Raw genomic sequence first — 70545 nt, 5'->3', positions numbered from 1 at the left:
AGAAAATAATCCAGTTCTGCGTGCACACTGCAATAATAACAATTAGCGTGTTTTTCTGATTGTGTGAACGGGGCATCGCTCTGTTTGTGGTGTTCCTAGTGGAATCTTTGAAGTCTCGCTTAAGGTTCCACGTCTTCTCTCTTGTGCTTCAGTCAGCGTGACCGTAATGGAATTCTTATTCCATTCTTCGTTTAGCAGCTGTTACTATTATACTCACATTATTTCTTCCAATGAAGGCTACACCAAGTCATTGTTTTCATTACTTAACAATATCACACAACCCCCGGATTCTTTACCTTCTCACCTTTACTCAAATGAATTTTTCAATTCCCTTATGTCCTTTTTTAATGAAAAAAATCCAGAAGATTCATCAGTGTTTCTGTACGGATTCCTCCAATACTTCATTTGAATTTCACCCACCAACTCACTCATTTTCCTTTTTCAGAAATCTCAGATCTTGTCTGTAAGTCTAAGCCATCCACCTGTCAACTGGACCCCCTCCCTACAGTTCTGGTCAAAGCCTGCCTCCCCTCTCTGGTCCCTATTATCTCTGCTATAATCCACTCTTCTCTCACTACTGGTACTGTTCCTTCATCTTTTAAAACTGCTGCAATAACCCAAATACTGAAAAAACCTGGTGCAGATCTAATTTCAGTAATTTTCATCCTAGTTCTAATCTACCCTGCATTTCCAAAATTCTTGAAAAAATAGTGGCTATTCAACTTTATTCTCATTTATCTCAAAATAACCTGTATGAACAGTTCCAGTCTGGTTTTCGTCCCCTCCACAGTACAGAAACGGCACTTATAAAAATGACCTCCTTATGGCAGCTGATTCTGGTTTAATTACTATTCTCATCCTCCTTGATCTGAGTGCAGCCTTTGACACTATTTGTCACACTTCTCTTCTCAATAGATTATCTTCGATTGGCATTACCCACACTCCACTCGATTGGTTCAGATCCTACCTCTCAGGCCACACTCAGTTTGTTCAGCTTAAAACTTTCACATCCCAACCCACTGTTGTTACTTCAGGTGTACCCCAGGGCTCTGTCCTGAGGCCCCTCCTTTTCATTATTTACCTCCTTCCCCTTGGCAATATCTTTCATAAATATAACATTAGCTTCCACTGTTATGATGATGCTTTATCTCACTAGCAAACCTACTACTTCCTTTCCACCCTCCTCACTTATTGACTGCATAGCAGAAATCAAATCCTGGTTTTCTTCAAATTTTTTTAAATTAAATAGTGACAAAACTGAGGTTCTCCTCATTGGTACAAAATCAACATTATCCAAAACTGATCATTTTTCATTTGTTATTGATAATTCCTCTGTCTCCCCTTCCCCACAGGTTAAGAGTCTGGGTGTCATCCTTGACAGGACTTTATCCTTTCAGTCCCACATCAATAACATCTCCCAGTCTGCATATTTCCACTTGCGTAACATTAATCGTATTCGCCACTCCCTCACTCCCCACACCACACCACTGCTATCCTAGTTCATAAACTTGTCACTTCTCGTCTGGATTATTGCAACTCCCTTTTCTTTGGTCTTTCTCGCAAATCGCTTTATAAGCTTCAACTGGTCCAGAATTCAGCTGCCTGCATCATTACTAGAACCCAGTCTATTCACCATATCACTCCCGTTTTGCAGCAGCTTCATTGGCTTCCAGTTCAGTTCTGAATTCAATTCAAAATTCTCCTGCTAACTTTTAAGACTATCCACAACCTTGCCCCTCCATATCTGTCTGACCTCCTCCATGTTGCCATTCCCTTCCGTACCCTTAGATCCTCTTCCTCCATCCACTTGACTGTACCCTTCGTGCGTCTTACCACTATGGGGAGCAGAGCATTCAGTTGTTCTGCTCCCCAGCTTTGGAACTCACTACCATCTGAGCTTAGAAATAGTTAGTCATTTTCACTTTTCAAATCTAAACTTAAAACTCATTTGTTTAAGACTGCTTTTTCTCTTTGATTACAATTGCTGTCTGATTTTAATTTTTGTATTTTACTTTCGTTTATAATCTGTGTTTTGTCTATTATTTCGGTGTCCTTGAGTGTTTAGAAAGGCGCCTACAAATAAATAAAATGTATTATTATTATTACTAACCCTGTTTCCACCTTACTGTTTCTCAGGCTATATATCTACTCCACTGAACTCTTTGGTTGTTGTTCACTTACATACGCTTTAGACTTTTGACTGTAAAATATTACTGAAAGGTTTTGCTTACTGATTTTAAATATGTCATTGCATATAACAGAATGGAATTGAACTTGTCAAGCAATTTCTCTTGGGGCAACAAAAGTCAATACAATTAACAGCCCAATATACAATACATGACACAATTCCAATATGTACAGTCATAGAGAATAATAATATATTGCACAAAAAACAATATATAAAACAGTTTGACAAAGCAGAATTGCACTCATGGCCATTAACATTATCATTTAAGCCTTTATATAGTAAAAATAATTTTGCAATCAGGGAGAACCAGGCATAAATCAGAGACTGCAGTAGGAAAGAAACCGTTTATGTATCTTGCATTTCTTTCTTTTTTTTGACTGGTAATGTTTCTGATATTGTAATAACTGAAAGAGATGGTTACCTGGGTGAGCGTAGTCTTGAGTTGTATTTCTATCACTTTTTCTGACGTGTGATGTATACACGTCTTAAGTAGAGTCCGATTTCAGGTCCACAATCCTTTTCAGATAACACAGTGCAGTTTATGTTTTGGGTGAGCAGGTGCACAGCCATACCAGACTGTTATGAAGAAAGTGAGGATGCTTGCAGTGACAGCTAGATAAAACTGAAGCAACACTGATTGGGGCTGGTTAAACTTAATAAATTGTATATAAAGCGTTGGCCGCTAAGCTTTTTTTAAAAAATAAATTATTTTTTCATCCCATTTCAGACTGTGAGTGATAGTTATGCCAAGAAATGTAAATTATTCCAGCCTGTTGAGAGTGACACCGTTTGTAACCAGGGGAGCAGGAGGTCTCCTAAAACCCACAATCATTTGTACTGTTATCAAGGTATTCAAGTTAACAGATGGGTTACTGGATATGCAGTCATCGGTAAAGGAGAGGAGACAGAACACATCCCTGAGGGGACCCCATGTTCAAGGTCACTGGCCCTGACTGATACTTGCTCAGCTTCATTGTCTATCAACTGTTCCTTAGAGAGCCAGAGATCCAGAGCCATTATTATGAGTTGCGCTATATAAAATACAAATCGACAAAAAGGCTACAAAAGCAGTTTGTCACTGTTTATCCTAAGTTTTACTCCTGCTTAGTTTTATTTTTGTGCTTTATTTCACCTTATACAATTTCTCATATTGTACTGTGCCCCTAGAGCAATTGAAGGTTAAGGACCTTGCTCAAGGGCCCAGCAGAGCAGGATCTCTTTTGGCAGTGACGGGGATTTGAACCAGCAACCTTCGGGATACCAGCGCAGATCCTTAGCCTCAGAGCCACCCCTCCGTGGATTTAGTTCTGTAATTCTAAAAATACTGAATTGAATTATGTGCGTTTAATTAACTTATTTTGTGACTAGAATATTGATCAGATATTTCCAAGTGTTATCTGACATATCTCAGTATTTTCTTGCAACAAATTGAGTGTTAATTCCTGTGCTGTGAGTCAGTGCTGCCAGGAATAGAACTAGCCTTTCATTTTGTCAATCCTTGTATTCCACTAAATAGCAGGGGAGCACAAGGCAGACAGAAGCCAGTTCATCGTGGAGCTCATACACAACTACACTCGCTCCGTTACAAATCAGCTGATAAATTAACATCTTTGGGCAATGACAGTAAACCGAACTGCTAACAGATGGACTTGGAGGGGTCAAGATGTGGACCCAGTAATTTGGAGCTGTGAGACAGTAGCTGTGAATTAACTAGTTATCCTAGAAAATACCTTAATTATACATTTTCAGTTAAGATCATTTTATGCTTGTATAACTGGTTCACAATAGCTAGATTACAGAATTGTTATTTTGTACAATAAGTATTCTTCTGCACTTCATACATTTAGCTGAAGTCCCCAGGTAACATATAGAATATTAGGTAAAATACATGAAACAACATCAGTGAATTCTTTAATGATAACACAGTTCTATCATTACTACTATTATCTTGATAATTTTGATTTCTTTCAAGAGAGTTCTGTGGCACTTTATTTAATGTTGGTCATTGAGTAAGTTCATCTGAATGGTGTTCATGGTGAAACCCATCATGCGTAACAAGCTGTGTTTGTTGAATAATCTGAATGACTATACGAGAAAGTGGTGTGGTGAAGTGTGTGAGAGTCCAAGAGTATAAATCATGTATGTTCATGTGAGTGTGAAAAGAATATGTAGTATGTGTTGCATGTGTGAGGCTCCATGTCCATATGATTGTATTTTAGGATACACCAAGTGAATGTATGTAGCATATTGTGCTGTCTACATTGGAAACTGGGATGCATGTTGATTAGGCAGAATGAGTTTTGGTGCACAGCTGAATAAAATTTCTGCATGTGTCACAAACATTTTTTTTTACTATCAGGACGTACCTTGCCATCCATCTTTCACTCCATGCTCAGCAATAACAAAAAAGCCCAAAAATGTTTTCATTTTTGGGATTCTCACTGTCACAGCTGCCACAATTCACAAATGCTGTTTTGCCAAGTGGCACCACAGCCTCTTCTCCTTAAAACTGGAGTTTTACAAAAGTGAACTTAAAAATTTCCAAAAACTAAGAGAGCTGTCCCGTCAATGAGCTAGTATTCAATTTCTGTTTCATCCCAATACTCTTCTTGCATCCCAGCCCACTCGGTGGCACTTTGCAGCTGACGCAGACGCTCCCCATCTGGTTGCGAGGTACTGCATTGAACATGCCCTGCATGTAAATGAACAGTACTCGGCAGGGGGCCTTTTTTTCCAGACTTACCCAGCCAGTTTCTAAGTGGTCGATTTAAACACAAACAATACATGTGGCCCCCTCTGTTGCAACATATTTGAACTCATTTCAGCATTGATCACCCTAGTCATCTATCAGAATTAAAAATTCAAGGACAGCTGGTCAACCAGTAACATATCTTTTATAGTCTGGTCAGTTACGACAGTCTTTTCCACTTTAGCTAGAGTGATGCCAGCCTTCTGTCTTTCAGGTCAATCCACATTCTGACTTTATAACTCAAAAATAGTATATTATCTTTATGATTTATGAAATATCACCAAAGTAACCTTGTAATTTGCTACAGAAGAATCGGCTAAATAGTTTTTTTCTTTGCTGCCAAAGCTGTTGTGCCTTATTTTACATCTAGTAAATCAGATTAAGTGCAAATATTATTTCTGACAGCCTGGGTTGGCAGCTTAAGTGTGGTTGAAACAAGTAGGTAGTTAAGGCTTTGAAGTCTGTGGTGTCACAGGGACAATTCTATCAAGTGTTAGGTGCCAGTGGCACAAAGCTGGAAGAGACTGGTTTTATCAGCAACCCATTATTTGGGTCCTATAATGGACTGGGGCTTTATTCAGAGCTGGTTTCTGGTTTCTGCTTTGCACCTGATTCTGTTGGGCTAGGCCCCCAGAGACCCTGATATAGACTTATCAACAAAGTGGTCTTATGTTATACAGACTTCATAATTAAAGGGTGGACATGGAAGCAAAAGCCAGTGAGAATAAGGCAGAACCAGGATGTGTCCAGCTTGTGTTTGAGGTGGGATGGTGTTGCATAGGAGTTGCAGTTTGGGACTTTCCTTTGTCTTGTGTGTGCCATTAAGTGATCAGTAAAGTCCCGACTGCCAGATAAAAATGACACCAAATTAAAATTTTGAATTAAGATCCAACCTGTCTCATGAGTTCTCAGTCAAGGCCATGTCCCCTCTTGCCTCTTTGTTAGTTATGCCAAGCAAAATCTTTCAGTCCTATTTGCTTTCAGGAATTTGGTCTATAAAGAAAACACACACACACACACAAAGTGAGCCAAGCCTGCTAGCTGGGCAGAGATTTCAAGTGATGTAAATGAGGCCTTTGTGCATTACTTAAGAGTCTGGGAAAAGTTCTCATTCCAGATGACCCCTTCACCTCTGGCTTCAGTGCCTCAACATAGGCTGCCAGCTTCCCCAGTTTGTCTTGAACTACCCATTTCAGATTGTTGAACTGGTGTAAGTTTGCTTATGAAGGTGAAAATTTGGTCTCAGGCTGAATGGAGCTAGTGCCATGAAATCAGCAGAATTTTATAGACCGATATGGATGCATGTGCGCCATGTAAGATCCACCAAGAAACTTGACTGTTGTGTTTGAGAACTGGAAATGAGGCGTAGATGAAGGCTGGTTGGTGGCACAGTGGTTAGCAATGCAGTTTCACTCATACAGCATGCTAGCTTTGAGCCCCATGGCCTGGCACTATCAGTGTGGAGTTTGCATGTTCACCCTATGTCTCTATGGATAATACTCCCACAACCCAAAAATTATTAATATTAAATTAATTAGTCATTTTAAATGAGCTTTTTGGATGTTTGTGTGAGTGGGTACTGGGGCACTGTAGGAGGCTTGTTCCGGGGAAGGCTATAGTACATTGCGTGAAACTAAAAAGGGTTTCAGGATGTTACATTATACTTGGGGCAAACACAGGTTTTCTGAGAATCTTTTGTTTGAGGGGTATTTCATAACTAGGTGGTAGTCACCAGACAGAAATGACTGAGATGCCAAGGGAGGCAGGAGCATAAAGGAGAAAAATCAATGAGGCAGGCAGAAAGAAACTTTAAACTCTCTTATGTTTACTCGAGAGCCAACAGAGAAATTCTGGAGTATACTGACTGTAAGACATAAGCACTTAATGTGAATTTTCAGAAGTCACTATGGGGGAAATCTCCAGTGAAGAAGCTAATAAGACTCCTTACCATTAATAAAAATGGCAATTGGGTTAATCTTTGTAACTGAAGGCCAGTTAGCTCAATAGCTGCTTCAGGCAAATTGTAGGAAACAATTATAATAAACAACAATACAGAACCACAGTTGTGAGATAAAAGCTTGTAGCCGCATTGGAAATTTCCTGGATTTGTGCATAAAAGGCTCCTAAAATCCGATGTGATCATCTATTAATTTTGTTATCCAGATCAAGAATGCAGGACATTGGGACCTGTTCCAAAGCACTGGCATACATGGCAGAGCCCATTTAAACCCACACCCACTCATGTCAGGGCCATTTTAGAGTTTCCAGTTGAACTAACATGCATGTCATTGGGTAGTGGGAGAAAAATTCATGCAGGCATGAAGAGAATGTGAACTGTGAAATGGCAACTGTGCCACAGTGAATTAATCTTCATCCATACAACTTTGTGCATTTTGTTATCATTATTAAATGCATATTCTAAGTACTTTTTAAATTTTGCAAATGATGTAATATCTGGTCATTTGCAGACTCCCCAGAATCTACAAAATCTCTAAAGATGGAGACAGAGCTGGGCAGGTACATTGTTAACTTTGGCTCTTTAACAAGACTGTTTCAACAGCTGAATAAATGTTAATTATGCACAACTGTTTGCAACTATTCTCCCAAAAACATAACTGGGGACAAATCCAGAAATCTGGCAAGTTGTGTATTTGAGAGTAGCACTACAACATAATGTAATGGAATGCAAAACTGTACTGAACTTGTCATCCTTTTGTATGCAGATACCAGGCAGTGGTCTCTAAAAGCATCTGCCGTGTGTATTTATTTTTTGGGATTGGGGGAGAGGTTGGAGCAGAAATACTAGCTTTTATTTCTGGTCAAACATAATACTACTGCTGAAGTAGGTGCTTACAGACTTGTAAAACACAGTCTAACAGAAAAGTGTGATTCTAGATGAATGATGCAATTAATGTCAGACAGTGAAAAGTAGCCGCTGTTGGCCTGGATTCACCTTTATAGCCATGGTTCTGATCTTTGCTTCAGAATGCTATAATAGGCTGTCTGATTTTAGCTAATGGAGAAGTCAAAAGCAGCCAGAAGACAAAATCAAACTTGCAAAACTAAGCCACATTCTCCCTTCCCTCATTTTGTACCTTTTGCCTATCATTTAATACTTTCCAAGTTCATATCATGTTAGGTATTGGAGACTAGCTACTATATAACAGTACATCCTACCATCCATTGAAAGATATCTGCAGTATTGTACGGGTGCACAGTGCTTATAAGAACTTTTATGCTTAAATACTCAGCCACAGCATTAAAACAACTAAATGGGGAAGTGAATGACATTGCTTATCTTGTTACATTAGCAACTGTCAAGGGGTGGGAAATATTAGGCAGCAAGTGAACTGTCAGTTCTTGCAAGTGTAAAGAACTTATCAACTTTAACAAGGGCCAAATTGTGAGGACTAGGTGACTGGGTCAGAGCATCTCTAAAAAAAGGCAGATTTTGTGGGGTGTTCCCAGTATACAGTGCTAAGTACCTACCAAAACTGGTCCAAGGAAGAACAATGGGTGAACTGGTGGCAGGGTCAAGGACACCCAAGAGGCACATGGGCAGCAAAAGCTTGCCCATCTGGTCTGGTCTGACAGAAGAGGTACTGTAGCACAAATTGCTGAAAACCTTAATGCTGGCCATGAGAGAAAGGTGTCATAACACACAGTGCATCACAGGGTACTGTGTATGGGGCTGCATACCAACTAGAGCACCTGTGCTGACCCACGTCCACCACCAGAAGTGCCAACAATGAACACATTTGTCAGAAATGGACCGTGGAGTATTCATGCGTGTTACTTTGACACATTACCACCTATCTTAAGATCATTGCCAACCATGTACACCCCTTCATGGCAACAGTATTCCCTTGATGGCTGTGGCCTCTTTCATCAGGATAATGTGCCCCCAGCACACCGTAAAAATTGTTGAGCAATGGTTTGAGAAAAATGACTAAGTGTTCAAGATGTCAACTTGGCCTACAAGCTCCCAAGATTTCAATCCAAACGAGCATCGTGGGACGTGCTGGAAAAACAAGTCTGATCCATGGAGGCCCCAACCTCATAACTTACTGGCTCTGAAAGATCTGCTGCTAATGTCTTGGTAACAGATACCACATGTCACCCCATAAGTGGTCTTGTGGAGTCATGCTTTGAGGAGTCGGACCTGTTTTGGAGGCACCAGGGGGACCTACAGAATATTAGGCTGGTGGATTTGATGTTGTGGCTGATTGGTGTATACTTGTATGTTTGTGCAAATCTAATGAATTAAATAACACTAGGCAACCTGCGGCGTACCATATGCCGCATAATCAGGCCGGTTTTTTAATAATTTTTAAGCACAGGGAGAAAATTTAACATTTGAAAAATCGGTAATGTAATAAATCAGCAAGAAAAGCAACATTGTAACAATGCACGAAACGAACCAACACACAATCATCCGTGCGGCGTAGCGAGGTGGGTGTGTACAAAGTGCAGGAACATCTAAGACGACGCATGTTTGTCGCGGATGCGAATTGCTGTATGTAACGTGTACAACACTTTGCTATGCTGCACGCGGTCATGCGTCGTAACCGAAAACTCGTTTTTTAAAGACTGCTCACTTCATTGTGTTTTAACCTCAGTTGTAAAGGAATGTTTTAATGATCCCATGGGATACCTCTGCAAACAGTTTTACACGTGGCATATGGCGATTCACCTCCGCGAGAAACATGCCTCTATTAACAGTCAACGTGTGGGAGGGGGGTGTGTACAAAGGGTAGGGACGAAAACAGTGGGAGTGTATGAGTCGCACTTAGTGGCAATTCCACGGTTTGCAGCCCGAATGGGGTGCAACGGCTTACCCACGCCTAGACACACGCTCAGTCTCATGGATAATTATTTATTGAATGGTAAACACTTCTGGAAAGACACGGTTGTCTAAAACAGGTTAGTGTGAGAATACAACAGTAAGTGAATGAAAAGATGGAACTCTGGAGAGCAAAATACAACACAATAGTGAACCCGCGGCATAACAAACGCCGCATAATTATTTATTGATGGTTGAACACTTCTGGAAAGACACAGGGACACCCCTCGCAAACAGCGATTCACATCTGCGACAAACTGTTTTACACACTGCAAACAGCGAATCACATCCGCGACATGATTTTTCCTAGATGGTCCCGTCCACCCTCGCACTTGAAGCATACACACTGCCTGCTCATGTGCCCGGTCGCAAGCCGCGTCCAGCCTCGTTCTCGAAGCATACACACCGCCTGGTCATGTGTCCGCTCGCAAGAGAAACTCACGGATAGCCGCCCACCAGCTGCCTGTGTGTGTGCGCGCCTCGGTCTGTCTCTGGCGCGGGGCTTTCTCTTGCGCTGCCTCTCTGTGAACCGGCACAGAGAAGGTCAGCTGCTGACAGAGCGTCTCGACTGTTGTAGGGCCTGCATTGGTGAAGCAGGTGATACGGTAATGAAACAGAGGCACAGGGCTTATTGGTTTTTAAAGACCGATTCCTTCATTGTGCTTTAACCTCAGCTTTAAAGGATTGTTTTAAGGATCCCATGGGATACCCCTTGCAAACAGTTTCACACGCTGCATATGGTGATTCACCTCCGCGAGAAACATGCCTCTATGAACAGTCAATATAGCTCGGAGGTACATGACATTAACCTGACCTGCACTGCATGTGGCCTCTACGACAGACAAACATAAATGACGCCATTTTTTCTGTGTCGTCGCGTCCGAATTGGTGGGCGTGGCCCTGCGAGTTGTTGTCGTATCCAATGGTCTTGGAGTTGATGGGCGTGGCTCCTTCCTGTGTACGCCATAGGTGTCTCACTTGTCGGCGGTTAGTGAATCCCCGCCCCTTCCGGCGTGCTTTTCATGGTTGTCTTGCCTTAGTGAATTATATATATAGATATTTAGATTAGATAAACCCTTATTAAACCCATAGAGAAAATCTGAATTTAAGCAGAAAGCACTTCCTTTTACACAATATTTGAGTAAACACTCTGTCATCTTTAAAAATTAGCTTCCCTTGCTTTTATGTATCAATAACTTTGACTTTAACAATTTGCTCTCACGATTGTTCTTGCCCAAGTGAGAAGTTGATTGGCCACGTGTAACAATGTACAATGATTACCAAAAAATATTTGAAGTTTGCCACACAATGAGAAAATTGCACACATGCTTGCATAGCAAAATGTACAGGTGGTCCAGATAGGAGTTCCTGGTGTCTGTTCATTGTTTTCTACATATGCATTGCATTTATTTCCAGATAATGCGTTGTTTTATGCACTGCTTGGGAGTATACATGCGAGATTCAAATTTATGAAATCTAAAGTGTCATCCATGATAAATACATAGATATAAGAAATGGCATTGCTAATTTGGAAGTATTCATATAACCCTAAATGGTTAAATTCACCCAAAAAAGACCCTTCATGAAACTGCTGCGGCTTGAAATAACTAGCCTGTTCACACAAAATATAAACTTCAGTGACATTAGAATTATTTGTAAGCAAATCATACCAGTATTTGCTGATAATGGTAGAGCATGTTCCACACCATATTAGTTTAAATGAAACTGTTAAATCTGGTATTCTAATTGTAGGATGCAATAGTCTGTCTAGCTAGTCAACCACACACAGATTGCAGTTAAAATACCGGCAGGATTTTCCTCTGACATACCATTTTTTTATTGCTATATCCCCAGTTGGTTGCATATGCTCAGCGTTAAATAGAACCCAATATCCATAACAGTCTCGAAATTGCGTTATGACTACAATATTGATGTGAATATACTTTTCAAGCAAACTTCTTAAAATTACAATTCCTCCAATGAGATGTAAATGCTGAATTATTCTGATCAGTTCAAGAATGAAGCATTTATTGTATACATACATAATGATGTTGCATATTAAGAAAAGGGGACAATTCTGTAGTATAATCTTTTTCATTCCAAGTCTGGCAAAACCCACTCCACTTACTGGCTTTGACATTATTAACATTCTGCATTACATCACAATTCACCAATTGTTATACAGTAATTTGTTAAATTTAATGACAACTAGGTCAAAATAATTGATATCTTGCAGATCTTTACTTTTTTGGAAGGGTGAGTTATATCCTGAGGTGACAGTGAGCAGCAATTACTGCCTGTCAGAAAAAGTTGAAATATCAAAGTGCATGAATTGTTTAACACACATTAAAATAGTAGAACTGATTCTTTTAAATGCTCTATATGTTATATCCAGAGCCATCGTAATTCAATTTGTATTGCGTTTACTCAAAACTCTTGTGACTTTGAATAGGAAGGGGAAAAAAATTATAGCCATTATGCTAACATGACAATGCTTACAGTTAATCTTATTAATACCCTGTTCTGTTGACTGACCATAAGTGTAGCCGAGTCTTTTCCAAAATCGAGCAGCTACTGAGTTGGTAAGGTAGGATCCAGCATGAGTCAAACACATAAAAGAAAATTCTCAGTCCAATAAAGTTAGTATTAAAAGTTTAGTGAAAATTTGAAAAGGAACGAATCACAAATATTCAGAAAAAAGTTATTATGCACATAGAATAAAAGCAACAAATATTTCTATTTTCCCCCCATCATCTCTTATTTTTGTTTCTATACAAAAAGTGCCATATTAAACAAAAGAGTGAAGAAATCCATAAGAAATAAGTTGGAGCAAACGAACTAATCTATAGAGTGAGAAGATATTCTCAGTACAAGTTGTACATTTCTGATAAAGTCCAAAACATATTCAAGTTAATGTCAAAAATATATGCAGTATCCTGTGTTAATGTTATTACAAAAGTCACATAATTTCCAGTGTTTGTTCCATTCCCCTCCAAAGCTCTTTGAAAAACTGGTGACCGGATGTTTGACAGGATGTGGTTAATATAGTCCAGATGTTCCAAAAAGACCCCCTTTCACAAAAATACACACAGATGAGGAAGGTGTAACAAAGGCAATGGGGTGCAGCTAATTAGAAACAGTCCTTAATGTGATTGGACACACACATAATATGTTTACAGTGTGGAATTACAGATGCTGATTGATCAGTAACAGCAGACCAACAAATTGGATGCCACTGTGAAGGCAAAAATTCTCTTAGGATCATATGAAAAATAACTAAGGGAAGCACTGGGTGACCACTGAGGATTTCCTGAAAGCATGTAATAAAATAATAAATCCATTATAACAAGGTATCAAGATTCTGACAATACTAGTCCAGTTAGCCAAATACAGCTTATACAGAATTTCTGTTCATGTAACACATCAAAGAAAATGTTGAGATTTGAAAGTGGATACTTAAATAATCAGTGCTATCTCACAGGTCTAGGGACCTGGGTTGTTTTTAATCCTGACACTGTCTGCATGAAACCTGCATATTTTCCATGTGTGAATTTTTTTTTTTTTTAAAAACTTCATCTACCAAGAATTCACTTCTACCAATTGTCCAATACAGTCAGCCTCTGTCCAGAACCCTGTAGAGAAAAATTAGTTTACTTGATGGATGGAGGATTTGGAGGTTCTCTTAATCCTGCTTTAAACTACAGTCAGAGAAAGCTTGTTCCTTGTGGTTTAATTTCTCACCAGGCAGAAATCTGTTTACATTTTTACTTTTATCTATCTTCCAGTCTTCCTCCTTAAATGCCTACTTTTCAGTTAACAATGGCATTAACCCTTCTTATTCAGTTTCCCTATACTGTCTGATATAACAAACAAGTTCAAAAACTATCCCTCCAGGTATATTTGATAAAGTCCTATCTATCAATGAACAAAACCGGAAAAGCACAAGAGTCGGCACCACTTTATTAAGCTTAGCAAATATTGAAAATAAATTGCAAAACTAGTTAATGAGTTTCATGATAATAAATCATGGGAAAATCCAGATCACTAGTGTGTTTCCACTAGGAAAACCACTGACAGACACGGCATTTCCTTCTCAAGTCCCAAGTCTGCACATTGAGAAAAACTGTTTAAAGCAACAATGAATAAGTATTACCAGACTGTGCACAGCAGCCTTCACTTTACAGCTATATGGATTCAATATGGAATATTGGCCTGTAGCCTTTCAGCTTTTCTCTCATTTGAAGGCTTTCAGAAAAAGGAGGTGGTGGTGAGTCAGGGGTTAGTGTGTCCCTCCCACCTCAAACTGCCTGTCGTGGGAATGATGGATGAACTCTAACCTTAAGTTCTATTGGACTTTTCATCTGTGTGCCACAGCAGAGACTGCCAAATTCCAGCACTGGAAGGCGTTTGTTCATTAGTCACCATGGTGACAGAGTGGTAGGAAAAGTGTTGTACTGTCTTGGCCAAAACATTTTCAAATTTGTAAATCCAAAACTCTCAGCTCTTTTCATCTTCACAAAAGATTGTATTTCCTTTGAGAATTTATAGGCAAAACCTCAGTCTTCGTCGTCATCATCATCTTCAATTCTTTGGCGTCTGCGTTTGGCAGGTGCTGGTCTTGTCTCCACGTCTGAATCCAGCTCTGGCTCATCTACTGTTACTTGTGTGGTGTCAGCTGTATCGTCCCCTACAAAGTTAGCACAGGTGGCTTAGTAATGTGTTGTGAAGGGCCTTGCTGCAAACATCAATTCAGATTTGTTTCTCATCTATTTCCCAAAAACAGACTAATCAGAAAACATGACGTTTCTTAGTCAGTAGAATGTTTTTTGCATTGGACAGAGACAAATGGGCAGCAATAATTTAATAGAAACAATGGGACAACCAATTGAAATCTTTAGATTGCAAACAAACATTCAACTATTAGATGTTGAGAAAAACAAAATAACCAATGGACAGGTAAGCAGAAAAAAAAAACCAAAAAAAACCATACAAATAACCTCTGGTTACACTGTACTGAAAATAAAAAACTGTGTTGGGTAGTCAATAGAAATCCAGCGCCATAGTTACTTATACTTACAGTTCTCATCATCACTTTCCAGCACTCGTCCTCGTTTCACTGATGTTTTGGTAGCTACTCTTGTTTTTTGCCTACTAATTGCATAAATGAACAAATGTTACAGCTGGGTCTTGAGGATAACATGACAGGCAGCTCTAAAAAGACACCAACATACCTACTAGCTTCAGCATCCGAATCTGAATCTGAAGCAGCTTGCTGAATACATTGTAATGGTTCTGCAAAGAAACAGTCAAAGCATTACCGTTAGAGCAATTATAAATATACACAATTTAGAAAAACCAATGGATTAAAAAATCTGAACTAATGGCAAAAATAATTTCTGTTTTGATTTTTCAGGATAATCGGCAAAATTCATACTTTATTTTGTTAGGATCAAGCAAAATGACAATTTCGTATCAAAGCCAAAATTCTTGCAAAACTATTTAACATTCATTATGTTGCTCTATAAAATACAAATTAAAAATTATGGAAGGTTTACAATTTAAAGCATCTTTATTTAAGCTGATCAGAATTAATGGCACTTAACAGCGCAACTAGCAGCTTGAAGTAAAAAAGTGTGCCACACTAGGTATTATTCTTGAAGAAAACATGCTATATCGCTTGTGCCCAATAAAAAGCATGTATGTTAACACAGTCCAGTTGTCTCTCCTTTCCTAGTTGCTGCTCATGCATATTGTTAAACTTATGCTTTTAAAGCTTCATCTGTTCAGATCTTAATTATAAAATGGAAAGCGTCAACATAAAATGTTTTTTTTGTACACCAAAACTGTTACTTCTTTAAAAATGAGAGCCAACCTACCAGCTGTACAGTTTTGCTGCTGCTTTTTCTTGCGGGCCAAAGCCAAAGCTTGCATGGCCTGCACCCGTTGCTCATTCTGTTCCTGCTCATTGTCCTCCAACCTCTCCTTTGTAACTGTGGGTGTGGTCTCCTGATCAGGGACTTCAGTTTCATGCTCTGCTTCACCAAGGAAAGACAGTGAGGAGGCAATGTCACGTAACTGTGATGGGCTAATATTGTTGGGAATGCGCCAGAAGGTCTCCTATCAGAGGAAAGCAATTTGATAACTGTGAGCAGCAGATTGTCATGCTAGTGTCCACTTATTTTGAGCATGCCGACAACGGTCTAAAGGCAAATGGTAGACAAGCATATAAGGATCAGTAATGTAAATCAACATGTCTGATATTAGGTTTCCATTAATGATATATCCCATCACTCATAAGTCAATTAACCTTACCTTAATGTGCAAATTATGACCACTTATTGTGCTATACATGTGCTTCCATACCATTAATTGAGAATGCAGATTTTTTTTAAAGCTGTACCCCATTTTCAAGCTTGCTACTCCCTTATAGCAATTCTTTCCCTAAACATGTTCTAGTGCCACAGCCCTTTCTACTATGTACCATTCCTGTTGCTATCTTCTGAATCATTTCTCTTGGTGTCTTTGACCAGTCCCCTCAGTCTACACTGAATAGTCTTCTGAAGATTTGTTACAGTGATATTACTCCATTCACCTCCTTATTAAGGTTTGATTTTTGAGACCCTCAAAGTATGCAAATGTTATCTGTATATTTAAGAAAACAAACTTTCAAGTTTTCCATTCTGACTAACTTTCATACATAATGCAGCCTTCCCTTTCTATCTAAAACTCTACAATGTATTTTTTCTGCTTAGCTTGTTCAGTACTTAAATGAAAACGTGGTATTATCAATGTGTTCAGACAGCTCTTCTACAAATTACGAACATCCTTCTTCAAACACCTGTTACTTTAACTAGTAACAGATTATAACAGATTCCAAATTCTGGTGGCAGTGTTGACTTGAACCAAATGCAATAAAAACATATCTCAGCTAGCTCAAAGGTTCAGGAAGTTAAATTGTCTTTCTATCTATATACTTATCTCCAGAACTGTAGAAAACAATTCTGCTTAATCTGCAAGATACTGTACTCGTCTGCCAATGTCCGTCTCCTTGATGTTTATTTCTTAGACAACTTCACCATTGTTCTCTCTCTCTCAAACTCTGTTAGTATTAAGAGTTGAATTACAACTGAAAGCTCACCTTTTCCCATCCTTCCCCTTGCATTCAAAATCAGCTATGCATAATGTTTCATGAAGATATTGTGCCATTCACCATGCAGATTATAAACTGTTCTTTTTGATCTTACGTTTGTATGCTTACTCCATTTAAAAAAATGATCTGCAATGCATATTAATTAATTTTACAATAGTACTGTATATGAAAGCTAAACTGAATGAATGAATGATTTAATTCGACACATTTTATAATAAATTGAAATTAAAAAGAAAACTGAAGATGCTAGTTATAAGCTAACAGACATGTAAATAAGCAACATTTAAAAGCCCCGTATCAAGGAAAAAAACTTTCGCTAAGAAATATTTTACAGAGTACTTGTTACCCAGTTTAAAATTTATGTAAAATATATTTTGTTCTTGTATTGTTTTATAAAGGCAATTAGCCCTTGGAGTATTATAATGATGATCAGAAATAAACTTTAAATATTCCAATTCAGACCTTTTATCCCTATAGTCACATTTGCATTGTGAACATTAAATATTCTTGTGAAGTTAAAGAAACATGCCAGCTTCAATTTGAAAGAATTATTGTAAAAGGTAATTTACAAAGAAGAGTGTCATCTAGTGGCTACATTCTGTATTGCTATTGCAGCAAGTTTTCTCCAATCTGTAAACTCAAGATTTATAGTATCTGAAAAAATCATCTGCTCTAGGAGTGCTTTAAAAATCAAATATATTATTCATTTCTGATGAAAAAAGTGCCCAAGTTGTCTCACCTGTTCATTGGCTGGAGGACGAATCCCCAATTTCTTCAGAAGACGCTGAAATGGCTTGTTCTCCATAGCATCCTCATTCTCTTCTGTCAATGGCACTAAAGGTACAGCCTGCAAACAACCTGCTTGAAACATGCATAGAATTCTTTTCTTGAGCTCTGAATAAGACAAGGTTTTATGAAATATCCAGGATACATTTTTCCTGTACTGTATTGCATTTAATTTTCATTTTTTAAATTGTCTTCAACCTTGTTATGCTGCCAATAAAAATAACACAATATTCTGTGAATTCCTTATTATTATTCTGATGGAAAGAATTGTACATGTAATTAAACTTTAATGTAAACTCATTTACAAAGAATATATTGAAATAAAAAGTAAAGCACAACACTATCCTGTAAAGCAGTATTTTTCAATACTTTTAAAATATACTTCAATTATAAATTTTTTTTTTCTTTTGGGACACTACATTGAAATCAAGTATTAAACAAAACAGACTAATTGGTTTATCAATTGTAACTTTTCAGCAGATATGGAAACTGAAACGTAAACTTTTCAATGAGATATTTAGGTTTGACATATTTTTGCAGATCTTTTTAATATTAGGTGGAATGCAGATATGCTCTCATTTCTTCTTGAACTATTAGTAGCCTCTTTCTCTTGTTAGATTCAGCTTTGTTGTTGGACTGTTCAGCACCTAGCCACTTCTTTACAAGCTAACAGTACTGCTGCCTCCTTTACCAAATAAGCTTCCACTAGTGATAGTGATAAGATCTCCCTTTTGTTTCGACAAGTCAGTGTGCTACTGCAAGAGGCTTGAAATAGTTGACAACTGCAAGATGGAGGGATATCTATGCAACGGTGCCAACACAAGCAGCAGCAGTCATTCACCCTCAGTGATAGGCTACTGGGAGTAAGTTTGGTGGTGTCATCCTGCTTGCACGCCAGGCTCAAAGACATAAACTAAAACACCTTTTTGCCAGTGCTAAAGAGAATTCCACAGAGGTTTCACTTTGCCCAGTTGCATTCATATAAAAAAATAAATAAACATTAGCCTGAATAATTAACAAGTGCTTCTGAGACACTTATGGACTATTGTTGTGGCATCAAGGTTGAAAACCACTGCTCTAAACATGCAATAAGTAAACAAGGTACACAATAGGTCAGTGCCATATGCCAAAAATGGGAACAATTTTAGAATTATTTTAAAAAGTGCCTTCATTCTATTTTTTTTAAAAACACCAATTAGTCTTGATTAAATCATGTACATTTTATTGCCTACTGCCATCTTATTTTGCTACTCTCCAAGGAGCTCATTCCCAAATTACATCGAGTTCACTGTAAAAATGATTGGTAGATGTCAATAACATTCAGGTAAATTCTCACCATCAGTTTCTCTGTCATCTGCTGTTCGTTTTAGGCAGCTTTGAAGCCACTGTAAGGGACCCAGCATTCCTGACCAAAAAAACAAAAAAAAAAAAAGACAACTTGGTTGCAGTATTGTCATAAGGCTAATCTCATTAATTTGGTTCTTGCAACCTATTCACCTTCGTTATGAATCTGTTCCACAATTTCTCTTACTACATGAGGTGGCTTCACTGAAAATTCCCGAGTTTTTCGGCGTTCTTTGCTATTTTGCTTTTTTGGCATTTCATCTTCTATTTCATAGTCGCTTTCTTCAAGTTCCTCTTCTGGCTCCTCATCATCTGAAACACCATTGTCAAACTCACCTTCTATCTCCTTGAAGAAATCATCTTCTGTCTAGAAAGAATCCAAAAAATACAAAGTCATAAATCCCCAGATGTGAACAGTTTGAGAATTATCTCCTGTAATCAACTTTTATGAAAAATAACAAGACATTAAAATCTGAGCGGTGAACAGAAGCAGGTACTGTATTCATGTTTTATATATTTAGAGGTGACTATTAAATTCAGTCCTGTCCATTATAATAAGAACAGAGCATTATCATATTATTATAACACCAGCACACAGATGAGACAAAAGCAGCTGTAACTGTGGAGTCATCAACTGCCAAAATCACTTGTACCATGCCAGAAAGTTTGACAGTGGGCTGTTTCCGTCGTTTCTTGTATAGCTCCTTCCGCTCAGAGATGAGACCTAGGCTGAGCAGTTTTTCCACAAGCCGTGCCCTGGAACGCTTTGCAGTTATGTGCTTCATAATATTCCCCAAGATATCTGCAATATAGAAAATATGGAAATCATTAAATAAGGAAACATCAAATTGTCAAATACTTCCTTTGTTCTCCACAGGTCAGGGCTGTGAGGTAGATAAAAACAATTTCCCTTAAACAAAGAAAATGTATGTACACTGTATATATTTAACACCGTGTATATGCAATGTGTTCTTATTACTTATGAAGCAATGTAGTGGTAAATGAAATGCGTAACTGGGAGAGTTGTGATGCATTTTGGGGGCCTTGTGTGAAAGAGGGTCTGGTTACTCACCATCTGATTCTCTGAATTTTTCAAACAAGGTCTGTAGCTCTAGCTCCTGATCTTCTGTCCAAAGCACTATCCGGGTACCCTTCCTGAAAATCAGCGACAAAGAGATCATGGTATATGGATGAGCAAAAACCTTGAATATTTTTTATTTTCAGTTCAATATTTAATATTGCTTCTATATCTCTACAAACTGCCCCTACGTTCTTAGTATTTGTAATGGAGTATACACACGCCACACCTTAGTCAACCTATTAATGCATTGCGACTAATGGTCACAGAACCCAGAAACCTTTTTAATGGTCATATTCACTCACCTACTAAACTCACCTCTCTTTCTTTAGGTCTTTAGCACTGTTTACTAAACCCATCTGTACTAAATGACTGACCACTTGTTTTCGTGTACGATTTGGATTCTGTAAGAGTGGGATGATAATCTCAATGACATCAGCATTTTCTATTGGAAGATGCAAAGAAAGGGGCACATTAGTAAGAAATGGCTGTATAGAAGAGGAGTTGTATACAGTGGACAAGCTCACATATATGCACTCACCTCCAGATATACTGTGCTGGAAATATAGCTCTCTAAGTTCATTCTCCTCTTCTTCTGTCCACTTAATTTTCTTCTTTGATCCACTGTGAATTAAAGAAACAAGTCAAAAGGTCAGCATTTAAGATTTCTAGACGTCTTAAAGCATCTTCCCAAATGTCTGTTGTTGCAATAGCAATCCTTACTCCTCTTCTCCTGGTTTCTGGTAGCCCTCAGCCATCTCTCGCACCACACCTATGTTTTTCCAGAACAGCAGCTCTACATATGCCTTGTTGTTTTGTGCAGACAAAATAAAGAACCGATTCACCACAAACTTCACAAAAGTAACCAGCTCCTAGAAAGAACACACTTTGTTGTCAGTCAAACCAAGACACCAAAAACTAAATGCTACAAGTAAAATTGCTTATGACCACTGAAATTGTCCACCTTGATTACTGAAGAGGACAACAGAAGTTACAGTATGATCCTAAAATATCAAAACTAATCTTGAATCACCTTGTATGCACCAGCAGCAGGATCCCCCAGGATCTTATTGAAGAGGAAGAATACAGAAAGCTGAAAGAGCAAAGCCTCCATCTTGAGGTCATATGCTACTCTGTGCAGCATGCGTACAATGCAATGGTTTGTGTGGCTGCTGTTCTGCTGGTAATTCTTCAATAGCAGGATATATGGCTTTAGTATGTTTGCACTTGCGAACCTGGTGAAATACAGTATATTTTAACAAATCTGCATTTTTAAGATGTTTATTTTTACTTTTGAGAATGAAAAACTGACTCCACAATGGCCCACATTCTTGTTATCATTACCACTTGCCCTCCAAGTAGACGTTTCCCACCTTTTGATGTAATCAAAGAGATTGAACTCTGTTTCTGAGACACGCACAGGTGCCAACTCCTCCTCCACCATTCCTTCTCCTCCTTCATCATCATCTTCCTCAGGCTCTGGGACTGTGGACCCTAACACCAAAGGCAAAATACCTAGTTGGCAGCTCAGGGATAATTTATCATCATAATTTAAAAGTTATCAATTAATATGTGTAAAAGGTATTCAGAACATGGGAACAGGAGTAGGGATGATTCACAATACTGTCATCTAATGTCTTAAACATTCTTGTAAAATAAAAAAATAGTTTGCAACGCAGATGTACGTTGGTGTTTTAGTCAGGTCGCTAAGTACATTGTTTTATTTTAGAGCTTTAGACTATAATGTAAGATTTACAATGAAGCAAGGGAGTGGCCCTCCTAATCAATAAGGTGAAAATGAAAATTATGACAAAGAGTTTAGAAGAGGAGATAACAAGCAAAAGAACAGTTATCTAAGAAATTAATCAACCACTTAGGGTGACAAAAATCTCTGTAAAAATGCACTTCAAACATCATAAGCAAAATTAAATTAACTATACAGTAGGTAGTTGGTTGACAAAAGAATACTGCCAGTGAATAAAAAATGTAGCACATCTCCATTCATTGAAATAAGTGCATCATTAATATACTAGTTCCATATACTGTACAAGTGTTAAGCTTGTATTTACAAAGTAAAGGGTAAGTAAACTTTAACAATTTTGAAAACTGACAAAATTTAAAAGAAATGTTCACAATAAAACTGCTTAAAATTTCTATATTACTAAATGCTTCTTTAAATATTGTTAAAGATAACATTCCTGAATGCTAAATATGTATACACAACTTATTCTGCAAAGCACTGCTGCTTAATTGAGTAATTGGAAAAAAGCTAACTCAGCATCAGCATTCCTAATTATGGAAGAGAAAGCTGCTGTAAAATTATCGGTTGATCTGAGGGAGGAAATGGGGAGGAAGAGGATCCTGTTCTTTGATTGCAATATAATAAGAGTTGACTCCTCTTCATGGTGAAAATATGTTTGTGTTTGCATTCCCACAAATAAAAGTCTTCAGAACAGGAACATGCTATACTAGAAAATGCTGTCACACTGTCAAAGCTACTCTTGGAGTGAAAGGTTTATTTATTTACTGTTTGTCATTAACTCTTTTGGCTGATGGAGACATTAAACACAATGTAGGAAGTCTAAGCTTCATTTAAATATATAATTATTCAGTTAAAATTGATTTCGCTGGTATTAATTAAATTTTAACTATTTAAAATTTTACTTGCTTTTTTTATTACTGTAGATAAAGCTTTTATTAAAGACTATCTTTTCAATTCATTTTTGCATACTGTTCTTCACTGTGTACAGGTTCTAATTAAATAAACATATTAACAGATAATATGCACTAAACTATATAACATTTGTATGCAGAAACAAATTATTTTAGAACAGAACTAATCTGAATGCTAAATATTAAAAAAAATATAATACAAAGCCGATTAACATTATAACAAAGATACTCCTTGGTGAAAATGGAAGACTGCAAGCAAAAACTCCACTATCAATGGAGAAAATAAACCTATAAGGTGTTCCTGCTTGGTTAAAATTGAGAAAACCACAGTTCCAATGTTCTAAGCCAACTGGCTGCCTACCCCTGCACAATACAGAATATGCAGAAGGAGTTTTTTAAAAAGCAGCTATTACTGAATAATAACTGCTTAGTGTGCACAAAAAAAAAAAAAACAAAACTTCAATGTCACATACCACTTTAGCATATAGTTCATTTTAGGGAAGTGGCTAATAGATTTTATGTGATAATATGGACTAAAGTACAGTTAAAAACAATGAAAAAAATAAAGCCGTGCACAGAATAAATTGTGAGATCTAATGAAAACCTAGCTGTGGACTTTAGTGCACAATGTCTGCCTTGGTTCAGCAGGAGACAACCAAGTCAATACAGGAATTTCCAGCCATCTCTAAACCTTCTTGTCCATGTTGGGAGTCTAAATGCCTTTGAACTATGGGAGAAAACCCATACAAAACACAAAGGGGACAGTCAGATTCAAGACATAGGGTTTTCCCCTACAGAAATGCAAAGCAGAATTTAAACACTGTAAAACCAACAATGCTATATGATGCATTACTATAGCAGCCACACGATTTTTATTAAGCCAACAAATTCAGCTGATGGTAAAGCATCCAGAACTGACAGGATTGTGAAACATTAAAACTGTTGTATTGCCTTAGAAAAGCACGACATAACTGGTAAAGGAGGTACTGCAAGCAAATACTATTGTTTGAATCGAAGGAGGAAAAAAAATACAAAGTTTATTTGAGGATTGATACTTATTTTTACACCTTAAGTGCCAGTTATAAAGATTCGAAAAAACTCCCTTTTCTTCAAGAAAAAATGTTTCCAGCCATGTCAGCAAATAATAAATGTTCAAAGTAGTCATCTACTCTTGCTGGTAAAAACAGAGGTAATAATCTAAATACAGTATATTCAGAAGCACAAGTAATTTACTATGTTTTCATTTTTTGCTCAATAAGGAATAACGTAAAAAATCTAGAAGTATAAGGCACTTATTGACAAATGGCTCACAGGCTGTGCGCTTTCTTTTAACAGTCTAGCATCTAGAGCAAAGATTTGCATTGTGGAAGGCATTATAACTTAATTTTAATATTAGCTTGGCAGATGATGTGATGTATGTACTGTACTGATTTATTAGAATTAATATTCTGTATTGATACATTTTGCATTTTGATACAGTTATCACCCTAAATCTGGATACAGTTGATGTTACTAGTCAAGGGTGTGCAGATTTGTGTACTGTTTCACACAAAGCTTTGATAATAAATCTCATACTTTTCATTCTGGAATGTACCTGTATATACATGAAATACATACAAATGTATGTATACTGTTGATATATTGAATGTTGTGTAGTATAACTGTTTGCAGGACTTACTAGGCAGGCTAGCATGCAAAATCTGTTTCAGAAGTTGCAACTCCTCTTCAGGTTCTAGATTTGGTGACCCAAAGACATCTCCCTCTGGCCACACATCCCTGTAACAAATGACAAAAGGTGCTGAGATGGCACATTCATAAGCATTTCTGACACTATTGTGTGTTTTGCTCAGAAGCATACATGTATAAAATATTACAGAGCTGTGTCATCAGTATTTGTGGAGTATAGCAGAGCACAACAGAGGAAAGTGTGACAAGAACTGAGATGAAAATTCCACCACTTCTGATCACTAGTAATGTACTTACAGGGAATTCTTACCTGGCAGCTTTAAGAAGGCCCAGAGCCTTACATCCCTGGCGATTCATTAAAGCATCTTGAATCCGTACCATGGCCTCTATTCTTTGCTCTTCCAGGGGAACTTCAGAGGCAGCATCAAATGGGATAACGGTATCCATCATCGACTCGATCACCTGCCATGAGTCCAAGCACAAAGAAAGTAACATACAATTATTTAGCCACCGAGTCTATGTAACATGTTACCTTCTTTCTCCCTCTTTCTAAACACAGAAATCCACACCTGGAATCCTGAGGTTTGCAGTTCTTGATATACAGTTTGCCAGATTTCCTCCAGAATCTCAGGAGAACTCTCTGTCTTTTCAGAGCCTGTTGACTGAGACTTGGGTTTTTTCTTATGCTTCACCTTCTTTTTCTGTGAAGTGGTGATAAAACATATTTGTGGAGGGGTCGATGGCTGAACACACTCATCTATTTGACACTTCCCAACATCAATGAGATATTTTTGTGTTATATTTTCACTGTGTCAAACTTATGAGTACAAAGTTCTGGGCACTTTGTCCATACCATTGACCAGCCTGCCTCTTTGTATTGCACACCATGAACACTCATATACACTCCACTTATGTGGATGCACAGATTACATAAATCCAATGCCTGCTCCTCAATGCCATTTCCCCTAAAGCTGAATGGAATACAGAGAGTCCAGTTCATAAATGTAGTAAAGTAGCCAAACCTGCACTATGAGGTTACTACGCCCTTTGCAGTAGCGTTCAAGCATTCGCACAAAGATGTGAGTGGTCTCTACTAGGTCTTTAAGATAAGAGCGTGGTTGTTTTGTTTCATCAAACTTGCGCAACAATGTGAGGAAGATCTCTCTATATTCCATAAGATAGAAGATGTTACCTAATGAAGAAAAAATAAATGTTATGACACTGTAAAAGGAATAAATGCACAAATATATTAATTGAAATAATAATTTTAAGATAGGTTCCATATTTTTATTAGAAGTTCCATATTATGAATTAAATGAATTGCAAATTATGATCACAGTGACCTAGACACACAAGCTATATTTAAGTAAACAATAATGTAGCAAGAAATTACTTTTTATTACTCCAGCACTTTCCCGGACATTCTCATTTTTGGATTGGTCCATTTCACTAACAGTTTTCAGAAGTTCTTGATAAGCTTTTAAGGCCAAATGCATTCTGGAAAATCAAGGACAAGCCAAACATGAAATTCAAATGTTTACATGATAAGTTGAGAACAATAATAAAGAAACTCATTAAAAAGATGTATCAAAGCAAAGGAACCAACAAATGCTCAAGATAAATATCACTTCATTAAATAAGATGCTTAGGCTTCATTTGCAGCACTATTTTTTGTTACTTTCCAAGAGACTAATTTCAGAAGCATATAAACATGTTTGCTCCTTCATGATTATATGCTTTACTGTATTGAAACTTCAATCAACAGCTTTATTAAGGTAATATGCATATTTAAACTTGTCATAGTCTAAAATGACTCAGAAGAAAGCAAAACTATAAGACTTTTTAAGAACATCTGAAAATGACAAAAACCTTGTAAATTTAAAACAGGCACATCTATCGTCACACTTCTTAACAACATTTGATGCCAATACAGTATCTGACAAACATGACATTACATAACATTCCCTGACTTGGTTCATTTAATTCAGGATTGTGCAAGCTGGAAACCCTCCTGGAAACACTGTGCACAATGTAGGCCACTACCCAGGCTACAATGCAGCTCTAGCTAGAGCACCAGTGTATTGTAGACCTTACTCATGTACACACCCATACTCATATAGAGACAATTTGAACTAGACACAGGCAGAACACACAAACTTCATACAGTCAAAAGGCAAGCACTGCCTCTGTTAAGCTGTAGCAGCACAGAGCCACCTACAAACCATTTCCTATAAAATATTTGCTGATTATACTATTTTAGAATATCATCCTAAACAGACATATTTCTGGAGATTCCATCTATGGACAAAATTAATTTATGCCAAAATGGCACATAAATCTTTTAGAAATAGGGCACATTAAACTTTAAAGAAAACTTATTTAAAGATATGCATACACCTCAGTGCAAGTGCCAAAATGTGGCACTGTGATTTGTGGACTGCAAAATGTTAGGTAGTGATAATGCATTCTAGGAAATCTGTGATGGTCCAATGCCTGAGGCACTGTAGATCAGTTTGGACTGAAGGGAGAGGGAGGAGAAGTACAGAGTAAGAGGTCTGAAGGATAGAGTATAAGGAAAGCAACTTGAGAGATATAAAAGGGAAAAATTAGGCATAGTGATGGAAGTTCTGAATGAAAGGAGAGTAGACATTTTCAATATATAGCAGACACGATGGACAGGTAAAGGTGTTAGAATACTAAGTGGTTATATTCAGAGATACAACTTTTTCTGGCAGGGGAGCATTGAATGTAATGCTGGTGTTGGTGCAACTGTGCCATAAACATAAAGTGGTGGAGGCAAAGTTTTAAAGATGACTGTTGGTAAGCCAATAAGGAATATAGTCTTGGTATATGCCCCAAAAGTTGGTAGAACTGATTGACAGGAGATGCTTTGGGATGGGCTTATGAAGGGGACATCTGGCGTACTCCAGTGGGAGGTGAATGTAGCGGTTAATAACTTAAATTGATATGTTAGAGTCAGTATTGATGCTTATGAAGGAGTCAAACTATGGTTTAGATTCAGTACCAGAAATGTAAAGGCTAAGAGGATTAATGTGCTCGGTTGATGTGATGAAAATGGCTGTATGCAACAACATGTTTAAGGAGGGAAACTAATTGGTGACATATGTATCTGCTGTATGGAGCACAACAGAATATTTATTGGTGAGGATAGCTGATCTTGCTTGGTGAAACATGTAAAGGTGATGCCTAGAGAAGGTTGTCAATCACATCACTTGGTTGTAGGAGATATTTAAGTCAGAGGCATAAAGAAATGCAAGAACATGTACAGAAACTGAAGTTCCAGAATTTGGAAAAATAAAACTCAAAACCAAATAAGATTTCAGATCCATCACGCGAGTGGCAAGTGACGAATGTCAATATAACAAGAACAGAAGAAGTCTGCAGCTGGGAACAGGACTGCTAAGACCACAGTAGAATTTTTTTATTTTTATTTTAAAGGAGCAATTGGTGCCTCCCCACCTACTGAAGTTTAGTACATGTTATAAACAAATAGAAGCATTTTACAAAACATACAAGATTAAAAATTGTATCCTATTAAAATAGTGAAAGTTTAGACTTGCCAATACCAGAACAACAACAGATTAAGCAGTGTATAGATTGAAATTCCTTTTTTTTATTAAAAATATCAAAACATAACAAATAAGCAATGTATTGATCCAATCAAAAGAAAATGTTTTTCTTTCTTTTTTTTTTTAAATAAGTGAGTGGTACATTTAAGTGTTCCAGACCAAGGACTAATTTGCTTATATCAAAGATTTAACAGACCATCTATGTTCCAACAATCACATGTTAGCATTCCACATTACCAGTGTTCTCCCCAGAAATTTTTTCTAGCCGGGTGGAAAGAAAAAGTAGCCGGGTGGGGCAGGATGGGGAAATTTGGTGGTGGGGAAAATTAAAATTGCACTATTTTTATTACTTAATTATTATTATTATTTTCCAAAGCTCAATATGACTTCCTTTTTTAAGGTTTGACACTTATTTTTATTAAATTTAAGAAGTATCCAATTCAGGATCCTGCCACCCTAACAAATTTTAAATAACAATTGTTATGACATAAACCAAGAGGCACAAGTATTGTCGCTGTCGGGAAGAAAAGTGAAAATAAAAAAAATAAAAAAAAGCATAGGAAACCTAATGAAGAAAATTTTAAAAATATTCTTCAAAGCCAACTTGCATATGCAGAAGGTGTCCAGTTAAATATTTATTCTTCTTTTCTTCCTAGAGGCCCAGTTGTCTGCAGCTTTCCTATAATCAAAGCCCCCAGGATCTGGGCACTATAAGGAGATCACTCATCGTACACTGTCGTAGTGACTGTACTGCAAAGTCATCAGACAGCCATCTAGTGTCATTGGCCATTTTCAGCTTAATCTGGGGAATGTTCAGAATATTTTGAATTTCCATTAAACCAGCCATCCTAACTGAAGAATTTTGGAAGAAATAGAATAGCTGCCTTAAGATGTTCAGTTTTGTTAAATAAGGTACAGCAGCTGCTGCTTGGACACTTGCAAGGGCCAATCGGCGGTTTACACAGTGGCAGTTGACCAAGAGCCCAGATGTTCTATCTCTAAGCAGTTTTGCCACACCTTTTTGTTTCCCAATTATAACAGCCACTCCATCTGACCCTAGTCCAACCAGATTAGCAGTTTTCAAGCCTAGAGTGTTCATAGTCTTACTCAGTGTGTTGGTTAAAATCTCCGCTTTGCCATCAATCATATTGCGGGTTGATACAAAACTAATTCTGACCTCTTTAATGACCTGGCAAACATATTTAATGTAAATAATTGTTTTACATCTGAGATATCTGTGGTTTCATCACACAGAATACTGAAAAACTTTTCTGTGTGTATATTTTTCAGTATGTTAAGATTTTATTTCTGATGCTAAGACATCCCTCTTTGCTCTAGTACACGCTTTCCAAAAAAAAAAAAAAAGGTCAGCAGAAGACTCAATGTGCGTTTTACTTTTTTCATAGTCCAGCAAGCTTTTTTTTCCAAATTCTTGTGTATGGCATGTTTACCCAAAGTAACCCCTCCTGGGGGGGTGTGTGTTTGAGTATTTCATGCACAATGAGCACCACATAACATTTTCTTTTAACATTAGCCAATCAAAATCTTTAAACCATTGTTTGTTTATGCCGGATATGCGGTGCTTAGATTTATCAATTGGCAGAGTGTGTGCTGAAGAGACTTCCTCTGATGGCCATCCTCTGCAATGTCTTTGTCTGAAACTACCACATGAGGAGTTGACACCGCACCTTCATTAGATTGTGACGTCTCTTTTCTGAAATAACTAAGCAGTGTTGTTTTCTCAACACTTTTTGCTAATTTTTGTAAAACGTTTGAAAAAAAATTAAAGTACCTATGAATAAGACTTTTGAATGGGAAAAGGAGAGCCTGTTGGATATTCAATTCACACTTGCACCACGGCCGGTATGCATTCTCGACATTTCCACTTTAATCTCGACGCTTATGTCGAGAATAAAGTCAACATCTCCACTTTATTCTCGCCATTTATCTCAAGATTAAATTCGACATGTTGACTTTATTCTCGTAGTCTGTCATTAAAGTCAAATATCGTAAACTAAACTTCATCTTAAAATGAATGTTTAATTTACTAGATTTTCTCAAACCCTGTCATAAGTTATGTAGCAACATGTCAACTTTATTCTTGTCATAAGAGTCAAGATTAAAGTGGAAATGTCCAGTATAAAGTCAACATCTCGACATAGTTTTTTTTCTTCACTTTGTCCGTATTTTTTTTTCCTTCACCGTGGCCCTAATACGCTTCCGTACAAAACCCTCATCAATTCAGTGACAAAACTTTTGCTCAGGACACTGTGTGCTGCAAGGGTTTCTGCACACGTTTTGCAATATGGACGCAGGTCCAAATATAAGAACGGCAGATGGGGTCACTTTAAAACAGGAACCACAGTGAGTGATACAAGGATTTTTGCACACAGAACACACCTAATGCTCAAACAACTAATATATATATATATATATATATATATATATATATATACTGCTCAAAAAAATTAAAGAAACACTTTTAATCAGAGTATAGCATAAAGTCAATGAAACTTATGGGATATTAATCTGGTCAGTTAAGTAGCAGAGGGGTTGTTAATCAGTTTCAGCTGCTGTGGTGTTAATGAAATTAACAACAGATGCACTAGAGGGGCAACAATGAGATGACCCCAAAACAGGAATGGTTTAACAGGTGGAGGCCACTGACATTTTTCCCTCCTCATCTTTTCTGACTGTTTCTTCACTAGTTTTGCATTTGGCTACAGTCAGTGTCACTACTGGTAGCATGAGGCGATACCTGGACCCTACAGAGGTTGCACAGGTAGTCCAACTTCTCCAGGATGGCACATCAATGCGTGTCATTGCCAGAAGGTTTGCTGTGTCTCCCTGCACAGTCTCAAGGGCGTGGAGGAGATTCTAGGAGACAAGCAGTTACTCTAGGAGAGCTGGAGAGGGCCATAGAAGGTCCATAACCCATCAGCAGGACCAGTATCTGCTCCTTTGGGCAGGAGGAACAGGATGAGCACTGCCAGAGCCATACAAAATGACCTCCAGCAGGCCACTGGTGTGAATGTCTCTGACCAAACAATCAGAAACAGACTTCATGAGGGTTGCCTGAGGGCCCAAATGTCTACTGCACCCTGTGCTCACTGCACAGCACCGGTGAGCTCAATTGGCATTTGCCATAGAATACCAGAATTGGCAGGTCCACCACTGGCGTCCTGTGCTTTTCACAGATGAGAGCAGGTTCACCCTGAGTATATGTGAAAGACGTGAAAGGGTCAGGAGAAGGCGTGGAGAATATTATGCTGCCTGTAACATCGTTTAGCATGACTGGTTTGGTGGTGGGTCAGTGATGATCTTGGAGGCATATCCATGGAGCAACTCACAGACCTCTACAGGCTAGACAACGGCATCTTGACTGCCATTAGGTATCAGGATGAAATCCTTGGACCCATTGTCAGACCCTACGCTGGTGCAGTAGGTCCTGGTTTCCTCCTAATGCATGACAATGCCCGGCCTCATGTGGCAAGAGTATGCAGGCAGTACCTGGAGGATGAAGGAATTGAAACAATTGAATGGCCTTCACGATCCCCTGACTTAAACCCAAGTTGCTCCTCAGACTGTACAACAGCTCAGGGATGCCCTCATACAGATCTGGGAGGAAATGCCACAAGACACCATCCGTCGTCTCATTAGGAGCATGCCCGACGTTGTCAAGCATGCATACAAGCTCGTGGGGCCACACAAGATACTGAAAAGCATTTTGAGTAAGCAGAAATTAAGTTTTTTAAAAAAATGGACTAGCCTGCCACATCTTCATTTCACTCTGATTTTAGGGTGTCTACACAATTGAGCCCTCTGTAGGCAGAAAACTTTTATTTCCATTAAAAGACTTGGCATCCTTTTGTTCCTAAGACATTGCCCTGTCGTTATTTGTATAGATATCCAACTTCATATTGAGATCTGATGTATCTAATGTGTTTCTTTAAAGTGTTCCTTTAATTTTTGTGAGCAGTGTATATATGTGTGTGTGTGTGTGTGTGGGTGTATTTGCTATGTACTGCACAAGAAGAGAGCTGCTGTACGCTCAGCCGCACTATACAGACTGCACTGACGCTGAGACCAGAGATATCACTTCCTGGCGCCTTTTTTCTGATATCTGACGGGCTGGTTCAACTACACTTTTTATTTTATCAGTACTTCTCTTACCCACCCACCTCCACATCCTCTTTGCTTGTGCACGGCCGCTCCACTTCCGCTATTAGCATGTACAGCCCCCTAGTGCCCGCCCACCTCTCCATACTCCTTGCTACTGTATTAAGCTGCTACACCTGCGCTATTATCATGTTCAGCCCGCTCTCAAAACCCTACCTCCCCATACTCTGCTTGTGAATTCTTCTCCGTCTCGCCCACGCTATTAGGTTTAGCAATATTTGCCCACCTGCCCGCTCGTTCCTTGCCATCACTGCAGATCATTAGATCTGCCTGTGCCTGCAGATCTGCAGCTGTCATCTCACAATGTCATGCGAGAGGACAGCCGGGTAATCAACTAAATTACCCGGGCGAAGCGCCCGGCTAAAGGATGCTAGAGAGAACACTGCATTACAATTATTACATTTATTTTACTTAAACTATTATCTAGTCACTGTTGCAGGATTTGCATTGCAAAGCACTGGATTCCAGCCTATGATCCACAATAACCCCTTGGTCATGAAGATACTAAAACAGTATGAAGCCTGATAACAGTAATGCAGCAGAAGTGGAGCACATCACCAGCTGCATGAAACTAAATGATTTTAGTATCCACAGGTGGTAACGCCCAAATGACTTATGAACTGAAGCAGACTGATAAAGTTTTTCCACTTCTTTTATTCAATTTAATTACAAATATTTTATTAAAATGCATAATTAAGGATGAGCACATAACTTCAAATGGGATCAAGTTACATTAGTTTTTCTTAAAGAAATACTCCACCCAAAATATTTTTTGATACAATACTTAACCCATGTACTTTGTACTGATGCCAAGAAAATAATTTAATCTCATATTTTTTATGCAGAATGGAAATAAATAACTTTAACATAATAGAAGCCAGTAGTGACCAATGCCGTACAACAGCAAACAATGTGAGAAACATCCATGGAAAAAAGAAAAACAAACCCAATATTACATATGTAACTTAATCCATATGTCAGTTATCCAGTCACCTGTTCAAAACATGTAAAACACATACTTTCTGGCTAAAATATTGTTGAATGGATATATTTGGAATTATCAGTGCACATCATAAACATGTGACTGACTTTTTGAATTGAAGACCCACCTCTACTCCACATTCTTTGGTCAAGAATGCGGTCTCCAATTCAAAGACACAATCCATGAGGATTTAGTCTCTTTTTAATGATGTGGGCGAATTATTTCAGAAGTATCCATTTAGCAATATTTTAGTAAAAAAAAAAGTAAAAAGTGCATAATTAATATGTGGATTATGCACAATGATTTTTTTTTAATTTCTTTGATCCCCCCCCCATGGTCACTTTTCACATCATTTACTATTGTACAACATTGGTCATTATTGGCTTCTGTTATAAACCCGCTATATCCTAACTACGGGGTCACGGGGGTCTGCTGGAGCCAATCCCAGCCAACACAGGGCGCAAGGCAGGAAACAAATCCCGGGCAGGGCGCCAGCCCACCGCAGGGGCAATTTACATTTATAAGAAATATGGAAATATTTGTATTTTTGTCATAGTTTTACATACCTTACTCTTTTCCTGTCATTTTCGCTTTATTTTTTGTGAAGCTTGCCCCCTTAATTGTAATCCAACAATGACAATCTATACTAATAAAAGGCAAAGCCCTCACTAACTCACTCACTCACTCATCACTAATTCTCCAAGTTCCCGTGTAGGTAGAAGGCTGAAATTTGGCAGGCTCATTCCTTACAGCTTACTTACAAAAGTTGGGCAGGTTTCATTTCGAAATGCTACGTGCAATAGTCATAACTGGAACCTATTTTTCTCCATATACTGTAATGGACGTTAGCTTAATGGCCGTGGGGGGCGGAGCTGCGTGTGACATCATCACGCCTCCCATGTAATCACGTGAACTGACTGTGACCACAGTACATAGAAAAGAAGGAAGAGCTCCCAAAGAGCGCTGAAGAAAAACGCCAAATACTTTATTCGCGAGATACAAGTTTAATGAGAAGACACGAGGTATAAACAAGACTTTGGATCACTTTGTAACGGAGTTAAAATTGCTGAAGTGAGAAACTTAAGTGCCGGGTCTTCGCTAACATTAAATAAAGACGTGGACATCGCAACATCACACAAGAGAGCAGCTCACGTGAACTGACGGAACGCAGTACGAGTGATCACTTCCATGCATCAAACCTGTTCAAAAAACGCATTACACAATTGACAAGGTAGGAAAAGAATATGCTCCGAGTTGAGCTCCACAGCTAATGCGGTCTTGTGGAAGCAACTTCGTCACGCTGCCACCAAATACTCACAGAAAAATCCACAAGTTAATACACACGCTGTCTCTAGAGTTTCTCCACACTCAATGTATTCCTCGCATCCCCTTTATACCCTCTGATCTCCCATTTCAATTCACATGCCTCCAATTTCCAGTAAGGCTCTGCTGCGCGATGACAAGTAATAAGTCTCAGGGACAGACCCTACAAAAGGAGGCCATTGATTTCAGGCAAGATTGCTTTTGTCCTGGACAACTATATGTTGCATTCTCAAGAGTGAGCTTGCGCAGCTCCGTCATATTACAACCAGAATGCTGTACTGACAACGTGATATATAAAGAGAACTATAATAATCGTAATAAATGAACAATAAAACAGTGGAGAACCTGTGGATTAAATAAAAAGGCAGCTTCCTTGGCAAAGCAAGGAAAAAGGATGGCTTTATATGTCGTTCGTTTATAAAACAGCGGAGAAGCTGTGTAAAGGCTGCTTCACAAAAAACCAGCGGAGCGCCTTATATGAGCAGGCAGTCAGCTAAAGAAGGGAATCAAATACTGTATCTATAATCATAATAAACGAACAAAAAAATAGCATACAAGCTGTGGATTGAATAAAGAAAATGGGTACCTGAACAGTAAAGTAAGTCTCGAATAGCTACACAATAACTTTAAGAATCGTAATAAATGAATAAAACAGTACAGAACCGCGCAGCAAGGAGAAACAACGGCCTTATATGGTGTTCGTTTATAAAGCAGCGGAGAAGCTGTGTGAAGGCAGCTACACAAAAAAACAGCAGAGCGCCACACTCGCATCACCGTTATACCCTCTGATTCTCCCATCCATCCAAATGCCTCAAATTTCCAGTAAGGCTCTGCTTCGCGATGACAAGTAATAAGTCTCAGGAACACACCCTACAAAAGGCTGCCATTGATTTGAGACAACATTGCTTTCCTCCTGGAAAAAAACTATACGTTGCATTCTCAAAAGTAATCTCAGTGCACAGCTTGGTCATATTACAACCGGACTGCTGAACCGACAACGTGGTATACAAAGAGATCCTTAACAGATAGTTATTAGTATATTTTATGACAGCAACACTCATAACAGTGACAAAACAATCACATTGACAATCATGTTACGTTATTTTTAAAATGTTTCCTTTTCTTTTTCATAACTTCTTTAACACACTACTTCTCCGCTGCGAAGCGCGGGTATTTTGCTAGTTAACTATAAGCGAAGGAAACACCAGAGTGAATAACACTGAAAAGTTGCAACTTCTAGTAGCTAGCATGTCCATTACTACAGTATATAACCAGAAAGGACTTAAAGCTTAAACCTAATAGCATAAGAAACTAGAATGCACACAAACAAACAAACAAATACATGTATAGTGATGATTAACAGCACAAAAATCAAAGATAAAAACAGTAACAAACACAAATGCTTGCAATACTTTATAAATTGAAAAACTAGGTTTACTAATTTTTAGCAAAGTGACCAAAACATAGAAATTGTGATAAATTAAGGTTAGGAATCCAACTAAAAGCAAACATTAGCTGGGACAAAACCTGCAGCCACAGTGGGGCCTTGGATTCAGCTTAAGAACCACAGAGCTATATGGTAAACTGGCAAAATTCCCACGGTTCGCAGCGGAGAAGTAGTGTGTTAAAGAAGTAATGAAAAAGAAACATTTTAATAATAACGTAACATGATTGACAATGTAATTGTGTTGTCATTGTCATGAGTGTTGCTGGCATATTTTATATATATACACATACACCTAAAGGATTATTAGGAACACCATACTAATACGGTGTTTGACCCCCTTTCGCCTTCAGAACTGCCTTAATTCTACGGGGCATTGATTCAACAAGGTGCTGAAAGCATTCTTTAGAAATATTGGCCCATATTGATAGGATAGCATCTTGCAGTTGATGGAGATTTGTGGGATGCACATCCAGGGCACAAAGCTCCCGTTCCACCACATCCCAAAGATGCTCTATTGGGTTGAGATCTGGTGACTGTTGGGGCCATTTTAGTACAGTGAACTCATTGTCATGTTCAAGAAACCAATTTGAAATGATTCGAGCTTTGTGACATGGTGCACTATCCTGCTGGAAGTAGCCATCAGAGGATGGGTACATGGTGGTCATGAAGGGATGGACATGGTCAGAAACAATGCTCAGGTAGCCCGTGGCATTTAAACGATGCCCAATTGGCACTAAGGGGCCTAAAGTGTGCCAAGAAAACATCCCCCACACCATTACACCACCACCAGCACCAGCCTGCACAGTGGTAACAAGGCATGATGGATCCATGTTCTCATTCTGTTTACGCCAAATTCTGACTCCCATTTGAATGTCTCAACAGAAATCAAGACTCATCAGACCAGGCAACATTTTTCCAGTCTTTGTCCAATTATGGTGAGCTTGCGCAAATTGTAGCCTCTTTTTCCTATTTGTAGCGGAGATGAGTGGTACCCGGTGGGGTCTTCTGCTGTTGTAGCCCATCCGCCTCAAGGTTGTGGCTTCACAAATGCTTTGCTGCATACCTCAGTTGTAACGAGTGGTTATTTCAGTCAAAGTTGCTCTACTATCAGCTTGAATCAGTTGGCCCATTCCCCTCTGACCTCTAGCATCAACAAGGCATTTTTGCCCACAGGACTGCCGCATACTGGATGTTTTTCCCTTTTCACACCATTCTTTGTAAACCCTAGAAATGGTTGTGCGTGAAAATCCCAGTAACTGAGCAGATTGTGAAATACTCAATATACAGTAATTGTTTTGTGAGTGTTATGAGTGTTGCTGTCATCAAGGATTTGATTATCATTATTTCTTTCAATCAGGTTCGTATTTGTAGGATGTGTTGTGTTCAAGTTACATTCCGTGTTTGTCAATCGTTGTAAAGATAACAGGTTTCATTCATCGATTCGTTTCTTACTGCATCAATAAACAGCTTGTCTTCTTTATCTGAGACGTGACACACTGCATGCATGAGGTTTTTTTTTTTTTTTTACACTGTCTTCCTTTACTTTTTCCACCGTGTGCTTCGTTTCCGCAGTAGCTGCACTTATGAATATGCTTGTATGTATGACACGCTTCATATTTTTGTGCTGCCTTCTCAATTGTGTAATTCGGTTTTTGTTCAGCACTCTTTGGAACTGTTGCTTTTTGTCTGTGCACTGTGTCATTTCATTTGAGCCGCTCGGTGTACATGCATCGAAGGTTCACAGCTGTGCTGGTGCCATCTCGTGCGATGTCCACGGCTGTATTTAATGTTAGCTAAGACCCGGCACTTAAAAGTTTCTCTCGCAGTTTCGCTGAGTTTGTGCCAAACACCACCCTGACCATCTCATCTTCCTCTGCATAAGCACAGTTCTTCACCCGTGAATATTTAGCGGCAGTGTTTCTATTGGATTGCCGCTGACGGACGGCCTTATATGGGTAGGCATTAAATTACGTGGGAGGCGTAACTCCGCCTCCCATGGGCATCGAGCAGAAGTCTATTATAGTATATGGACGAAAAAATAGGTTCCCGTTATGACCATTACGCGTAGAATTTCGAAATGAAACCTGCCCAACTTTTGTAAGTAAGCTGTAAGGAATGAGCCTGCCAAATTTCAGCCTTCTACCTACACGGGAAGTTGGAAAATTAGTGATGAGTCAGTGAGTGCTTTGCCTTTTATTAGTATAAATTGCTGGTTTCTCTGTGATTTTAATACCTTTGTTAATTAGCAGATGGTTAAGAAAATAAGGAGAAATTAAAGACAGAGAATAGGTATTTACATTTAAATGATAAAAAAGTTTTGAGAAATCTAACAAAATTATGTTAACTAAAAAAATAAAGCATAAAAATGACCCTTGATACTTGCCACAGCAGTAACATAACAATGTAAGGTTTATTAGAATTGTGGTAAAGCAGAAAGGTTTTGGGGTTTAATGCAGCCATCTGTGAGTTAAAATGAGGCATACACAGTTTTCTTTTGGTTTATTAATAAAAGTTCTCACTTGTTCTTGCTCATTAATCTTGTTGACTCATTGTGTATGCTCTAAATGTGCCAATGCATTTTAAATTTAATGAAACAAAAAAGTTACTATTGGCATGAAGGTTGCATAATATGTTCCACTGTGGTTTCTATAGACCTGTTCCTCTTTGACCAAAATTCATTTAGTACCATGGATGTCAGACAAGTGCCTGGCTGTTCCAGATAAACATCTATATAACAGACCAACATATCAAAGGCAAAAGGTGACAGAGAGAAAAGTAGTAAGCAAAGTAAAACCAAATGTTAGAAAAGCAGTATGAAAATATGAAAAGCCAATGGACAGGGGTTTGTTTGCAAGTGAGCTGCAGTATGATGAAGGAAAGAAAACTGAATTTGTGAAGCTGACGGCAAAAGAAAGGAAGGATGTTGTAGATGTTATCTGCTTGAATAATGCTGAACGGAATATCTTGTTTGATAGTAAAAGGGTTTAAGGATACCTGAATGAAGAATATATGAATATGAATAACGAATGGCATAATGATGTTCAATGTGAGAGAACAGAAAGAATGAACTGTAAGCATCTGAAAGAGGATGCTTCAAAACTGCGGACAAACATGAAGATAGGAAAAGCAGTGTGCCCTGATGCAGTGGTGTCAAATTCTGAAAACGGCAGAAGGTCACGGTGTTGAATTTTTGACAGACTTGTGCACCAAGATTGTGTGAGAATGAAGGATTCCTGGAAATAATGTGTTCATTCCAGCATACAAAACACAGGGCGATTCATTAGAGTGTAGGTAGCAACAAGTGATTAGACTTGGAATCAGGTGAAAAGTAAAGAAATGTTGTTGGGAAGGGAACAACTGATGTAATCTTCAAGCAAAGAAATATATGCTGCACTATGCATTTGTGAATCTGGGTTTCACATGGCACCATGAGATTTGGTGAGATGTGCTTTAAAATAAATAAAGATCTCAGTCAAAAGACTAGAGATTTAAAATAACCTGTGATGAACAGGCAATACATCTTTCATGAAGGTACTCCTTCATAATTACCAAAGTAATTTTTGTAATTTTTCTATACCAGAATGCTAACTGCTAGCTAATTTTTTATACTTCAAGGATAAATTTGGTAGTTTTTAAGTCAGTTATTTCTTCACAAACATGGCATGTATGCATTTGTCACGCAAACTTGTGTACTACAGTTAAGCCTTTTATAAAAATGTATATAAAAAAAAAAAAAAAAAGCCTGTCCTGGAGTTTCATAATGGAACCTATGGGACACAGGGCACCTCTGGAAAATTAAAGTCTAAACATTTACCGAATATGTCCTCTTTAAGTGGCAAAAATTTCAATATAAGAAAACATGCCTTCCGCGTTTCCAACACAGGTTTGTGAAAACAGTAGAGATCTAGAAATAATAATAACTATCAAATATTCCGGATACTATTTTCTTGAGGTAAGGTTACATTTTCTATTTCCCTGTGTGATGAAAGAGGACTTCCTGGGAAGATTCCTCCCGTAAGTATGGAAATAAATCAAAATAATACCAAGAAAGGAGCACAGTTTCTGTAATTTTGTCTTTTGAGACAAAAATCACACCCCTGGGGGTAAAAGGTTCTTGCAAATGAACACAAGCACTAATATAGTGTACTTAGTTGGTCTTCTTTAAAAATGGCTGAATCTCATAATATTGATTTTTTTGTTCAAAAATTACATATATAAGCTATTTTACAATGTGTGTGTAATCTCAAGACAGACTATTGCTCAACAACTTCCTTAGGTTTATTTTCCAAGTGTCCTGTGCCCCATAACATCCACTATAAAACACAAGGACTGGCTATGTATTTTTTAAGCCTTACAGAAAACGCCTTACTTTAGAACCCAGTTCTGAATGGTAAATTATATATTATACCATATTTGAAAAGAAATAACTTTCAAAAATACATAACTTATCCTTAAATGTTATTTCTCTGGGTTTCAAGAAACATCAATATGTTTTAATACAGAATAAATAACTGAATTAGCTGTATCTTATAAATTTACCATATCTGATTGATATATTTTCCTAGTGACTATTACCTCTGTATTGTTTCAAAAGGTTTTGCAAGTTTGTTGTATACATAATTCAGTGTTAAACATTCACAATAGTGTTCAAGAGAGTGATGCGAGGAAGAAAGAGGATCTGTATAAATTTAAGGTATTTTTTAAAAAGTAATTTGAACTTTCAACTTGTGCAAGGGGAAATTTTATGCTACGAGGATTAGTGAAAGTTAGTCTGCATGTAATTGTGTTTACTATAAGGTCAAAGGAGTCATTAAGTTCCTTCCATGAAACCAATGAAAATGCAGAGTTACATGTGATTTTAAACCAGTTAATCTTGCTAGTCAGAAAAAAAATGGAATCTCATTCCAGTTATGTTAAATTGTGTATGCTAACTAGGATCAGGTACCATCATATAGCTGTCTTCCTTGGAAAAGGGCGCTGGTGTTTTGTTTTCATTTGCACATACTCTAGCTCATTAGCACCAAGATGAGCATTTGCCCTTTCAAAAGTTAATTAACATCTCAGTAAGGTACACCAAAGTTGTTCCCGCTTAAAAGGCTTGGCATAGCATCAGTCTTAAAGCGGGCACATAGAGACTCTATGTAGTCATTAAATATGAAGCAGTAGCTACAAATATATGCTGTCATGAAACAACATATTTTGGTCCTTCATCTCCTTTGATAGCTTGGATTCATTTTCTGCTGCATTTCAACTGCATTAAAACTGTAGATAAGGAAGTTATGGCTTACAATCTGAACAAAGAGGAAAATTACAGAAGCTCCTCATTTGAAATTCAAACATTGTTTTGGATATCTAAAAGAGCATTTACAGTCATGGCTGAAATTATTGGCACACCTGGAATTTTCACCCAAATGTTTTGGTATACACATGTTTATTTCCTTTACGTGCATTGAAACACAAAAAAAAAACAGACAAAAAGCCAAATCTGACATTTCACTCAAAAATCGGGCTGGACAAAATTATTGGCACCCTCAACTTAATATTTGGTTGCACGCCCTTTGGAAAAAATAACTGAAATCAAGCGCTTCCAATAACCATCAACAAGCTTGTTACACATCTCAACTGGAATTTCCAACCACTCTTCTTTTGCAAACTGCTCAAGGTCTCACAGATTTGAAGGGTGCCTTCTCCCAACAGCAATTTTAAGATCTCTACAGTGTTCAATCGGATTTAGATCCGGACTCATTGCTGGCCACTTCAGAACTCTCCAGCACTTTGTCTTCAACCATTTCTGGGTACTTTTAGAGGTATGTTTGGGGTCATTGTCCCCCATGACCTCTGATGCAGACCCAGCTTTCTGACACTGGGCCCTACATTGCGCCCCAATATCTTTTGGTAGTCTTCAGATTTCATGATGCCTTGCACACAGTCAAGGCATCCAGTGTCAGAGGCAGCAAAACATCCCCAAAACATCTTAGAACTTCCACCAAGTTTGACTGTAGGTACTGTGTTCTTTTCTTCGTAGGCCTCATTCCGTTTTCAGTAAACAGCAGAATGATGAGCTTTACCAAAAAAGCTCTACCTTGGTCTCATCTGTCCACAGCACGTTCGCCCAGAAGGATTTTGGCTTCCTCAAGTACATTTTGGCAAACTCCAGTCTGGCTTTATGTTTGTGTCAACAGTGGGGTCCTCCTGGCTCTCCTGCCATAGCGTTTCATTTCGTTCAGATGTCGACGGATAGTTCAAGCTGACACCGTTGCACCCTAAGTCTGCAGAACACCTTGAATATGTTTTGAAGTTGATTGGGTCTGTTTGTCCACCATTCGGACTATCCTTCGTTGCAGTCTTTTATCAATTTTTCTCTTCCGTCCACGTCCAGGGGGATTAGCTACAGTGCCATGTGTTGTGAACTTCTTGATTATGTTGCACGCAGTGGACAAAGGAACATGAAGATCTTTGGAGATGGACTTGTAGCCTTGAGATTGTTGATATTTTTCCACAATTTTTGTTCTCAAGTCCTCAGACAATTCTCTCCTCTTCTTTGTGTGGCACACTCAGACACACAACAGAAAGGTTGAGTCAACTTTTCTCCATTTTAACTGGCTTCAGGTGTGATTGCTATATTTCCAGCACCTGTTCCTTGCCACAGGTGATTTCAAACAAGCATCATATGCTTGAAATAAAACGATTTACCCACAATTTTGAAAAGATGCCAATAATTTTGTCCAGCCTATTTTTGGAGTTGTGTGTGACATGATGTCAGATTTGGCTATTTTTCTATGTTTTTGTGTTGTTCCAATGCACATAAAGGAAATAAACACCTGTATACCAAAACATTAGTAACTGCAACAATTTTCTGGGAGAAATGGTGCATTTTCTGGGAAAATTCCAGGGGTGCCGATAATTTTGGCCATGACTGCATCACTTCACCGCATCCAACCGCCTCCCAGAGGAAAAAATTCAGAAATGTGAAAAGCACCTATTCATCAAATTCTGTCATGGCAGAACAATGCTAATTAACCTACCTGCGTGCCCAAGATAGAGCCTCTTTACGATCTGTCAACATCATCTCATAGTAGTTTGTGAGGTTTTGCTCAATGAAGTGAAAAGTTCGAATGGACACAGTTTCGGATACCAACTCTGGCTTGAAGTGGTGGCATCGGTTAAATGCCATGAAGAAGGATACTGCCCACAGGTAGTAAGTTTCATCATGTTGTTCAGCCCGCTCCCGAATCAGATTGTCCTAAAAGGTTGCAATCAATTAAGCATTTGATAAAAGGAATTTAAATTTGGCCCCGCCAGGGACTACTGAGCAACAATCCTTTTCAAGCAACTTAAACAACTTAGCTGAAGTATGTGCCATCAAGAGACTAGCACTGCATTCTGGGAGCCAGGATTGCCTTTTAATGTTGTGATACTAAATTATATTTGATATAAAGTAACCCACCTTGACTTGATACATAAGACGATTGTAGCAGTTTTCCAGGAAGTCTATGCAAAACTCCTTAAGAAAGATGCGCACATTAAGAGCGGATCGTCGTTTCATTTCAGCATCTCTGGCCATCTGCTGTCTTTTTGGGACTTTGCGAATTTCTTTACCAGTGTCATGGCTGTAATTTTTAAACTATAAAAAGGTACAGAGACCATACATCAAGCATTAATGACAAAGAGAAGCAGCAACTTCCTTCTGTACTGAGCACTACTAAATATTTGCAGTAAACTAATCATTTTCCTTACATAACATTTATTTATATAGCACATTTTCATACAAATGATGTAGCTCAAAATGCTTTATATGATGAAGAAAAAAAGACAAAAATCAGAAAAATGCATGGAGGAAATATTACAACTGTATATAAATCGTGCGGCATAATTGTTACTGAACACTGTTTACGCAGGTTCAAAGCACTTTAAAATTTGACTTCTGTTTATCTTAATTCTCAGCGGTTTATTCAGAGTGAATGCTATGCAAATTCCAAACCCGTCAAGTAATTGTTTGATTTTTTTTTTTTTAAACTACCTTCCTGCAAGTACAGTGTATTATTATTATATTATTATTTCACATTCTATAAATTCTATTCTGCCTTATTTCTCTATACTCAAAAAAAGAAAAACAAAACAAAAAACTCACATTATGCAGTCCTTTGTGGTAGATGATGTCTTTGTCCCCAATAGACTTTAGACCCTGAACAACATAGGAGCCACCAAACCGAGAATGCCTAAATGCAAGAAGTAAAGTTTAAGTTAAATATAGGGGAAAAAAGAATATCAAAAGGATCTCAGAACAGAAGCATGGTTTTTTCAAACCAAAAAGAGCCAGATGAAATGGTTGAAACTTCCAAATGGAAACACACCACGCAAGGTAAATCAAGTAAAGATGAAGGGCCAGACCTAAAACATGCTGAAGTGGCTTTCTCTCTCTCTCTACTGGTCTACAAAAGTCTAGGTTGTACCCAGGAGAATCTGGAAACTTTGACTGAGGATAGGATGGCCGCAGTTGTTATTGCACCTTCTCTAGCAAAAGTTAATCCAGATTAAGCTAGTGAGTGAATAGTACAAAGTTATATAAAGTAAATGATTAAATGTTTATGATGTTCTTTCACATGCCTTCAGGTACCAATATTTTATATAATTGCTATCAAGAAATAGTTTTTGGAAGAGAAAATTTGGAACTGTAAGCCTGCTGACCCATTTATAAAGGACTACTATCAGAGTATTAACTATGTATGGTTTACATAAACTATCTAAAAATAAAAATTACCGTGTTCCTCTTTGCAGTATGCGATTTCTCTTTTCTGCTATCTCCTTCTGTCTCAGGATTTCCAGATCTTGAGTATCCTTTTCCTTTTCCTTAACTGAACGTGCCTGCCCAGCACTAGAAAGCTGCTCTGGAATCTGAAATAAAAACGAAATGAAAAAAGATGGAGTTTCATATTTATTTATTTATTTATTAATTTTATTACAATCAATACATAGCAATCAAGTTTTACAAAAAAAAAAGAATTATGCTAAGAACAGATCGATCCCCACCCTTGAGAGAGAGAGCAAGCCAAACGTGTAAAATTTAAGGCTTTTAAAAATACCTAAATCAACAAATTCTCTGTGCTTTATAAAATCATTTCAAAATATTACTGATTAGATCCTGCCATGTTTTGAAAAAGTCTGCACAGATCCTCTAACTGAGTATTTGATTTTTTCCAATTTTAAATAATATAACACATCAGTTTCCCACTGACTTAAAAGAGGAGAGTTTGGGTTCTTCCAGTTTATCAGAATAAGTCTGCGTGCCAACAGTGTAGTGAATGCAATCACAGTTTGTTTGTCTTTCTCCACTTTAAGACCCTCTGGAAGAACCCCAAACACAGCTGTTAATGGGTTAGGAGGGATTGTGAGTCCAAGACTGTCTGAGAGGTAATTAAAAATTTTTGTCCAGAATAATGTTAATTTGGAGCAGGCCCAGAACATGTGACCTAGTGAGGCTGGGGCTTGGTTGCAACGCTCGCAGGTTGGATCATGCCCTGGAAACATTTTGAGAGTTTTAGTCGAGACAGATGTGCTCGATATATAATTTTGAGTTGTATAATTGTATGCTTGGCGCATATGGAGCTTGAGTGAATTCTCTGCATTGCTACTTTCCACTCCTTTTCTGATATATTAATTGAGAGGTCATTTTCCCAGTGTCCTCTTGGATCTTTGAAAGGAAGGGATTGTAAAAGGATTTTATATATTGTAGAGATGGAGTCTAACTCCTTGAAATTGAGCAATAATTTTTCCAGCGTGGATGAGGGTGCAAGATGAGGAAAATCTGGAAGGTTCTGTTTAACAAAGTTCCTGATTTGAAGATAGTGAAAGAAATTTGTAGCTGGAATGTTAAATTTGGAATGTAATTGTTCATAGGATGCAAAGACGTTGTCTATATAAAGATCTCTAAGCAAGTTAATTCCAAATTTTTCCAGATATTAAAACTGCATATGTTTGTGAGGGTTGAAAGAGGTGGTTCTTTTGCAGGGTGCCACAGAAAGAAGCTTCTCCGTCTTAAAATGCTTTCTACATTGGTTCCAGATTCTAAGTGAGTGGAGCACAATTGGGTTATTAGTGTATTGCCGATAACGTGTGTTTATTGGAGCACAAAGCAAGGAATACAAAGAAGTACTGCAGGATTTTACTTCTATTGCGGTCCATGCCTGTGTATGTTCTTCTATTTGTGTCCAGGTTCTTATCGACTGTATATTTGCCCAGTAATAAAACTGGAAGTTAGGTAGAGCCATGCCGCCTTCTGCCTTTTGTCTTTGTAGGGTCGCTCTTTTGATGCGTGGATGTTTAGAATTCCAAATAAATGAGGTTATTGTTGAATCTAATTGCTTAAAGAACGATTTATTAATGTATATTGGTATGTTTTGAAATAAAAAGGAGCTTAGGAAGAATATTCATCTTAACAGTGTTAATTCTTCCAGCTAGTGTGAGATGAAGGGTTGACCATCTATGCAAGTCTTGTTTAATTTTTTCCATACAGACATAAATTTTGTTGATAAAGAGCTTTATGTTTACTTGTGATGTTTACCCGAGGTATTTAAACTGTTCTGCAATGATAAAAGGAAGGGTGTCTAATCTAATATTATATGCTTGAATTCACCGGAAAGAGTACACTTTTATTCAGATTAATTCTGAGACCAGAGAGCTTTTGAAATTCTGTGAGTGCTGCTAAGACTGCAGGCACAGAATTTTCTGGGTCCGATATATACAGTACCATGTCATCTGCATATAATGAGATTTTCTGTTCCAGTCCTTCTCTGCTAATCCCCTTTATCTGATCAGTATTTCGACAATGTATTGCCAGTGGTTCAATGGCAATTGCAAACAGCAGTGGTGACAAAGGGCATCCTTGTCTTGTGCCACGCTCTAGTTTAAAGTAGTCTGAGCAAATGTTATTGATGCAAACTGAAGCTTCTGGGTTAGTATACAGTAATTTAATCCATGCACAAATGTTGGGCCAAACCCAAACTTCTCCAAAATAGTAAAAGGTATTTCCATTCAATCATGTCGAATGCTTTTTCTGCATCCAATGATAATAATATTTCTGGGGTGTTTGATTTAGTTGGTGAGTATATTACATTAAACAGGCGTCAAGATTTGAAGATAAGTGTCGGCCCCTAATAAATCCAGTTTGGTCTTGTGATATTATTGAGGGAGCACTTTCTCCATCCTTCTAGCTATGATTTTAGAGAGTATTTTAACGTCGTTATTCAGAAGTGAAATTGGTCTGTATGATGCACATTGTAATAAGTCCTTATTTTGTTTTGGAAAGACAGTGATTAGTGCTTGGCGAAAGGTTTGTGGAAGAGATTGGTTATCTCTGGCTTCTGTAAATGTTGCTAATAGGAGGGAGCTAGCTGAGCGGAGAATTTCTTGTAAAACTCTGCAGGGTAGCCATCAGGGCCTGCTGCTTTTCCACCTTGGAGTGACTTTATAGCATCCAGTAATTCTGATAATGACAGAGGTTTATCGAGCTCCTCCACACTAATACCGTCAATTTGTGGTATCTGTAATTTATCCAGAAATGCATTAGATTGTATATTGTCTTCTTTAAACTCAGTAGTATATAGGGATTTATAGTAGTCTCTAAAAGTGTACATTATATTTTTGTGTTCGATGATTTTATCTCCATTCGTGTTAGTAATTACCGAGATTGCGTTGCGCACTTCTTGCTTGTGAATTTGTTGCGCTAAAAGCTTATTAGCTTTCTCCATGTTCATAATAATGATGTCTGGATTTGTAAATTAGTTGTTCGGTTTCTTTAGTTGTCAAGAGGTTTAATTCTGAATGTAGAGCCTGCCTCCTCTTATGTAGAGTCTCGCTTGGTAGTCTGGCATGTTCTTCATCTATTTTAGTAATTTCGCTTTTATCTCTGCTACTTTCTTCGCTCGGATTTATTTCTGTGGGAAAGATATGAGATAATCTGTCCTCTTAAGAAGGCCTTAAGAGTTTCCCAGAGTATTCCTGCAGAGATCTCAGGGGATGTATTTGTCTCTAGAAAGAATTCAATTTGTTTGGATATAAATTCAGTACAATTCTCGTCAGCTAATAGAAGCGGATTGAGACGCCATCTGCGGGTGAGTGTATGGGGCTTAGTAATTTCAGCTCCAAGATCATCGGAGCATGGTCTGAAATAACAATAGCATCGTATTTACAAGATTTAATCTTAGGCAAGAAGTTATTATCTATAAAGAAGTAATCAATCCTTGAGTAGCAATGATGTACTGGTGAGTAGAAAGAATATGTTCTTGAATTTGGGTTTAAAAACCTCCAGGGATCTGATAAGTTGTGATCAGTTATAAACTTTGTAATTATCTTTGCGGTGTTAGTTGCGTTCCCCTGTGGAGGAAGTCTTATCTAAAAGTGGATTTAGAACACAATTAAAGTCCCCAGCCATTATAAGTTTATGAGTGTTCAGATTGGGAATGGATGCAAATAAATTTTGTATAAATTCCTTATCATCAACATTAGGTGCATAAACATTTATCAAAATCATTTTACAGTTAGATAAGTCTCCCATGACCATCACATATCTCCCTTCAGGATCCAATACTACATCTGATGCTACAAATGGTACTGTTCTATGTATGAGAATTCCCACCCCTCTAGTTTTCTTTGTAAAACTAGAATGGAACATTTGGCCAGACCAGTCTTTTTGCAGCCGGAACTGATCCTTACTTAGTAAGTGGGTTTCCTGTAAAAATACTATTTTAGCATTTAGACCTGTTAGGTGAGAAAGTACTTTCTTTCTCTTTAATTCGTGATTCAGGCCTTTAACATTCCAGCTTACGAAGTTAACTGTCCCATCATGGAGACACTGATTCTGAGTTTTTGGTGTCATATTATAGTCTTAACTGGAAGTGAAATAGTTTAGGTCTTAATTTCCTATTCCCCCAAGAGTTGTTGCCATGCAGCTTATTATTACGTTGATAGTTATAATTATAAAGATTGAGATGATAGATTAGATATAGATCAAGCCTGCTCTCTTTCTCTTCCCCTTAACCCCCACCCTCCCTTTTTGCCTCCCCAGGTGAGGCTAAAACCCACTTCATGCAGTCCCAGTCCTCTGACATACCCAGAGACAGAGCACGCCCAAAGCACATCAAGCCCCCATGCAGTGGCGCTTTAAGGTTAAAAGATAGAGATATCTGTTACCAATATAGTCTTTAAAAGAGGAAAAAGAAAGAAAAGAATTTTGCACTTAATATATATATATATATATATATATATATATATATATATATATATACATACATACATACAATCTTCATCAATTTTAGTGCAAAGATGGAGTTTCAAAAAAGTTCAAACGCCCCGGACAAAAGTATGTAGCCAAGAAGTGGCACTTCCCCATTTACCTGATCCCTGAACATCAATGAGATGATCTCCAGTACATGCATACTCCACTGTTGCTCACTTGGGCAGCTTCCCAGAAATTTAATGAGGTCATCCATTCCACTAATATGAATAGCCCACAACAGCTTGTCATGGACACTGGCATCATCATCTACACTCTAGTCGGGAGAGATATGATATATGATTGGCAAAGTGATCTTTAATTGTAGACACATAACATGAGAATATCGTAACATTTGCTCTTCTGTCATTTAAATTTAGCTAGCCTGAGGTAGTAACTCCATTTACATTTTCATATCCATTTTACCGTCTCATTCACAATCACCAGCAAAACAAAGACGTTCACAAACCAACCTCCAACTGATAAACCATCATATAATTTTTAAACATTTTTTATGTGTGAAACATACATATAGTATGCTGCTTAGAGCCTCTTACCTGGAAATGGTAGCACCTGCCATTCTTGTTATATAGAGTACTAGCAAAATACCCGCGCTTCGCAGCGGAGAAGTAGTGTGTTAAAGAAGTAATGAAAAAGAAAACATCTTGAAAATAACGTAACATGATCGTTAATGTAATTGTTTTGTCACTGTTATGAGAGTTGCTGGCATATATATATATATATATCTCTTCTTCTCAGGATGAAATCCTTGGACCCATTGTCAGACCCTATGCTGGTACAGTGGCTCCTGGTGCACGACAATTCCTGGCCTCATGTGGTGAGAGTATGCAGGCAGCTCCTGGAGGATGAAGGAATTGATACCATTGACTGGCCACCACACTTTCCTGACCTAAATCTAATAGAACACCTCTGGGACATTATGTTTTGGTCCATCCAATGCCACCAGGTTGCACCTCAGACTGTCCAGGAGCTCAGTGATGCCCTGGTACAGATCTGGGAGGAGATCCCCCACAACACCATCTGTCATCTCATTAGAAGCATGCACCGACGTTGTCAGGCATGTATACAAGAACACAGGGGCCATACAAAGTGCTGCGTACAATTTTGAGTTGCTGCAATTAAATTTTGGCAAAAAGGACTAGCCTGCCACATAATTTTTTCACTCTGATTTTTGGGGCATCTGAATTCAGGGCTCTGTAGGTTGATCATTTTCATTTCCATCAAACGATGTGGCATCCTTTTGTTCCTAACACATTACCCAGTCTATATCAGTATAGATATCCAGGAGGATTTCTTTTTCCCCATTGAGATCTGATGTGTTTTCAAAGTGTTCCTTTAATTTTTTTGAGCAGTTTATATATACACACATACATACTGTACACACATACACACACATCTATATCTATATATATATACACACACATACACACACATTATATCTATATCTATATATAGCAAAATACCCACGCTTGCAGCGGCGAAGTACTGCCTTAAAATTTTTATTAAGAAGAAAATTAAACCTTTTTAAACTGAGGGAAAATATACCAATAATTATTTGTTAAAGATCTCTTTGTATACCACATTGTGAGTTCGGCCCTCCGGTTGTAATATGACCAAGCTGTGCGCTGAGCTTACTCTTAAGCATGCAACGTACAGTTGGCCATGTGAACAGTAATCTTGTTTCAAATCTCAGAGCTTGGATTGCTGCTGTCCTAATCGGTTTGAGTTTCATGGTTTGTTTCAATTACGACAGTATTTGTAGGACTTGGGTTGAAGTGACATTCGGCATCTGTCAAGCGTTTTAAGTATACAAGCAGTTTCATCGATAACAGTAAGTGACATTTCTTTGATCGATGGTGATCACCTCGATAGACATGTTAATGCGGGTATGGTTGGAATGAAAAAGGAAATGGGTATCTGAACAATGTACTGTAAGTCTAAAACACCTACACAATAACTATAATCGTAATAAATGAACAATAAAACAGCGGAGAAGCCGTGGATTAAATAAAAAGGCTGTAGTTATCAGCAGGGAGACGTGAATCTTGTGGCGAAGCATAGAAGGGAATGTAGAGACTGGAGCGACGGACGGCCTTATATAGGAAAGCAGCCAACAACGTGGGAGGCATTGGGATGAAGGACCCAACGGCGCCTCACACAGTGACCGAGCTGCAGGCTATGGACGTATATATGTACGTAAGTAGGATTCAGTTAGCGTTGGGAACCCGCGTACCAAATTTCTTGAAGATGGGCCCATAAGTAACAAAGACTGTTGAAAAGTTCAATATGGCGGCCGACAGTGGCATCATACCACCAAAATAAGTACCAAATTTCAGCCTTCTACCTACATGGGAAGTTGGAGAATTAGTGACGTTGGAAAATTCAATATGGCGGCTGACAGTGGCGTCATACCACTGAAAAAAGTACGTACATTGGTTTCGGTTAGCGCAGGGAAGCCGCCTACCAAATTTCGTGAAGATGGGGCCATAAATAAGAAACTTCAACATGGCAAACGTTGTCAACCGTTATGACCGTTACGTGTAGAATTTCGAAATGAAACCGCTTAATTTTTGTAAGTAAGCTGTAAGGAATAAGCCTGCCAAATTTCAGCCTTCTACCTACACGGGAAGTTGGAGAATTAGTGATGAGTCAATCAGTCAGTCAGTCATCAGGGCTTTCCCTTTTATTAGTATAGATATATACCTGTTAAAGTCATGCTGAAATGGTTTATGGAAGTAAAGGTAAATGTAGAGCAATATTTTAACATTGCTTCAGAGCATACAATCACAGGTAAGCAAAAAACTCATGATAACAATTCTCTGTAAATTCTGGGCCAGAAAACTAGAAAACCAATAAAGTAAGAACAGTATTCAGCAACTACAGCCATTTGAAAATTATACTACAGCACCACTTTGTTTACAGTGGGGCCATGAATTATGCATATATAACCCTCTGAAGGCACAATGTCAATAATCTTGCAAGCATTTTAACAACTTGTCTTGAAATGTTGCTGTCTGAAATGGGACTCTCATCTATGTTTAGCGCACTAGTAGCAACAAATAATGATTTTCAATGCCAGAAACAAACCTCAGTGTTGAAGATGCAGATCAGCTCATCAGCAATTTTTAACCACAACAGACAGATCTACTATCAAACAGCATCAATAAAATCTTTCAGTTCAGTATTTTCATACAGCATTGCCATAACTGATGAAATTCAATCCATGATAAGTTGAAATACCTGCATTACACAGCGCTAAAAAAAAGTATTTGCCGGTCTGCTTTTTTTATTGTGTGTAAGAAGATTTTCCACTAATGTCTAATTTCAGATAAAATGAATTTGGAGTAGGCAAAAATGCCCACTTGTGTTGCCCATTTCAATGATTTACTAAAAGAAGTTAAACAATTTCAAATAGTTTATGTGAGAAAATAGTATTTAATAAGTGGTTATATACTACACCTTTATGAACTTACTTTATTGCCCGGCAACATATTAGTAGTTGATAGGAATTTCCTTTGGTGTTACATCCATAGGTGACAAACTTAAATACAACAAACAGCACAATATACATTGTATGACATTGTAACATTATATACTATGCAGTATAATGATTGGGAATATTAATATACAGTAATCCCTCGCTACTTCGCAGTTCACTTTTCGTGGATTTACGACTTTGCAGGTTTTTAAATATAGTAGTAGTATTTCCTAGTCTAACAACAAAACAAGTTCGGTGACTAAGTGCATTGTAACACGGGCTGTGATTGGTACATGGGAGGGAGATGACAAATAACAGCTTCCCGCTTTCTAATCAGGCCCGTGACTGGTGCTTTGACCAATGCCCATATCCCACAGCATCTCCACTTGTCTCTCTGTCGCGGCCATTTCGCTTCAAGCTTTCTCGCGGAGCGGTTTACTTTACACTGTACTGTGTGTGATTTTTTTGTGGTTTCTTCGATCGGTCCAATATTGCAACAAGGTTGGCGACATAATGACCGCCTACAACGTCATCGGCTGCGCAGTAAAAGTCATCATCACCTTCATCGTCATCATTTTTACTGCACAGCATATTCATCACGTCATATATAGCTACATGTACTTCGCTATACAGTAACTGTAAACTTACCTACTAATTTAATATTGCTTAACAGTTGTCCCTGTTATTAATAGAGTAATGGGTGGTTTGTAAACAGTACAGTAAGGGTTTAAAAATGTCCAAATACACGTTAAATAATTAAATAAATATGGTGTCCCTACTTCGCGGAAATTCAGTTATTGCGGCCGGCCTTGGAACCTATCTCCCGCGATAAACGACGGATTACTGCATTACACAAAACATAATATGCAAAACAATATGACAATGTTTAATTACACTAATTCCAAGTATTAAATAGAGTAGTCTTCATAAAATAAGCATAATTTAAGTTGGATATTAGTGATTTGAGAGTCAGTGATATAATCACAGACTGCATTTAAGCAGTGTACTTGTTACATCAGTAGAAAAGGAAGTATTTGTGTCTACTGGTTCTTGCTTTTAATGTATGGTAACATTTCTGTGATGGTAGTAACTATAAGAGATGGTGGCCTATGAGATGGTTGCTGATTATATTTTTTGAACAATTATGTATTCAGGTCTTCAATAGAGGGCAGACTCAGACTTACAATGCTTTTTGAACGACATGCTGAAGTTTACACTTTGAGCAAGAACTTCATTGCCATGCCAAACAGTTACTGAGAAAGTGAGTATACTTTCAATGACGGGTCTATAAAACAAAACCAGCAATGATTGGAGCAGGATACATTTTTCAGTTGTTCAGAGAAATTTAAACTAACTATTTACAGTAGTTACTTGTCTCTCACACAAATGTGAGCATTTTGGGTTACTCCTCCTTGCTGACTTACTTCAATTCATTGTCATTTTGGTGTTTTTGAGTGGGAATGGCCTTTTTCATGTCTTGCCACTATTATCTTAGTGGGTTCTCTGAAGACCTGATGTTCTTTTTTATAAAAACATGACAATAATAATAATAATAATAATAACAACAACAAAAGGTTTTTACGTTGGAGTGAAACATATTTTAGAACAACACAGAAAAAGGTGTATGATTCAACGCTACTGACTACTTTAGCTGTGAGGGCTAAACATTTGATTGATGGAGAGGTTTGGTATTAATGAGAATCATTTCAGTTGAAATGGTTCCTAATGTGAATTGCATGTTTTCATGTAGCTGTAAATCAATACATTTTGAGTTATTCAGCCCCAGAGTATTCTGCCACTGAGTGGCACATGTACAAACCATCTTGATAAGAACACTATGCTTTATCTTGATTTTAGCTGCATAATTTTTGAAAGAAAGTGACCTATTAAATATTGCTAAAAGGTAAATAGGACAGGAATGCTGTATAATCCTTGCAATTATGGTCTCTGTCTAAAGCAAAGTCAGGTACCTAATTTATGCTACAACATATTTTGTGGCTAAACAGTCCACCCCTACAAATCACTGTTTGATCCAGGGCAGGTGGCTAAACCCACCTGAGCTCCAATTATAAACAAAATTTACATGTGAACAAATTATATGTATTTTGGTCTTGTACAGTAAGTCACCTTATTCCTATATTCAATCATAATATTAAGCTTCCACTGTCAACAACATTTTCAGACCTTTTACCTGTTCTTCTTTGGGGTCTGCAGGAACATGAAGGACATTCCTCACCAGTAGAAGGATGCGCTCAATCAGTAAGGTGTCTTCTTCTTGCCGCTGCTCCCAGTCCTAACAGTAAAGGTAAACTGGTTATAAATGAAAGTATTCCAATTATACACCACACTAATTAAAGCCATCTTTCAGCCGACTTCAGGGTCAAAAGTCCAAACATTGAATAAGAAAGAAAGAAAAGCCTTGGCTAGGCAAGAGATTTTCAGCAAGGAGTGAAATTATTACTGGAGTAAGATATACTTAAAGTATAATGTTCCAGATATGCAAACTGGAGGGGTGATCCAGACTATCATCAAAACTAATCCAAAAAGAATGCCATATTCTTTGCACATCTGGATAATAATGCTGCTATGCCGTGATTCTGCTACATCTTAGTATTTGACAAATGTTGTACCACCTAGGGAGACAACCAAACTCATCAACTTTGGACTTACTGCTATGCTCTATGGATTGTGGATCTACTAAACTGACAGACCACAGCACAAAGATTATCAGCATGACATCCTCCACAATAACCTACAACATAGACACTCCATGGGCTACATTGCAGAACCCCTTTCTGTACTGCTTGTATCTTGAAAACTGTGTGACCAAACATAGCTCCAACTCCATCCTTAAACTAGCTGGTGGTATGACTATCATAGGCCTGATCATCAAATCAGATAGTGTATATATGGAGTTTATATTGTATTTATGCTACATTATACAATCTAAGTCAGTGTGCATGTATTTTTATTGTTTTATTGTATTACTGTCACTATTTTAAGGAGATATGTAAATAAGAATTGCACGATATTATGTACACTTGACAGTACTTGAACTTCAGTTAATGTACAGTGGTGCTTGAAAGTTTGTGAACCCTTAGAATTTTCTATATTTCTGCATAAATATGACCTAAAACATCATCAGATTTTTTTTTTACATATTTGTGAGTGGCAAAAGTATGTGAACCTTTGCTTTCAATATCTGGTGTGACCCCCTTTTGCAGCAATAACTGCAACTAAACGTTTCCGGTAACTTTTGATCATTCCTGCACACCGGCTTGGAGGAATTTTAGCCCATTCCTCCATACAGAACAGCTTCAACTTTGGGATGTTGGTGGGTTTCCTCACATGAACTGCTTGCTTCAGGTCCTTCCACAACATTTAGATTGGATTAAGGTAAGGACTTTGGCTTGGCCATTCCAAAACATTAACTTTATTCTTCTGTAACCATTCTTTGGTAGAACGACTTGTGTGCTTAGGGTCGTTGTCTTGCTGCATGACCCACCTTCTATTGAGATTCAGTTCATGGACAGATGTCCTGACATTTTCCTTTAGAATTCTCTGATATAATTCAGAATTCATTGTTCCATCAATGAAGGCAAGCTGTCCTGGCCCAGATGCAGCAAAACAGGCCCAAACCATTATACTACCACCACCATGTTTCACAGATGGGATAAGGTTCTTATGCTGGAATGCAGTGTTTTCCTTTCTCAAAACATAACACTTTTCATTTAAACCAAAATGTTCTATTTTGGTCTCATCCGTCCACAAAAACAGTCTTTCAATAGCCTTCTGGTTTGTCCACGCGATCTTTAGCAAACTGTAGACGAGCAGCAACTTTTTTTTGGGGAGCAGTGGCTTTCTCCTTGCAACCCTGCCATGCACACCATTGTTGTTCACTGTTCTCCTGATGGTGGACTCATGAACAAGAATATTAGCCAATGTGAGAGAGGCCTTCAGTTGCTTAGAAGTTACCCTGGGGTCCTTTGTGATCTTGCCAACTATTACACGCCTTGCTCTTGGAGTGATCTTTGTTGGTCGACCACTCCTGGAGATGGTAACAATGGTCTTGAATTTCCTCAATTTGTACACAATCTGTCTGACTGTGGATTGGTGGAGTCCAAACTCTTTTGAGATGGTTTTGTAACCTTTTCCAGCCTGATCAGCATCAACAACTCTTTTTCTGAGGTCCTCAGAAATCTCCTTTGTTTGTGCCATGATGCACTTCTACAAACGTGTTGTGAAGAGCAGACTTTGATAGATCCCTGTTCTTTAAATAACACAGGGTGCCCACTCACACCTGACTGTCATCCCATTGATTGAAAACACCTGACTCGAATTTTACCTTCAAACTAACTGCTAATCCTAGAAGTTCACATACTTTTGCCACTTACAAATATGTAATATTCGATCATTTTCCTTAATACATAAATGACCAAGTATAAAATTTTTGTCTCATTTGTTTAACTGGTTTCTCTTTATTACTTTTAGGACTTGAGTGAATATCTGATGATGTTTTAGGTCATATTTATGCAGAAATATAGAAAATTCTAAAGGGTTCACAAACTTTCAAGCACCACTGTATATTGTAGGCATCAAAGTAAAGAGAACAGCTAGTATCTAGTACTATTAGAGTTATTACGTTCAAGTAGTGATGTAATAAAGGACTATTATGTTGACATGACAAATCACAAGAAATCAGAGATATATTTAATTACAGGATACCAGGCCGATTTGCAGGGCACATATGTGAATGCAATCTCCATATTCAGTTACGTGCCATGTTTGTCCAACAGTTATTTGTACAGCATTTTAGAAGCATTATCTGAAAGATTGTTAGGAAATATCAGATAGCCTATAACTGAAAATGAAAGTTCAAACAAAAAATTATGCAATGGCCTAACTCGTGAACAATCACGGTCCTGGGGCCTCATGTATAAACGGTGCGTACGTACAGAAATTTTGCGCAAGAACTTTTCCAAGTTCAAATCGCGATGTATAAAACCTACACTTGGCGTAAAAGCCACGCACTTTTCCACGGTACCTCATGCCTTGTCGTACGCAAGTTCTCCGCTCGGTTTTGCAGACTGGCGGCACCCAGCGTCAAAGCAATGGTACTGTTCCTGTGTGGGTTACTCATTTTCCTGACGCAGCTTTATAAATACACTGTAACTAACCTCATATTGTTTATTAGTGTAACGCATCTGATTGTAATTAACTTGTAACAATATAATGGTCCAGGGAACAGCCATAGTATTCCAAATACCATAACTGCTTTAGCGTTGTTACTCTCACTTCTCCTTCTTCTTCTTCTTCTTTCAGCTCCTCCCATTAGGAGTTGCCACAGCGGATCATCTTTTTCCATATTACTCTCACTGCACGACTCGGAGTATTTATATTACTGTATCTGAGTGTGAATCACAGCAGCAGCTAATCGGAAAGAGAATTATCAGTATACAGCTTCAAGGACACGCTGTCTCAGCCACTGTAAAACGTTTTAAAGCCTTTCCTGTACAGACCTCGCGGTTCAGAAACAGTTTCATCCCAAGAACTTTAAATGCACTCAATCAATTGCACCTTATAGAACTGTTTGTACTTATAAGTACAATCACCCCACTGTAAACTTGCACTACAGTTATAATATCGCACAACCTGAGCCACTTTATAAAGCGCGTATTTACATATGATGACGATATCATTTTTAAGGTGAAATGCAGCAAAATATGTTTATTAAATTATACACATAAAACTTTAACTTCATTTAAATAATCTATATTCTTCACTGGGAGTGTCGTTAAGGATAGAATAATTGAACATGTATTACGAAGATATTTCAATGTTCCTTAAACGTTTTGAAGAATCGGCGCTAAGCTTACAGATGGCTTAACTTCTATTACAGAGCTGATTGTGTGGCGATTGGTTACTTGGGTAAAGAAAAGCACTGACTGCAGTGACGGCTACGCCAGTATATATTGAATATAACACAGAAAGAGAAAACAACACAGCGACAAATTTCGGCAAAAGTTAAATGCTTGTGTCATGAGCACGAGGCGGCTATGCAGTGTCTGCAACGGACATGGCTATCCACCGTGCATAAGCTACTTTACTGACATTGGCGGGCAAAGGAGCCACCGATTCTTCCTCTGCCCAGTGCCACCCCTGAGTACTGCTGCAATAAATTATTTCATCGAAGTGAAAAACATGTTTAATAACGTGCTTTAACTCCTATCATCATGAAAATGACATCACATATACATCTCAGTATTTTAGTTATTCAGAGAGCTGTAATATCACGAATGTAATGGATTCTGTGTCCAGTTGGAGGAAGAGAGCCGGTTTAAGAAGCAAGTAGTGATTCACACACATAGAGCACATAGAAGATCAAAATACAAAACAAAGCATTTAATGTGCTACTTCAATTACGATGTGATTTGAGAAACTGGTTAATTAAACTATTTTAAGATGAAGTTTATGATGTTCTACTTTAATGACAAAATAAACTACGTGATTAAAGTGGAAATGTCGAGATTGAAGTTGACATTTCGTGCTTTTTCCCCACTGTGTGCCTTTTTTCTCTGTACCCTAATAAACTTTCATATGACACTCAGACAGTGGGCTACAACTCGCTTTTCGGCGACTTTGATATGTGACTTCTTTTTATTTCCGGCACTGTGCGATATTGTGAACGTGAGCTTTCAAGTTTCTCCAACACGCTATGTTACTCAATCAACTTCCTTTTGTTGATTATACCACGGTTTATTTGAACAAATAGTATGTTTTTTCCTTTGCCTCCACTTGGTATTCGCCTGAAATTCTTATATTTCCCCCCGTGCTTTTCCCATTGTCTTTTCAAAGAAGGCGGAGTTTAAGGGCGATTTATATTGATTTGCATATTCAAAGAGGCGTAATTCTGGGAGGAGTTGGGGCGTTACATAAAGCGGTGCACGAGCGTTAGTTTTCACGCTGATCGGGATTTATGTAGCGGAAGAACGTGGAAGTTGGAGTACGCACAGATTCCTGCATCTGGATTTTTCTGTGTGTAAGCACATTTCGGCTTTTGTGCTTACGCCATGTTATAGTGCGAGTTCTACGCACGGCGTTATACATGAGGCCCCTGGAGAGCCGCAGTGGCTGCAGGTTTTTGCTCCAACCCAGTTGCTTAATAAAAAGCACTTATTGCTAAAGTAACACTTCTGCTTCACTTTAGTGATTTTGAGCTCTTATTGCTTAATTTTGTCTTAAACAGCTATTTTAATTGCTCCTTATTATCAATAACATGCAAATGACAAGAGAGAGCAGCATTTCTCCATTTAGCTTATTTACATTTACACCTGTGTGCATTTATCTGCACTATTGGGTTTAATTAAATACTTGGAAGAAAAATGAAGAGAAAAAAGTGAAGGACTGAGAATTACTTGTCCATTTTAGCTTTCAAATCATTTGCATGATAGAAAGGGAAAGAAAATCTAGGATATGAGAATGACCTGACATAGCAGAGTTAATTTAATTTCATAGCTTGTTAGTGCTTTATTGGCAAGAATTGCTTTCTAATTAAGAAACCAGGTCAGAACAAAAACCTGCAGCCACAGCGGCCCTCCAGGACTGGGATTGAGGACACCTGGCCTAACTGAACACAAGACCTAAAAACTACTATTTTGCTTTAAGAGGACACTATGAAAAGAGCTTCATAAAAAAAAGAACAGGGTTCTTATATATATAAGAAATAATAAATAAATAAAAATAAAAAAATGCATCCAAAATACAATACATAGAGTGACTTAAGAAAAACCGCAACTATCTAATACATTTCTTTTCCTTCTACATTTCCATGTGATACAGTAAAGCCTTCACATGATCCAGGAGCTGGGGCAGTGTGTAAGCTGTGCTTTTAGGGTAGGGATATTCAATTAGTTCTGAGTATAAACCAGACTGTAAAAATGATTCAGATTAAGAAGCCATTTCTTCAGAAGCTTAAAAAATTGTAACTTTTAGTTATCTTTGTAATTGCAAAGGAGATCAAATCATTAGAAATCATGGAAGGAGACCGGGGTTCTAAAGTAATTTTTTTTAAATCACTCATTCATTCATTTCACAAACAAGAAACATACAAACAATTCAACCTGCCCTTTATATCAAACATCTTTAAACTGTATCCCCGAGTGCACATTACTGTTTAAACATATATAATGCATAGTAATGTATCAGTAAACATCATTAGAGGTGTCAATAAATGCTGCAAATTTTCGAATTTGACAGCTAAACACCACATTTTAGATCCTCTCAAGTTATTACTTACAGGTAGAGAAGAGTATAGGGGCAATTGCTGTGCCTTGTGGTGATCATATTGAAGTATAATGAACTATAGAAATATAACTTTCAATCAATTAGCTTGGTGTCACAGTTACTTTGTCTCGAAATACCTCCGAAAGCTAATATTCCTTCATCACTGATAAGTTTCCATTCCACAGTAAACACACATCTTTACTCTAACTGGAACAGAAATGTATTGTTCTATTCTCATCTTTAGGACACCGTTTTCTTTTCGGTGCCTAGTTAAAACTGTTAGCGTTAAGCAATTAACGATAACTGACACAATTTATAGATCTGATAAATGCCTACAAAAATGAAGATTTCAAATTACATTTCTTTTTTATACAAAAAAGCTGACAAGAACCAATTAAAGAGACAGTAAAAATCTAGGGGCCACTAATTGAATAGCCTTGATTTAGGGGGTAACAATTGCAGAAGAAAATAGGCAGAAGAAAAAGAAAATGCTAATGAGACATTGTTGTATATAAAAAATAAAACAATTGTTAGTGATCAATGACCATAAATGATATATTGTAAGACATTGTATAAGGAACTGATCAAGTTTCACTCTACTATTACTACTCTAGTAATAGTATTTCCACAACTCATCGCAACAGAGCAGAGTAATCAATATAACTGCCTTGTAGACAGCAATCCTCATATTTAGCCACATGCCATATATGACTCAGTCATTTGTATTGCCTTTCAAAAACAGAGCTAGTCTTAATTACAAAAAAAAAAAAAAAACACGACGGGACGCCATGTAAAATTAAAAAAAAAAAATGATTTGCAAATCTCATATACCCATATTTTATTCACAATAGAGCATAGAAAACATATCCAATGTTGAAAGTGAGACATTTTATGATTTCACCAAAAATATTAGTAATTTTGAATTTAATGGCAGCAGCAATACATCCCTAAAAAGTTGGGAGGGGGCAACAAAACACTGGAAAAGTATGTGGTACTAAAAAGAGACAGCTGGAGGAACATTTTGCAACTAATTAAGTTAATTGGCAACAGGTCAGTAACATGATTAGGTACTACAGAGGTAGAGTCTTTCAGAAGTAATGATGGGCAGAGGTTCACCAATCTGCAAAAAACTGCATCCACAAATTGTAGAACAATTTCAGAATACATTTCCTTAACATAAAATTCTGAAGCCTTCAAATATCTCATCTACAGTCATCAACATAATATCACAAGATACAGAGAATCTGGAGAAATCTCAACGTGCAAGGGACAAGGCTGAAAATCAGTCCTGAATGACCATGATCTTTGGGCTTTCAGGTGGAACTGCATTAAAAAGTCATGATTCTGTCCTGGAAAATCACTGCATGGTCTCAGGAACACTTCCAGAAATCATTGTCTATGAACACAGTTTGCCATGCTATCTGCAAATGCTGGTTGAAGCTCTGACATTCAAAGAAGAATCCATAAGTGAACAAGACCCAGAAACGCAACCGTTTTCTTTGGGCCAAAGCTCATTTAAAATGAACTGAGGCAAAGCGGTAAACTGTTCTGTGGTTGGACAAATCTAAACTTGAAATTCTTTTTGGAAAACATGCACGCTGTGTCCTTCTGACTAAAGAGGAGAGAGACCATCTGATTTGTTATCAGTGGTCAGTTCAAAAGCCTACAGTACATCTCTGATGGTATGGCAGTGCATTAGTGCCTATGGAATTGGCAACTTGCACATTTGGAAAGCCATCATCAATGCTGACAGGTATATAGATATTTTAGAGCAAACTAAACAGATGTCTTTTTCAGGGAAGGCCTTGCATATTTCAGCAAAACAATGCTAAACCACATACTGCATCTATTACAACATCATGGCTTCATACTAGAAGAGTCTGGTTGCTGAACTAGCCTGCCTGCAGTCTAGACCTTTCACCAACTGAAAACGTTTGGCACATCATGAAATGAAAAATACAACAATGACGACCCAGGACTGTTGAACAGTTAGAATTCTATATCAGACAAGAATGGGACATTTCTCTCCCTGAAGTTCAGCAACTGGTGTCCTTAGTTCCCAGATGTTAATGGACAAGAGGTTATGCTACACAGTAGTAAACATGGCCCTGTCCCAACTTTTTTGAGACGTGTTGCTGCCAAATTTAAAATGACCTTACTATTTTCTTAAAACTGTGCATTTTCTCAGTTTAAACATTTGATATGTTTTTATACTCCATTGTGAATAAAATATGAGTTTAAGAGATTTGCAAATCATTGCATTCTATTTTTATTTACATTTTACACAGCATCCCAACTTTTCTGGAATTGGGGTTGTACACAACAAGATGCAGAGGACATAAAGATATGGAAGATGGTGATCCATTGTGGCACCCCGAATGGGAGCAGCCGAAAGGAGAAGGGGTTGTACATAAGCATTTACATCTACAGATAGTACTGCCAAGATAGCAGAACTTGTCAACAGTTTAGAGAATTATGTTTATAGTGTTGACAGTAGGAGGTGATTCTGTCATCCTGTCCGACCTTTATCTTGTTCAAGCTGACTGTTAATCCTAAGTGAGCTGCACCATTTAGGAAGTGATCAAACAATGTTCTGCATTTACCTACCAGAAGAATACAGTTACTGGCGTAGAAGAGGTGAGGAAATCACCATCCTAAAAGGTATTGGTTCATGTTTGGTGTCTACACATTTTAACGTTACTATTTCTACAAAAAAGTACTGTAATTTCCAGCTTACAGTCTTTGTAGGTTACCAGTAGCACTACAGTAAAAAAACATACCAAACAGTAATGGAGACTTAACTTCCTTGCTTGGTCCCATTAGAAATTTCAAACACTCTAGATATCCAGCCACGTTCAATACAATGTCTCAACATTCCATCATAGGGAGCCTGGATAATGCTGACAAACCTTTCTTGATACCAAGTCTTCCTCCACACCAGGGATTTAATGAGCAAATAACAATAACTAAATAAATGTCAATTATCTTGCATGTTATAATGCTTTTCATCTTGCTCTCCCTTCTGATTCAAAAATTACACATATTATCTAATCAGGCAAGATAAAGTTGAGTGTTGAACTGACTCACCAATTGGAGAAGGTTGTAAAGCTTCTCACTTAAAACTCCAAATACTTTTTCATCAGCAAATGCCTGAACAAATAAACAGAAAAATGATATGAATTGATTTAATTGCAATTAATGACTAAAAAGCCAGATATATCCTTTTTTTCCCTATTAGACATACTTGCTTATAATCTTGCAGGTAGGAGACAACTTGAAGGAAATTATGGCGAGTGGCAGGCTCATCAGGAACCTTCCCAAAACAGAGTAATGCAGGTTGCGTAAGGTTTACCATAAGCCTAAAGACAGAAAGTAAAGGAGGCTGCAGTTAAACTTTTTGAGACATACATGTGCAGGACAGCGACGGTCCTTTATATATAATCTCAAATTATTCCATACCTGATGCAGGCATCAAAAAGTCCTTTCTCCTCATGATGTTGTGTAATAAGTGGCAGAAGATCATTTTGTACAATCTGTCCTGCACCAAGCTGTTGGCGGATGTCTCGAGCGTCATCTTCATGCCGCAAGTATCGAATCAAATCTTTCACACTCTCTGAGAGATTTTCAGAAAATATCAGTTAGCCTATAACTGGCAATGAAGCTTCAAACTAAACAATTATAAATTGGCCTAGCTGAACAAAAAAACAAAAAAATTACAATTTTGTTTTCAGAGAATACTAAGAAAAGAGCTACATAAAAAGAGTAAGAATAATAAAAAAGAAAACCCTTCCAAAATACAATGCACAGGCTAAAAATAGTTAGTGTTAGTTTTTCCTTTTGTTACTGTAAAGATTTTTCAGTATCAAGGATCTAGTGCAGTGGGTCAGATATGCTTTCAGAAAACAGAAATTAGAAAAATAAGCCGAGAGAAGAAAAAACAAACATTGTGAATCATATATAAAAACAATATAATTAATCAGAAATAAACATAACAGATTAATCAATATGAATGCCTTGTAGACAACAATTTTCGCATTTAGCCTAATGTCATGTTTGTCAATCTTATATTTTAGGAAAGATGGTTATGGCAGGTAGAATTTATGATAATAGCATGTTATTGCAAACATTAATTTTCTCCTGAAACTTGTGCTCTTATGTGAAGCTCTATTAATACATTAAAAAATGTGCATCTACAGTGGTACAATATAGGGAACCATTGGAGACATGAAATTAAAGCCTTACAACTTACCAAATACACCCACTTCAAAATTGAGAACGTTAAAGGGCATGGGTGTCAGACTAAGATCTTGGATGGCTACAGTAGCTACAGGTTTTTATTCTAGATACTTTCCTAATTTTTGACCATTTAATGCTGCTAGTGTTAACATACTTTTTTGCCTTAACTTCAAATTACTTAATTTTTAAAATTAATAACTCGTTTTATTCTTTATCAAAGCTAGCCAACAGATGAATAGTTAGGTTTATTCCATTTGCACCATGAGGAAAACACATTTTTGGGCAAATTATGTACATTAAGATTGAGAAAAAATAATAATAACAATAACAAACTGACCCAGCTTGACAGAACTCACCTAGACAATCTGGCTCACGGTGGTAGGTATCCCCCTCCAAGTACCCAAGGGCACTGCACGTTGCTAAAAGTTCACAGTTCATCATGCAAAAATCTAAACATCGGAATCCTAGAAGCATAAAAGATTCATGTTGGAGTATGCAAATAAATAGAATAGACAAGGAGTCTACGAAAGGAGTTCTGAAAAGTATTAGAAAAAACAGATGCTATAATTAAAGAAAATATCTAATGTGAACAGCTGTTTGGGCCTGTCACAGATCGAACAATTCAATCTTTGAAATAGAGTTTTAACTTCACGATTTACTCTGTCCTGACATTATAGAACTAGAACAGATTTTCAAGTTAAACAAAAATCAAACTTTGCATAACATTCAGATGTGTTCAGGGACTTTTTATAACCATTTTTAAAATGTAATTTTTGTTTATACTCGCTTCAAAGAGTAATTTAGATTTTATTTATTAAATATTTTTGCAATAGTGATTCAAAATCAAAAATAGTAGTGCTACATGTTTTCAACAGCATTTTACAGTATCATGTAATTAACAACTGTGCCCAAAAGGTTTGTGCTGGCAGAAATAGCTTTCCTACAGATTACATCTCACAAGATGTAAAAACTGAATCAATCAATTTGTTAGTTTTGAAGGATTTATGGACAAAAAAGATACATGTTTTGAAAGCAGTTAAAAATTTATGGTTCAAACTAAAATTGCTGGCTGCAATGAACCACTGTGGATAGCAAGACATTTGATATTATTTAGATAAACTGTAACGTCAAAAAAATTCTAAATCATTATAATCTGCACATAATGCAGCCATGAAATTACTTTAAGTGTAGTGTAAATACTAAGTACATCTTTATTGACTGTAAGCAAACACAGAACTCTTGACCAATGAAGAACGGGGAGAGGTGGCTCTTCATTTGTAAAAGTCAATCCCACGAGGCCATAGGATTCCTGTTTATGTACATGCTGATAATTGAGAAAGTAACTACATAATAATATCAGACCCTGAAACGTAGCACATTATGGTGGCAGAAGAATAACTTGGCTATAAGCAATGTACATATTTACAGATATACTCTGATCTGTTTGTTGTAACAAAATGAGTATCAATAACACACTACAAAAAACAAAAGCATACTAACACCTACACAGTTGAAAAGAGGGTCGGGATATCTTCCATGAGGTCAACAGTATAAATTTGTTATTCTGAAGGCAGAGATGTAGCCTGACACAGAAAGATAAGAACATCTCCAACTGGGTGTTTGTTCAATTGTCAGGTGCTCCTGCATTGATGGCCAGGGAATAACAAACACATGCCACCAAGACATTTTGAAAGGTAAAGCCACTTGTAATTTTGATGTTTACAATACTTGTCTCTATAATGTGTGCTCAGATGTCAGCAGTTGCCGGCAGGTTGAGGACATCTTCATAAGCATAATGCTATCTTTGATAATAAAATTGTCTCTGTGTGTGTGTTTTTGTAAACAACATGCTATACTTCCCATGTACAGGTTATTCTCTGTTGGCTTCTTTTCTACAAACTGCAAAGAGCACACATATGGGTTCTTTGTTTGTTTTTTTTCCCCCCTAATTTAGCAACTTCAGCCAGAGATGGGTGGCCCTCCTCATGTATAGATGTTGGGTGAACATAAAAAGGTGCTCTGTATCAACATTCTGATTGGCATAATGTCTTGTGCTCAAAGCATTTCTAGTAAAAGTTGTGTTTTATCCAAATTTTGAAGCAGCCTTTAATGACCAAACAGTACCAGACTTTTTGCAGTCATTACTTGCTTATACCGTCTAGTGTTTAGGTTGACTGGGAAAAGCTCAAACTGTCAGCGCTGCGGGACATTAACCAAAATGGCAATGCTCAGTTTCTTGCCAAGAGTGTGTTTAGTACGCCAAAGTATAAGTGTAGGTGAGGCTCTGGTCAATAATTACTTTGATAAAATACAAATGTTACAACTGGAAAATTCTAAGCAGAGAAGCTGGACAAACCATTGAGGCTATATGAAATTCAAAATAATAAAAAATCTTAGAAGTCACAGGTCCAGAAAGCTATCCAACTGAATTATTAAAAAAAAACAAAAACTGTTCCTTTGTTAAATGACCTCCATTATTAAGGAAAGCAGAGAATATAATGACCAACAAAAAAAAAAAAAAACTATACCAAACATCAGTCGCTGTGCTTTCAATGCAAAAAAAAAAAACTGCTTTACCGTGCATCTTACAGACTAATTTATCTCTAAATTAACTATGTTAAGATTCTGCCAAAACATTTAGCTAAAGGAAAAGAGAAGGAACTCCTATAATACGTCAAACTAAATGTATCAAAGGCAGACATTTATTATCCCATGTTTGACAATCATTAATGTAATATAACCTCCTACAGTTCCCGAGTTTCCAGGGGCTCCCTTTTATTTGGATGCAAAAAAATATTTTACTAGTAGTGTAAAGGACATATCCTGAATAGAGTTTAACTGTAATATTTATTTATTGAAATGTGCAAATTTAGGTCTTAAGGTACCAATAAAAGTGAGTGTGAATTAAGTCAGTAAATTAGGAAGCCTTGGTTCACATAAATAATATAAATTCTAATAATCTGAAATTAGAACATGGAATCAGACAGCTGTGTCCATTATCACCAATGCTTTTTCATGATTGCTTTAGAACCGCTAGCTATTCTTTTCTGGATGATATTACATGTATAAAATATTAATAAGAAGCTTCAGAAATACTTTAAAAAAAAAATGTTTGGCTAAGTTTTTCTTTTGAAATAAAAGGATTTCTACATGATTTGTGTCCTGTTCTTTACAGGCAAATGATGGCAAGGATGACCGGCTTATCTGGACCAATTAAAAAAAACTGTTACTAGTCTTACGAGTGTTTCTTCCTTACATATACCAGTTGCTTACTGGGTTTGTGTATTTAATTATCATTGTGGGTGGGTTTCATTGAGGTTTATTGTTGTAACAATTAATATATTGCAAAATATTAATAACACAGTCCATACTTACTGTACAAAGCTGCAGTTTTCTGAAGGCCAGCTTCACCCAGTAACTGATTGCCCCCAACAATCTGCTTTTGCCATTCCTTTCTTATTGAGCTTTGTATCTCCAACTCTTCTCATAAGGCTGTCTTTGTTAATAACGTTCTGTCTTTGTTAATAACGTTAAAATCATGGCCAAAAACTTTTCTCTGTCGAATTTGATTGCTTATTCCTGTTCTAATCATCGTGGTGCCAACGGTACCGTATCATGCCACTTGTCTCCTGTCATCAACATGTTCTAATGTATAGTTATTCGTACGACGTATTTTTTCTACCGTTTGGAAGTTCTATCCAGGGTTAATTTTCCAGTCCCTGCCCAAACAACATCAGACTGAACTTTGTAAGCTTCACATACGATGTCTCCTTTAGAAACGGATTTGTGATGCTGTGTTTTGTTAAAGACCCCACACAAAATATAACCTAACTTTACTTGGCGGCCAAATCATCCAAAACACAAGTATACAACACAATAGAAACTCATCTCTCTGATAACACATGCATACTAGAAGTAGTAACCCTAGCCGGTAATTTAAAATAAAGAAAAAACGATGAAGCTATCTGCAGAACAGAATACAAAGGTCGGGAACCCAGCACTGTGGTCAGCTCTATAACATTTAGGTGTAAGGCGTAAATTGTGGCTTAAAATACGTTCAGCTTTTTAATAATAATAATAATAAATTCGTTACATTTATATAGCGCTTTTCCACACAGGGAGGAATTGGGAAGCAAAGCCACGATCTTCCACAGTCTCCAGCAGCACTACCACTGTGCCACTCGAGAGATAATTTGGGGATAATTATTTGCCGCGTTACCTACTGGGTTCGGTCTCAATGTCTCTTTCTCCAACATTAGGTAGGTAACATTTTCACCACGGCTACAGCAGAACATGGTTAGCAAAAAATTCCACTGAGAAACCTTGCACCCGAGTAACTCCATACAGACGGCAAGTGCCACATGACACGATCTGTTTTGCAAATTAATTTAAAAAAATAAATTCGTAAACTGTAGCGGCTATGCTACTTAGAAAGTCAACTTACCAAACAAAAGCCGGTCACAATTCACTGATAGGAACTTCCTGAGCTCAATATCTCCTGCAGACTAAATCTCCGCCTACGAATCCAGCCTCGACTTTCCCGCGCTGTGTCGCAAAGCGCAGGGCCGAGTTGCACTGTGTAAAAACATTTTGGTTCCGCCTTCCAGAATAATAACCTGGTTTATATGTAGGGCAATAAGAGCGAGAAACCATTGACGAGAGCAACGGGCAGTTCAGTAGGTAAATAAGTCTTTACAAATCCTGAAATAGCACATATTTTGTGCGTATTTCTTTCACTTTAAAAAATAGTAATGAACTCGTCATATGCAGTAAAGTTGTTTATTTTACACCAGAGTGGCAAGTTTTTCCAATTCAAAAAATAAACTTTATAACCTTCCATAGTGATTATTATAAGCAAGTGACTTAAAACGTTTACGTTAAATACTTAGTCTCTGTTCATTATAATAAGTATTAAAAGAGAGCCAAAGGGGCAAGGCAGAAAGTTTTCTAAAGTAAGAAAATGACAATTTATAACGCAATTTATGCCTGAAAAGGTGTTTTGCATTTTTCATTAATCTGAACGGTCTATTGTAAGTACAGTTTCGCAGGGAAATTAGCCTACTTCAGCAGTAATAACCCTGGCTGGAGTGCTCCGGGTGGTGTATAGAGTTTGCATCTTATCCTTGTGCAGGAACATGGACATAAGGGTGGCACTGGCTGTAGGGCCCTGTGCCCTTTACTCGTGATAGGACTTAATTCATCGTGTTCTCCTCTTTTTCATTGAAAGAAGCAGAGAAAA

The 70545-nt window shown here is 37.6% G+C and overlaps 1 protein-coding gene across 2 annotated transcripts; it reads right to left on the bottom strand.

The window, feature by feature from the left end:
• Nucleotides 1–13331: 13331 nt before the first annotated feature.
• timeless (timeless circadian clock) lies at nucleotides 13332–69893 on the bottom strand. 2 transcript variants are annotated; one of them, XM_039747322.1, is made up of 30 exons: nucleotides 69751–69893; nucleotides 65663–65770; nucleotides 64530–64683; nucleotides 64315–64429; nucleotides 64158–64220; nucleotides 54979–55080; nucleotides 49410–49565; nucleotides 44780–44913; nucleotides 44150–44237; nucleotides 43466–43642; nucleotides 43044–43261; nucleotides 25891–25994; nucleotides 25520–25689; nucleotides 25067–25198; nucleotides 24808–24959; nucleotides 24490–24587; nucleotides 21512–21632; nucleotides 21172–21373; nucleotides 20862–21010; nucleotides 20680–20762; nucleotides 20457–20583; nucleotides 20133–20215; nucleotides 19714–19862; nucleotides 19214–19427; nucleotides 19053–19121; nucleotides 17670–17791; nucleotides 15657–15897; nucleotides 15012–15072; nucleotides 14858–14931; nucleotides 13332–14467 (listed from the first exon to the last, which is right to left on the bottom strand). In XM_039747322.1, exons 2-30 carry the CDS (start codon nucleotides 65745–65747, stop codon nucleotides 14337–14339), a joined length of 3774 nt encoding a protein of 1257 aa, XP_039603256.1. In that variant the 5' UTR covers nucleotides 65748–65770; nucleotides 69751–69893; the 3' UTR covers nucleotides 13332–14336. The 2 variants fall into 2 exon arrangements, with proteins under 2 accessions (XP_039603256.1, XP_039603257.1); XM_039747323.1 differs by having other exon boundaries at nucleotides 17670–17788; nucleotides 69751–69892.
• Between the last annotated feature and the right edge of the window lie 652 nt (nucleotides 69894–70545).

The sequence above is a fragment of the Polypterus senegalus genome, chromosome 3 (assembly GCF_016835505.1).
Source record: "Polypterus senegalus isolate Bchr_013 chromosome 3, ASM1683550v1, whole genome shotgun sequence".
NCBI classification, from domain to species: domain Eukaryota; kingdom Metazoa; phylum Chordata; class Cladistia; order Polypteriformes; family Polypteridae; genus Polypterus; species Polypterus senegalus.
This window is presented reverse-complemented; position numbering and strand designations above follow the sequence as displayed.

Coding starts and splice junctions, on each gene's coding strand:
- timeless (XM_039747322.1), bottom strand. CDS start 65,747: ATGATGAACTGTGAACTTTTAGCAACGTGCAGTGCCCTTGGGTACTTG. Junction 20,584..20,679: donor CCAGCACAGTATATCTGGAG/GTGAGTGCATAT, acceptor ATCTTCCAATAG/AAAATGCTGATGTCATTGAG. Junction 14,932..15,011: donor TCGGATGCTGAAGCTAGTAG/GTATGTTGGTGT, acceptor TTATGCAATTAG/TAGGCAAAAAACAAGAGTAG.